The sequence below is a fragment of the Nicotiana tabacum genome, chromosome 3 (assembly GCF_000715075.1).
Source record: "Nicotiana tabacum cultivar K326 chromosome 3, ASM71507v2, whole genome shotgun sequence".
Lineage (NCBI taxonomy): Eukaryota > Viridiplantae > Streptophyta > Magnoliopsida > Solanales > Solanaceae > Nicotiana > Nicotiana tabacum.
Window position 1 is genome coordinate 204,799,299 of NC_134082.1, and position 72,089 is coordinate 204,871,387.

The following is a 72,089-nucleotide window of genomic DNA, read 5'->3' on the forward strand; positions in this document are numbered from 1 at the left end:
AAAGGTATTAAAAAGAGGATGAATGAGAAATGGAGGGAAATAAAAATTTTGAGTAAAATTTTAAGTTTCCCTCTCTTTTTAATGAGATATTGTCCCTCATTGGTAGAGGAAAAGGAGTTTGGTGAGTTTATATACAAATGCACTTCATTTAGCTCTTAAAGAGTTAGGAAGAAGGCAAGCCTCGCGCCGTCGTCGTCGCTCGCTCGCTCGGCTTCGGCTACGGCTTCGGATTTATTAATAGTGAATATTAACGTAATATTATCCGTGTTTGTAACGGATATTTTCCAATCCGTGAATATTAATGAGCAAATGCTCATTCCACCATGAGTAGTGCTCCAGCCACCATTTTCATATTGATTGCTCCATTAGTAAACAGCCTGGTGCTCTGTCCACCATGGCTCTGTCCACTTCATGAGTGGCGGCGGGTCTCACAACTGACTGCTATAAATATGAACAGCAGCAGTTGGAAAAAAGACACACTGAAACTGAATTGAGAGCTATTGATCTTCTCTTCACCGAAAACTCAACGTTGGCTATAATTTGCATTCCTTCCTCTCAGAATTTCCATTTGACTTCTGAGTTTTCCTCCATTGTTCTGCATTGTTTTAAACTACAAACAAAGCATCCGTAAGTGTGATTTGCTGCCGAACTTTGTATTCGCTGAAACACTGGGGTTTGAAGTACCGCTACACCAGTGTGTAATTCGTTCTATCCTGGGAGGAAATAATCCATAACCTTGGGTACTAGGGGGGGATAAATTCCTTAAGGAAACACTGTGAATTCAGTGGGCTCGCGGTGGAATATTAATTCACACAGATATTTGTGATATGAAATCAATACCATCTCGCGGTGGAAAGAAGTATTTCATAACTTTTATTGACGATAGTACTCGATATTGCTATGTTTACTTACTTAATAGTAAAGATGAAGCAATAGACGCATTCAAGCAATACAAAAATGAAGTTGAAACGCAACTTAACAAGAAAATCAAAATGATAAGAAGTGATAGGGGTGGTGAATATGAATCTCCTTTTGAACAAATATGTTTAGAATATGGAATTATTCATCAAACAACAGCCCCTTACACGCCCCAATCCAATGGGATTGCGGAAAGAAAGAATCGTTCATTAAAGGAGATGATGAACGCATTGTTGATAAGTTCTGGTTTGCCACAGAACTTGTGGGGGGAAGCCGTTCTTACGGCTAACCGAATACTAAATCGAGTACCCCATAGCAAAATACAATCCATTCCATATGAAAAATGAAAAGGAAGGAAGCCCAACTTAAATTATTTTAAAGTGTGGGGGTGTTTATTAAAAGTGCAAGTTCCTAAACCCAAAAGGGTAAAAATAGGACCGAAAACAGTAGATTGCGTTTTCATTGAATATGCGACCAATAGTAAAACGTATCGATTTCTGGTTCATAAATTAGAAAATTCCAACATTCATAACAATACGGTTATAGAATCTGATAATGCTGAGTTCTTTGAATATATATATCCGTACAAAAAGGAATGCGAGTCGATTGATGAAGGATCTAAACGACCTCGGGAAGAAACAAAAGAAAGTACATTTAATCAGGGGGATCCAAGATGCAGTAAACGTCAAAGAACGTCTACTTCGTTTGGACCAGATTTTGTGACTTTCTTATTGGAAAATGAGCCTCGAACATTTAAAGAAGTTATGTCTTCTTCGGAATTATTGTTCTAGAAAGAGGTAGTCATTAGTGAAATAGAACCCATTTTGAACAACCATACATGGGAATTGGTTGATCTTCCTCCTAGAAATAAACCTTTGGGTTCTAAATGGATTTTTAAGAGAAAAATGAAAGATGATGGCACTACTGATAAATTTAAGGCAAGATTTATTGTCAAAGGGTATAGACAACGAGAAGGTCTTGACTACTTTGATGCATACTCCCCAGTTACAAGGATTACGTCCATACGGATGTTAGTAGCATTAGCTGCAGTGTATGATCTTGAAATTCATCAAATGGATGTTAAAACGGCCTTCTTAAATGGAGAGTTGGAGGAAGAAATTTACATGGAACAACCTGAAGGGTTTGTGGTTCCAGGTAAAGAAAATAAGGTATGTAGACTTGTTAAGTCCCTTTACGGACTAAAACAAGCACCCAAACAATGGCATGCGAAATTTGACCAAACAATGTTGTCAAATGGTTTTAAGATAAATGAATGTGATAAATGTGTGTACATTAAAAATGTTCCAAATCACATAGTCATTGTTTGTATATGTGGATGATATGCTGATAATGAGTAATAACATTGCTAACATAAATGCTACTAAGCGTATGCTAACTAGCAAGTTTGATATGAAGGACTTGGGAATTGCGGATTTAATTCTGGGGATTAAGATCCAAAAGACTCCTCAAGGTCTGGCATTGTCACAATCTCATTATATTAGGACAGTACTTGAAAAATTCAAGCACTTGGGCTTTAAAGTTGCAAAGAGTCCAATTGACGTAAATCTTGCACTAGCAAAGAATAAAGGCCAAAGCATATCACAATTGGATTATGCTCGTGTGTTGGGATGCTTAATGTACATCATGAATTGTACACGACCAGATATAGCTTGTGCTATAAGTAAACTAAGTCGATACACGAGCAATCCAGGTCAATCTCATTGGATGGCAATGAAACGAGTTTTGGGATACTTAGAACATACCCAAAACTTTGATTTGCACTACAGTAAATATCCTGCGGTGATTGAAGGATATTGTGATGCAAATTGGATCACCGGTTCAACTGATTCGAAGTCCACAAGTGGATATGTATTCACTATTGGTGGAGGAGCGATATCTTGGAAGTCCTCCAAACAAACTTGTATTGCCTGCTCTACAATAGAGGCTGAGTTCATAGCCTTAGATAAAGCCGGTGAAGAAGCTGAATGGATCTGGAATTTCTTGGAAGACATTCCATTTTGGCCCAAACCGTTGGCACCAATATGCATACACTGTGATAGCCAAGCGGCAATTGGAAGGGCTGGGAGCGTTATGTATAACGGTAAATCTCATCATATACGACGAAGACATAAAACTGTTAGGCAACTTCTCTCTAGAGGAATTATCATGATTGACTATGTAAAGTCAAGTGATAATGTGTCGGATCCACTTACAAAAGGCCTAACTAGAGAGGTAGTTGAGAAATCATCAAGGAGAATGGGACTATGGCCGAGAACAAGTCATTGTGGCGGTAACTCTACCTAGAAGACTAGAGATCCCAAGATCTAGGTTCAAGGAAATCAAACAAAGTCGTTAATGACGGTTTAACATTGTCAACAAAAAAAAATTGGTCCATTCTCGTGATGAGACAATGTTCAGTACCAAGGATAAAGTATGAAGGCTTTTTAATGATTTCTAAATTTGATACGGGGTATATCAAATAGTGTATCTACGGGATGACACGTTTAGAAATCACCTATGTAAGTGTGAAGTGTTAGCCGCTTCAAGGAGAATTTTGCAAGGCCAATTCTCTACGCACTTATGAAACCAGGCGGTGTTCATGGCTGAAACGAACACAACAATGAGAACCAAAGACGGTTAAGGGTTGATTGTATGACTTATGGTTGTCTAGGTATACACTAAAGTTCGACGGTTCAAAGATATCAAATCTACCGATTGACCAAGTATATCCGACATAAGTTCACTACGGAAAGTTCAAAGGGAAACCTATTTATCCAGATGCAATTAATCCTTGCTTGCAAATCACACAAGTCTTCATGCATACTTCCGTGATATAGCCATTCTCCATTCATGTGGGGGATTGTTGAGTTTCTTTTTAATATGGAAAGGTATTAAAAAGAGGATGAATGAGAAATAGAGGGAAATAAAAATTTGAGTAAAATTTTAAGTTTCCCTCTCTTTTTAATGAGACATTGTCCCTCATTGGTAGAGGAAAAGGAGTTTGGTGAGTTTATATACAAATGCACTTCATGTAGCTCTTAAAGAGTTAGGAAGAAGGCAAGCCTCGTGCTGTCGCCGTCGCTCGCTCGCTCGGCTCGGCTTCGGTTTCGGCTTCGACTTCGGATTCGGATTCAGATTCGGATTCGGATTCGGATTTGAATTCGGATTTGGTCAAATGATCGATTGATTGATTAATTTTTTGGGCCAATTTTTTGTGTTAATAGTGAATATTAACGTAATATTATCCGTGTTTGTAACGGATGTTTTCCAATTCGTGAATATTAATGAGCAAGTGCTCATTCCACCATGAGTAGTGCTCCAGCCACCATTGCCATATTGATTGTTCCATTAGTAAGCAGCCTGGTGCTCTGTCCACCATGGACAAGTGCTCCACTTCATGAGTGGTGGCGGGTCTCACAACTGACTGTTATAAATATGAACAGCAGCAGTTGGAGAAAAGACACACCGAAACAGAATTGAGAGCTATTGATCTTCTCTTCACCGAAAACTCAACCTTGGCTATAATTTGCATTCCTTCCTCTCAGAATTTCCACTCGACTTCTGAGTTTTCCTCCATTGTTCTGTATTGTTTTAAACTACAAACAAAGCATCTGTAAGTGTGATTTGCTGCCGAACTTTGTATTCGCTGAAACACTGGGGTTTGAAGTACCGCTACACCAGTGTGTAATTCGTTCTATCCAGGGAGGAAATAATCCATAACCTTGGGTACTAGAAGGGGATTAAATTCCTTAAGAAAACACTGTGAATTCAGTGGGCTCGAATTAATTTCTCTTTTATTTATATTTACGTTTATAAGCTAACGTTCTAAGGCTTTGGATTTGGATTTGGATTTGGTCAAATGATCGATTGATTGATTAATTTTTTGGACCAAATTTATTTGTTAATAGTGAATATTAACGTAATATTATCCGTGTTTGTAACGAATGTTTTCCAATCCGTGAATATTAATGAGCAAGTGCTCATTCCACCATGAGTAGTGCTCCAGCCACCATTGCCATATTGATTGCTCCATTAGTAAACAGTCTGGTGCTCTGTCCACCATGGCCAAGTGCTCCACTTCATGAGTGGCGGAGGGTCTCACAACTGACTGTTATAAATATGAACAGCAACAGTTGGAGAAAAGACACACCGAAACAGAATTGAGAGCTATTGATCTTCTCTTCACCGCAAACTCAACGTTGGCTATAATTTGCATTCCTTCCTCTCAGAATTTCCATTCGACTTCTGAGTTTTCCTCTATTGTTCTGCATTGTTTTAAACTACAAACAAAGCATCCGTAAGTGTGATTTGATGCCGAACTTTGTATTCGCTGAAACACTGGGGTTTGAAGTACCGCTACACCAGTGTGTAATTCGTTCTATCCTGGGAGGAAATAATCCATAACCTTGGGTACTAGGAGGGGATTATATTCCTTAAGAAAACACTGTGAATTCAGTGGGCTCGAATTAATTTCTCTTTTATTTATATTTACGTTTATAAGCTAACGTTCTTAGGCTTTGGATTTGGATTTGGATTTGTTCAAATGATCGATTGATTGATTAATTTTTTGGACCAAATTTATTTGTTAATAGTGAATATTAATGTAATATTATCCGTGTTTGTAACGAATGTTTTGCAATCCGTGAATATTAATGAGCAAGTGCTCATTCCACCATGAGTAGTGCTCCAGCCACCATTGCCATATTGATTGCTCCATTAGGAAACAGTCTGGTGCTCTGTCCACCATGGCCAAGTGCTCCACTTCATGAGTGGCGGAGGGTCTCACAACTGACTGTTATAAATATGAACAGCAACAGTTGGAGAAAAGACACACCGAAACAGAATTGAGAGCTATTGATCTTCTCTTCACCGCAAACTCAACGTTGGCTATAATTTGCATTCCTTCCTCTCAGAATTTCCATTCAACTTCTGAGTTTTCCTCTATTGTTCTGCATTGTTTTAAACTACAAACAAAGCATCCGTAAGTGTGATTTGATGCCGAACTTTGTATTCGCTGAAACACTGGGGTTTGAAGTACCGCTACACCAGTGTGTAATTCGTTCTATCCTGGGAGGAAATAATCCATAACCTTGGGTACTAGGAGGGGATTATATTCCTTAAGGAAACGCCGTCGTCGTCGCTCGCTCGCTCGGCTCGACTTCGGCTACGGCTACGGCTACGGCTTCGGCTTCGACTTCGGATTTGGATTTGGATTTGGTCAAATGATCGATTGATTGATTAATTTTTTGGACCAAATTTATTTGTTAATAGTGAATATTAACGTAATATTATCCGTGTTTGTAACGGATGTTTTCCAATCCGTGAATATTAATGAGCAAGTGCTCATTCCACCATGAGTAGTGCTCCAGCCACCATTGCCATATTGATTGCTCCATTAGTAAACAGCCTGGTGCTCTGTCCACCATGGCCAAGTGCTCCACTTCATGAGTGGCGGCGGGTCTCACACCTGACTGCTATAAATATGAGCAGCAACAGTTGGATAAAAGACACACCGAAACAAAATTGAGAGCTATTGATCTTCTCTTCACCGCAAACTCAACGTTGGCTATAATTTGCATTCCTTCCTCTTAGAATTTCCATTCGACTTCAGAGTTTTCCTCCATTATTCTGCATTGTTTTAAACTACAAAGAAAGCATCTGTAAGTGTGATTTGCTGCCGAACTTTGTATTCGCTTAAACACTGGGGTTTGAAGTACCGCTACACCAGTGTGTAATTCGTTCTATCCTGGGAGGAAATAATCCATAACCTTGGGTACTAGGAGGGGATTAAATTCCTTAAGGAAACACTATGAATTCAGTGGGCTCGAATTAATTTCTCTTTTATTTATATTTACGTTTATAAGCTAATGTTCTAAGGCTTTGGATTTGGATTTGGATTTGGTCAAATGATCGATTGATTGATTAATATTTTGGACCAAATTTATTTGTTAATAGTGAATATTAACGTAATATTATCCGTTTTTGTAACGAATGTTTTCCAATCCGTGAATATTAATGAGCAAGTGCTCATTCCACCATGAGTAGTGCTCCAACCACCATTGCCATATTGATTGCTCCATTAGTAAACAGCCTGGTGCTCTGTCCACCATGGCCAAGTGCTCCACTTCATGAGTGGCAACGGGTCTCACAACTGACTGCTATAAATATGAACAACAGCAGTTGGAGAAAAGATACACCGAAACAGAATTGAGATCTATTGATCTTCTCTTCACCGAAAACTCAACGTTGGCTATAATTTGCATTCCTTCCTCTCAGAATTTCCATTCGACTTCTGAGTTTTCCTCCATTGTTCTGCATTGTTTTAAACTACAAACAAAGCATCCGTAAGTGTGATTTGCTGCCGAACTTTGTATTCGCTGAAACACTGGGGTTTGAAGTACCGCTAAACCAGTGTGTAATTCGTTCTATCCCGGGAGGAAATAATCCATAACCTTGGGTACTATGAGGGGATTAAATTCCTTAAGGAAACACTGTGAATTCAGTGGGCTAGAATTAATTTCTGTTTTATTTATATTTACGTTTATAAACTAACGTTCTAAGGCTTTGGATTTGGATTTGGATTTGGTCAAATGATCGATTGATTGATTAATTTTTTGGACCAAATTTATTTGTTAATAGTGAATATTAACGTAATATTATCCGTGTTTGTAACGGATATTTTCCAATCCGTGAATATTAATGAGCAAGTGCTCATTCCACCATGAGTAGTGCTCCAGCCACCATTGCTATATTGATTGCTCCATTAGTAAACAGCCTGGTGCTCTGTCCATCATGGACAAGTGCTCCACTTCATGAGTGGCGGTGGGTCTCACAACTGACTGCTATAAATATGAACAGCAGCAGTTGGAGAAAAGACACATCAAAACAGAATTGAGAGTTATTGATCTTCTTTTCACCGAAAACTCAACGTTGGCTATAATTTGCATTCCTTCCTCTCAGAATTTCCATTCAACTTCTGAGTTTTCCTCCATTGTTCTGCATTGTCTTAAACTACAAACAAAGCATCCGTAAGTGTGATTTGCTGTCGAACTTTGTATTCGCTAAAACACTGGGGTTTGAAGTACCGCTACACCAGTGTGTAATTTGTTCTATCCTGGGAGGAAATAATCCATAACCTTGGGTACTAGGAGGGGATTAAATTCCTTAAGGAAACACTGTGAATTCAGTGGGCTCGAATTAATTTCTATTTTATTTATATACGTTTATAAGCTAACGTTCTAATTTCCAGAATCATTATTTACAAATACATGCATAATAATAACAACAACTGCTTAATTATGATTATAATATTAACGTACATTAATGTTCTTATTTGATTCCCTTGCTATTTACCTAAACTTTCTTCCATTAAAATTGGAAAATGATATACAGTATCATATATTATGGTCCTTGTGTATGACCTAAATTTAGATCTAGATTTTTACACAATTAGATTTATAGTAAAACGGTTAATCTATGTCAATATTAATATCCAAATGATAGATTTAGTGTATTTATGAAAAATATCGCACGTGTGCTGTTGGATAACAATATCTTGGAGCAATAATGGAGTAATAAATAATTCAAGAATATGAAAGAAAGCAATAAATGACAATAAATGGCATTTAAATAAATAAAGGAACAAGGACGTTCACCCGACAAGAGTGAGATTTCCCCATAATTCTTCTTACTATGATGGATAATGATAAGTCAGAGGCGGATCTAGAATTTGAAGGTGGCGGATGCCACCATAAATTTTTTTAATGTAGACTTTGTAATAATTAATATAGAGCTTGTTCGGAACACTTGTTCGGTTCATTTTTTTTTTGGGTTTATTCGGGTAATTTAATAGGCATTTTTTATTTGCAAATATGAAGATTACATCTCTATATCCTACCCTACTTGTGAGATTTCACTAGATATTTTGTTGTTATATGAAAATTATATCTCAGGCATCAAGAAGAAAATGTAATTAGCATTTTTAAAAAGGAATCACACCTTTACTATTAATAATACAAGTACAATTAATATTTTCACTTGGGAACTACATCTTTTTGTATGCTAAAAATAAATTTGCACAAGTAAAATATAATAACATCTTCAAAAGGGAATTTTACCAATCAGAATAAGAAAAATAATATATATATATATATATATATATATATATATATATATATATATATATATATATATATATATATATATCGCCAATAGATGCAGAATTAGATAAACGACAAGATCCAAAAAAATTAAAATAATAAATCTCATATTTTTCTAGGCAATACTTGGAACATATTCACCATAATTTAGTAGTAAAGAAATTTAAGTTGTATTTAACAATTATAAAATATCATATTTTTTATGTTATAATTAAAAAAAATATAAAAATTAAATTTGATTTGAATCCAAAATACCTATCAAGACCCAAGTTTTTGATTTTGAAAGGAAAAACTTAAATGTTTTGAGATTAAGAGAAATACTTATTTTATGAAATTTTAAGTATTGGAGGCTCTTTTTTGAGTGTTTTTGTTAAAGATCACACATAAATAACAGAATACAGGGAAAAATTATAAAATATAATGAACGAAAAATAGGAATTAGGAGGTAGCCAAAAAGAAAAATGACTACGACAAAGTAAATAAAAAGCACAACGAAAAGGGAAAGTCAGATAAGGTTCAACATAAATTCGAAGTTGAATTTTACACACGAGAAATTAAAGCTTTCAAAAAGGCCTACCAGCCATGGCACCTTTGTTTAGTCTGCAATTGGAGATGGCATGATCAAATATTTAACCTAATTTAAAAAAATTCTACATAAATATATAATAATTTTACCAACATAGCGGGTGTCATACCACCCCACCTTAAAGGGTGGATCCGCCACTGTGATAAGCCTTTGAATAATTCGATTCTTCTTGGATCGGAGAAGAAAAGATAGATAAAGATGTGAAATGCAAACTTTGTACGAATATGATAAAGAAAGAATCTTTAGAGAATGTCAATATTGTTCTTTACAAAAAATGTTCAATTTTATTTCTATAACTACATCTCTTCTTATTTATAAGGGAACATGAACCACAAAAACTTAGATAGTATAACATGAATGAATATTCTCTAGGGAATATAAATCTTGGAACTAGCCGTTACTGCAAGCCGAGGAGGGGTGCTCGTCCTTGTCTTTTATCGGACCACCTCGACCTGTTATCTTCTCGTGGATCGACCTTTCGAAATCAAGTTATCGTGTCCTATGGACGACACGTGGCAGCCTCCAAAGGCTTTACTTCCGTTGACCTAGTCAACATATGACATGAAGTAATTTTTCGCCCATACACCTTGATCAACAATGAAACTGTATAAGTAGTTTAAAAGTTCAATATCTTTGGCCTATGGCCATTTTTCCACCTGACCTTTTTTCTTGATTTTCATCTGCCAAACAAAATTATATCCTCCGAAACACCTTCAGTAACCTAGTAGCATATCGTCTTTGTGAGAAAAAATTCAAAAAGAACCAATGCAACTAGTCACTTGTCCAATGGGTTCCTCTTCTTGCTTAAGGACATTAAATCGTGTTCAAGATTTTGAATTCTGAAGCTAGTGGATTCATATTTCTTAATTCCTTGAGAATTCTGCAGGGGTGCATTAATTATTTTTCATATAGTTCGTAAAATAGTACTAGCAAAAACTTACTTTGGTGCAGCAGTTAAAATAATAAAACTGAAATTTAAACTGATGAAACTATATATAATCTTTGAAATTTGTATCTTTTAACTACTAGACAATTAAATTACCTATAGAACAATGATATTAATGCACGTTGGCATTGTCAGAATTTGGAAAAGAAGTGTAAAAGTTTATGAATCGTTAGGAAAGAATAATATGGGGTAAGAACGTACGATAGCAATAGATCAATGTTCATGTCCCCGGCTGCCGAATGAATTTCAGTTTTGTATCTTTTGACATAGCAGTGAGCGCGTATCTCTTGAAAGTTACACAACTTCAGAGTAACAATAGCTACATGTGATCAGTGGCGGTGCCACCTTAGGTTAAGGGGTGTCAATTACACTCTTTCGTCGGAAAATTATGTATGTAATCGGATCAAAATTTTATTTTGTATATATATATATCACTACATGTTGATAAAGACAGCTTGGTGAAACATAATGGGTAATTCTCCCGGCTAGTTACTATCTACTAATCTGTAGCAGATGTAACCAGATTGAATACATCAACATCAATCGCAGCAGCAATATGTATGATTCACCATGTGTTTCAGTAGTGTGCTTTATTCCTTTTGTTTTGTGGTCGGCAGTACAAGCTTCTCTCGGATAAATTTGGTATGATGAAAATATTAAATACTACTTTTTCAGTAATTTGGTTATAACCTTCACTCCTTCAGGTATAAGTAAAATGTTTTGTCTAGTGAAAAATATTCTGCATGAAATGGGAGAAGATAACTCCTCATTTTCCGTTATAAATATCTCTACTCCTTTATATATAGTGCATATCACTTTTAATATTTTGACATTAACCTTTAATACGAAAAAATATTACTATTAAACCACTATCTTCATACATTGTCCTGCACCTTGTATGATGAATTGATCATTATATATCACCAAATTTTATATCTAACCTAATTTTGAAATATGAATCATAAAATGATTTTTTAAAGGAAAATAACGGCGTAATATATGAATAGTCACTCAATATCTATTTTATTGTATCAGAATTGTAAACTATTTTTATATTACTTAACTTTACCTAAGAATCAAAAAAATCACTAATTAATTTTTTGTAATTGAAAAGTCACTCAATTTTCTTGAAGTAACAAAGAGAATGTTTCATTTGTTTCCTCCTAGTAACTTTTTTGATATTTAGACAAAACCAGTGGCATTGTTGTTAAAAAAATAATTTAATTACTTTCATGATACTTTGATAAGTTAAATGACTTTTTTATTATAGAAATAACCTTCATCTAATAAAATGAAATTATGCCCATCCACAAAATTAACTCAAAAATTAACTACAATGGTTCCTGCATATTTCTTCTTCTTTTCCATTATTTTCCTTTTGTCGTTTTGTCCTTTTTTTCCAATTTTTGTTCTTCATTTTTCCCATCCCTTTTTCATGTTGCTGCTTACGTCGCGCACCGTATGAAGATATTGAGCCCATACTAACGCATTTCCCCCATAGTTTCCTTTAAATCATCATTGCCAAGTGCCAATGTCTATAAACCATAATAGATGTAGTCAGAGTTAAATTCAAGATTTAAATTTAATGAGTTTAATTTTTATGGTTTTCATCATTAAATTCATTGTACTATAAAAATTATGGTTCAAATTTAATATATATTAAAATTAAATTTTTACATATATATTTATACTTCGTATCAAAACTTATGGATTCACCGGCCCTTGGATGTATAGTAAGTTGCAGCTTCTTCGAGCTATACATAAGCCTACACGCTTGCGAAAAACTATTGTGCATGGTTTGAGTTGAGAGTGAGCTAAGCAAGAATCTAAACAACTACTCCCTCGGTCCACTTTTAGTTGGCACATTTTGACTTTTTACGCCTCTTAAAAAAAAAAAATGAAGTGTATAATTTACCATGATACTCATACTAATTGATACATATTTTATTGAATTTGAGAAAATGATTTGAAAAGATTAATAAATATTGTGGGTATAACAGGAAAAAAAATTATTTTTCTTGATATGCGTAAAGTGACAAGTAAAAATTAAAATCTATTTTTAGTATACATGTCAAGTAAAAGTAAACAAAGGGAGTAGTATATTACTATAAATTACATCATTCAGTCTCACTTCAAATATTGAGTTTCCAGAACTTTAATGATAACATAAAATTTCAGATTATTTAGGACATCTTTTTTGCGGAAAACCAAAAAGTAAAAGGTAAAAAGAATAAGAAGTTTACCCTACACAGCATCCCAACAAAGGCCACAACAAAAATTAACCCGTTGTTATTTTTTAGGAATTTTAGCCTATAAATGTGGTAAAAGTATAATTATTATATATACTAGTGTATAGTTTTGGTGTGTATCTTTTATTCACTGAATTTACAATTATTTTGCACTTATTATGTACTTGTCATACACTAAGTATCAGTGGCGGAGCCACACTACTAGAAATCCGGTAAATACCAACTAAAAAGACCGACCAACTTTGATCGGTTATGGCCAATTTTCGACCAAAATGTCACCAAATACGCTTGGACGATATTTTGATGGTCGTTTTAATATACTGATCAAAGTTGGTCGGAAATTACCGACCAACTTTGGTCGGTCAATTAAATTCAAAAAAAAAATATTGCAAAAAAAAATCGATCAAAGTTGGTCAGTATTTTAATTATGTAATCAAAAGATTCACCATCTGGGAATTGAACCGGGGTGTATACTGTGACAGAATACTATTCTACCACTAGACCATTGGTGCATTTTGTTTTACGATTATCTTATTTTTATTTATACTCTTTAATTATATATTTGCACGAAAATAACCGACCAAAGTTGGTCGATTTTATTAAAAAATAAAATTACCGACCAAAGTTGGTCGGTTTTTTAAAATGACCGGCCGAATTTACCGACCAAAGTTGGTCGTTTTATTAAAAAATAAAATTACCGACCAAAGTTGGTCGGTTTTTTAAAATGACCGGCCGAATTTACCGACCAAAGTTGGTCGGTTTTTTTAATATTAATTTTTATTTATTTTAATTGCAAAACTGACCAAAGTTGGTCGATTTCTTGAAAAATAAATTTCGCGGGACTCAAAAATAGTTTCCTGCATTTTTGCGCCAAAGAAAACCGACCAAAGTTGGTCGGTTTCGTAAAAAAAAAATTAAAAATTAAAATATTTTGAAAAATTGACCAACTTTGGTCGGTTTTTGGCCGATTTTTTGACCGACCAAAGTTGGTCGATTTTTCTTGGTCGGTTTTTGCCGAATTTCTAGTAGTGCCACCTTAACACAAATACACTGTGTAGGTAGGTAAAAAAATAAATCATATGTATATATACTATGTATTGACTCCCCTTTAATTTCCTGGTATGTTTACTTTTATATATTTCGATACCCCTTAACGAAAATTCTCGCTCTGCCACTACTAAGTATACAACTGGCGGGAGTATTTTTATAGCCGCCTGATAGATGGGCGAAATGTACAAACAACTATTCTTAAGGTTGCTATTTAGGAATTAATCAGTACTCATTGTATCCTGAAATTTTGAACTAAAATCTTAATTCAGGACAATTCAAGTCATTTGTTTACCAAAAAATTAAACTAAAAAAACTAAAATTGAATATTCATCGGCTAATTCCTAAATATCAACTCTTTAGAGTGGCTATCTGATATCATTTTTGGTGGAAACTGCATAAGTCAAGTATATTGTTAAAATAGCACGGTCTGGCCAGTTTTCGGACTGGTTATTCAAAAATAGCCAGCGTTCGCCAAGTCATTGAAAAATAGCCACTATTTTGCTGCAACAGAGACCGGTCCAGCATAGTATACTGGAGTTCGGTGCACCTGTGTATGAACTTCCAGCATATTATGTTGAACCGGTATACTTTGCTGGCTCCAGTATAATATACTAGAGACTGGAGCACCGGTGCTCCAAACTTCAGTATATTATGTTGGACCGGTATATTATACTGGAACTCCAGTATATTATGCTGGAGTATTTTTCCGGATTTTGAATAGTGATTTTGTTCAGATTTATCTTTACATGAAAAGTGGCTAAATTTGATTACTTTTGAAATTGTGGCTATTTTTGAATGACCACTTGTAAATCTGGCTATTTTTTAAAATTTGTCCCAAGTATATTGGGTGAACTTGCCAAACACGTGGGCCGACGATAAAATAGTATAGTGCATAACGGGGAGAAATTAAAAAATAGCCAGATTTACAACTGGTCATTCAAAAATAGCTCAGTTTTAAAAGTAATCGAAATTTAGCCACTTTTCATGTAAAGATAAATCTGAGTTAAAACACTGTTCAAAACCCGGACAATACGTCAGTATATTATGCTGGAGTTCCAGCATAAGTATACTTGAACTCCAGCATATTATAGTGGAATTCCAGGATAAGTATGCAATTCCAGGATAAGTATGTTGGAACTCCAGCATAATATAATGGAGTTCCAACATAAGTACACTAGAACTCCAACATAATATACTAGAGTTTGGAGCACCAGTGCTCCAGTCTCCAGTATATTATACTGGAGCCAGCAAAGTATACCGGTCCAGCATAATATGTTGGAGTTCATACACAGGTGCACCGAACTCCAGTATATTATGCTGGACCGATCTCTATTGCAGCAAAATAGTGGCTATTTTTCATTGACTTGGTAAACGCTGCTATTTTTGAATGACCAGTCCAAAAACTGGCTATACCGTGCTATTTTTATTGCATAATGCCAAGAGCCTTCTAATTCTTGGTCCGTAACAAATTCTGTACTTCATGTGTAGAAATAACACCACGCAGTCCCTCGATCTAAATGGCCGCTATTTAGGAATTAGCCAGTATATCTTAATTTTTATTTTTTTATTTTAATTTTTATGGACAAAAGTGTTGTGAATTGTTCTAAAGTTAAAAAATTTAGTTTAAATTAAATTTTCAGGGCAAAATAAGTATTGGTTAATTTCTAAATAACATCCCTAAAAATGGCTATCTGTGCACTTGCCCCACTTCACCTCCAGCATTTTCCATGAGCGCAATGCTACTTTGAGATTGAGTACTATTTTGAGTTCTGGCGTACGAAAAATTTACAAAAAAAATGTAACGAATATAAACAAGCACAAAAAAAAAAACGTTTGCTAATAAGAAGAATTAATAGAAGAAAAAGTTGAATACTCTTTTTGCTTTCAGAAAGGATAAAAATAGTGAGGAGTTGCAAATCATAGTTTGGGGTGTACATAGGTCGGATTGGTTCGGATTTTACAATGACCAAATCAAACCAATTGTATCGGATTATTAAATCTAACCAAACCAAATCAATAAAACTCGGGTTTTTCAATCTCGGGGTTTTTCGGGGTTTCGGGTTATTCGGATTTTTTCGGCTTTTTTCTGGTAAAATCTTCGTAGAACAAAATATATAACTTGTGCTCAAAATATTTTTTTAATCCTAGTAAGATACAACTATATAAAGTATTTTCCAAAAAAATAATACAAAATATGAGATGTGTCATGGCATTATCCTAAAATATTCAATAATAAAGACAATAAAATTATGTAATATAAATATTGCTAATTAAAAAATCATAATAAAAATAAACATAATCTAAAAGTACTAAGTCATGTTAAAATAAATAGACTAATAAGGGAGTATTAATTACATGACTAAACGCTAAAATATATATATATAAAAGTAGGTTATGCATTTTTATCTAAATTTTTGCAAAACAAAAAATAGATATTCAATACATTCCCGTTCGTAGTATTGAATTGAATGTCTTTTGTTAGCATTAGTATTGATTTGATTTTGGTTTGGGTTTTTCTTAGCATTATTTAATTTACTAATATTAATGGCTATAAAACTGATTGGAACACTCAAAAGTTCTAAGTTCAACCTTGAAATAATACCTTAAAAGATAAAATTATGAAATTTTTTAAGAAATATTTATAAAATACATCACAAAAAATATATTTATATATTAAATATATCTAAAATTTATACATATGTAATGTCGGGTTGGTTTGGTTTCGGTTTGACTTTCTTTAGTTAAAAAACCAAACCAATTATGGTCGGGTTTTTTTTCCAACACCAAACCATAGTCGGATTTTTTTTCTCGATTTGACTCGAATTATCGGGTTGGTACGATTTGTCGGTTTCTTTTGTACACCTCTAATCATAGTATTATCTTTGTCTTTCTTCTTTCTCGCCCCACCCCAACCCATACTATTATTTGTAGTAATACTACTTTAATTGATAATCAAGAACATATCCTATACTAACATTATGAACCTTTAATTTAAGGGGAATGACACAATTACCCACAAAAATAAAATTATTTATCCTTATCTATCCATTTATTTTTCTACCCATAAACTAATTACATTTTCTAACCATAGTAGTTTTTATGGGGAATTTTTTCTTTATTCTCCAATTCTTTTTTATTTCTATGCTTCTTCTCTTTTTTTTTCTTTTCTCGTTTTCTTCTTATTTTTTTCTTTTTTCCTTTTCTAATTTCATTTAACTTTTTTTATATTTTTTTCTCTTCATAATCTAATTTCATTTACTGTTTTCACTATTTTTTATTATTTTTTTATACTATTACTAAAGAAAAATCAAATTGTGTACCAATTAAATGTAACTAATACAACCAAAAAATATTAACTAATATATGATACTAGTATAGTATATAGCTATACCAACAGGGTATACAATTGTACGCAAAGAGTTGAAAAAAAAATTTAATTCAATTATTAAACTAAAATAATATCAGTTGTCAATAAAAATTTCAAAATATTCTAAAAGGATTTAATTGTAAGAGTATACCGTTACATTATATAGCATACTATAATTTATTTATTTTTGCATTTTTAATTTACCCCTCACGCTGGGTAAAAACTTAAAGCAAATTAAAAGGGAAAAGACAAGTGAATTTACGGGTAATAAGTATATTATTATAGTATATTGTATACTATTATAGCATAATGTTACATTATATTGCATATTATTACAGTATACTATAACAATATATTTTATACTATAATAGTATACTGTTGCAGTATAACTATATACTCCTATAGTATATTTTATATTGTAGCGGTATACTGTTAGGTAACTATGTTCTTCTTCGATTATTATAATATACCGTTGCAGTATATTGTAAACTACAATAGTATACTATTGCATTATAGCTATATACTCCTACAACATATTGTATACCGTAGCGGTATATTATTCGGTAGCTGTGTTCTTCGATTTTCAGGGGAAAATTTTGATCTCAATCACCTCAAATCACCTCCAAATGTTATTAAATTTCAGTATGACCTTCCAGAAGGTACTATAAGCAAGATTTAACAGCACCCACTCTAAATCAAACAAGAAATCTTCAAAAATAAAATTGAGCTTCAAGCCCAACAATGATGGATATTCAAATACACATAAAAATTTATATTCGGGAAACCAGAAAAACTCAAACTTTCTCTTTTAGCTAAGGATTCTTTCACCCCTCTCTCCATTTCCTGCTCACAGCGCTCATCCTACAAATAAGTAGCCAAGAAATGACAAAATAAACGCAACACGAAACAAAAACAAAAGGGTAGATTCAGAAGAAAACGTAGAGGAAAAAGAATTAAGTAAATTAACTGAGCCAAATCCTTGAAACAAGTAAGCAGAGCAAAAATATGAGCCAAGAGGTCAAAGGGCAGTCTATCAATTGGCATTTCTTGATCATCTACTTCTTCAACCTCCTTTCGCTTCATGGAAACAAATTAAAAGAAAAATGCAGAAATAACAAAGGGTTTCAAAATTCAACACACACACAGAGAAAAATTCAAGAAGAAGAAAGAAGGAGTCGAAGTTATGTAAGTTGTGAAACAGAAAAATAATAAAAATCTAATAAGTAAGAGAGATAAAGAAGAAGATAAAAATAAAGTGTGATCAACTTTTCGTCATGTCATTCACACTTTGAATCAAATGCGAATGCAAATAGCTGTGGGCCGGGTAAATAGTCTTGATTGCATAGATAGAAAAAGTAAATAGTTTAGGTTTGGATATTTAAGGGTAAATAGTCTTGATTGCATAGGTAGAAAAATAAATAGTTTAGGTTTGGATATTTAAGGGTAAATAGTTTGGGCTTAATGGGTATAAATTGAGATTTTCAGTTTTCGATTGTCTCCTATATTTAAACTTAACCCAAAAAAAATATTAAGTGTTATAAATAGAATTCTATTTAAGGTGAATGTCTATATTTAGAGAGATTCTAGGATTTATTGCTTGGTGGCTAAGCCAATCTCTCCCTATAAATAGAGGGTTCTATTCCATTGTAATTCATCACATATCAATAAGAATTCTCTCTCTACTTTGCTCTGCAATACTCTTCTTCTTCTTTTATTATTTCATAACACTTTATCAGCACGAGACTCTAACCAATTGAGTAGAAGCTTTGGATTGAGCATAATGATTGTCAATTATTCTATGAACTTCCTTCATGATTAAATTCTGGATTTAAGGTAAGTATTTTACTTTTATCTTTCAAATTCTTGACATTCTATAATTTGATTTTAAATATAAGCAAAGACGATAAATTTTGATTGCAACTCTAATGGAGTTTGAAAGATATTATAACCACCCAAAGTGGTAAAATTTTTATGCCTTGCCATGATCAAATTCATGTATGATTGTGGGCAAAGAATTGAAAACCTGTCCCATTGAATTTGTTCCATTCTCATTCCCTTTAGAGAATGTGATAGCAGTATATGATAAGTCTGAAAGAAGATAATATTATTACTATGAATGTATCAATGGATGTGGACGTGGCAATAGACGAAATTATAATCGTCATCATTGTGGTAATGAGAACAATAAGGATTCTCAAAATAATCATTCACTTTGTGAAAGTAATATTTGTCATCAATTTGACATGAGATTTTATAAAGCACATATAGATGATTATGGTCCATTCATGATGTGAATATAACAACATCTAATTTATGAATACATATTCATTCTTGGAAGAATATGAACGTGCTAGTGGTAGTGAATATAACGCAGTCACCTCTAGAAGAAGGTTTGAGATGATATAAGAAAATAACATCATTATTATGGCATGAATGGTCATTGGTCACGTACCTATTGCGCACCAAAATATTTTGGTAATGCGATTATTAAAGAATAACATTAATGCAAGAAACATATCTTGTATATAATTTTGACCATAACCATAATGGTATAACTTTCTCTTTAAAAGAGATATTCACCATATTGATGTTGATGAATATGTGGTAGTACAAAATTAATTGAGAACTCTGCAAGAGCCAATTATACTATTTTGGAGAAACACAATTGATTACCAATAAGGTATTGTGTTGTAGTAAGTCTCAAAGAAACTTATTCAGTTTCCAAAGTACACGCGAAAGCAGTTGATTATATTGAGACTATAAATAAAGGAAAGATTTAATATCTTCTTTTACTACAACTTGTAGCAGGGTAATATGTATGTGAAAAGTTACCCGCTTTATTCTTCAGTTTGTACTACACAAATAAAAGAATGCCACAATAAAGTAGAACTTTATTGATATAAAACTCATATCATAATAAACTTGGAGTTTATTGATATCCAGTTGGCATAGCTGGTTTAGTCATATCAATTTAAGTATGATGTGCAAAAATAAAAGAGAATTCAAATGAGTAAACATTAAAGAACTAGAAAGCTCTTTACGGATTCTCCTAGGTTGCTTGTTCTCATTAATTAGTAGACCAACTAAAATTGGGATTGAATCCCATAAACGCTAGAAATATCAAAAGTGAATATGGGCTCATTCACTTGCCATGTATACCACATAAGATGCATCTATGAGATGGTTACATGTGCGATTATTATTAACCCGCAATATGATGTTTTGCGAGGTAACTTGCTCAATAATTTAATTTCGAGCATAATTTCCAGATTTTCTACTCAAGAAAGTTTTTCTTGATAAGTTGGTTTACATCACAGTTGGTTTAGCAAAATAATTTATTGAGTGCATCCACTTAATAGCTAAACTATTGCTTATGAGAATAAAGTTACCTATATCAGTTTGTATATTATATTCTCCCCTCACAAGTGGTTTAGGGTCAGGAACCAAATAATTTCATCTTGTTATTATTGATGTGCGGTGTATATATTGATTAAGACCATAACGCACAAAGATGGGTTCCCAAAATTGAGGAAGCAAGTTAGTTTTTCTAACATGAGGGGGAGACATGATAAACAGTTGAGAAAAAGTTACGTGGAATGAATTATCATTTGTACATTTAGATCCTCGAATAAGATAATATGAACTTGAAGTTTATAAAAGGATAATTCATTTGCAATATATTGCAAAGCATGCCAAAAGAAAGTAACTATAATCTCATTGCAAATGCTCCTATTAAGTCATAGAAGGACAAAGTCTATGGTACGCTTAAACCATATAGACAAATCAGTTTCAAATAAACTTCTTGATAAAGAAGATGAGCAAATGATCAAAATGATCATAATAAAGGAGGCAAGTGATCTAAAAGATCACATGACATAACACTTCATAAAATCTCATGAAGATTCAGGTACCTGAATATATGAATGAAGAGATCTCTATGTTATGTCTTTATGAAAAATTATTGGAATCGATATAAAATGTTCGTCGACGACATCTATCATAGCGCTAAGTATAGATGGAGATCTTAAGGCTGTCGAGACATACAAAAATATTGGCCAAATAGGCGATACACAATTCAAATAGAATTGATTTAATATGAAAGACATGTAGTTTTGGACATGTAGTTCAAATACTTGAAAGTATAAAGTCAATGGTATGTGCAATCAGTTTTCGATATCTTATATGTCTAGCATGACATAAAAACTTGATATGCATCTAAAGTCTATTATATGGATTATATGACTTAACTTATATGACAATCCATGAAGGATTTAAGTCGCTTAAAGCATATACAATTCTTGGTCTTGAAGTACCACATCCTAAGTGAAATTTGTGCACAAATGTATCTTGTTATAACTATAAGCATGATAATATGATAGCAAGAGTTTTCACCTCTATGTGAAGATATTGAACTGACGATTCCAACAAGATCATATGAAAACAATACATCTATTAAGAATGATGATTTCAAGGTTCAGCATATTCATTCAAGTTAATATGGCTAATTTATTTATCAAATCTCTACCAAAGATCCTTTGAAAATGTTGCACAAGATTGGAATGCAAATGCTTAAAAATGCGAATTGATGCTCTCATCAGGGGGAGTTAATGCGCGTTGCACTCTTTTTCCCTTACAAGGTTTTGTCCCATTGGGTTTTCCTTGCAAGGTTTTTAACGAGGCAACCAAAAAGTGTATTGTTAAATATGTGTACTCTTTTTCCTTTTCTACAATTTTTTTTCATTGGGTTTTATTTAGTTAAGGTTTTAACGAGGCACATTATCTGTTGAATAGACATTCAAGGGGGAGTGTTATAAATAGAATTCTATTTAAGGTGAATGTCTATATTTAGAGAGATTCTAGGGTTTATTACTTGGTGGTTAAGCCAATCTCTTCCTATAAATAGAGGGTTCTATTTTATTGTAATTCATCTCATATCAATAAGAATTCTCTCTCAACTTTTACCAGTAATTACTACTGTATTGCTTAAAAGTGGGACGCAACGAAACGCCGTCGTTGAAGGTCGGTCTTGGCCAAGTAGAGAAGAAGCTGGATATGATCCTATACATCTGCAGCATACTGTATTAGAATGTTGCATAATCCAGCACAGTTAGATTGCTACAATCTGGTAAAATAGGACCACAGAGCCTATCCAAACGGTACACAGTTGTTTTTCTTGACGACACATCCAAACAAATCTCTTAGCAGTCTGTTTCTCTCTCCTCTCTCTATTTCTCTCTCTATTAAAATCAAAGTTTGCTAAGTCATTTTGTTCTTTGACGATAACCGTTGAGTGTATTCCGAGACTCTCTCCTTAATCTGCTTTGTTTGAAAGGTAATTTTAGCTTCTCAATTTAAATTGTTTGATTTAGCTCTTCCTTCATTTCTCATGATCATTATCTCATTTATTATAGATCAGAAAAAGCAAATATTTTTAATTTAGGGCTATATTCGATTCAGATAGAGCCGAATAAATACTACTATAGGATTCATACAACGGACTGAGGATTTTGGAATTGAGGCATACTAGTTATTGTTCTTGTCGTATTCTTTAATTTAGGGTTTCTGCTTTTCTATTTTCTATTTTTTTCTTCATTGGTTTTGTTTTTCCTCTTTTTATCCAGAAATTACACTTGTTTGTTTGTTCCAGCATTAAAAATTCGATAAATTGAACATTTTGGGCTGGGTTGTTGGAGTTACTTTGTTTTACTCGTTTCTGGATTCGAATGCTTTGTCCTTTTCCTTTTACCGCTTGCTAGGGCGTTGCTTTTTTGGGTAATTTCTTAAAATCTGTTTTCTACAGAAAGGCGCATCCTTTTCTATTCAAGTATTTTCTGGGGTGTTGATCTGTGTCACTGAGCGCTGATGACCAGTGCTGGAGCTAAGTCTGTTGAAAAATTACACTGTACAAATAGGGTAAAAACAAAGTTTTGTTATATATGTGTGTGTGTGTGTGTGAGAGAGAGAGAGAGAGAGAGAATTGTTGAATCCCTTGATAGTTTGGTCTATCACTCACTGTGCAAGTTTACATTTTTTGTACCTCGTGCTCTGCCACTGGCGGATAGTAATCTCTAAGCAGCATCTTGTCTCCTTGTTGTTTCCATAAAGCTGACAGCTAGTTGGATTTAGACAAAACCTTACTGTTTTTTGTTTAAAACTTGTACAGGCTGGTTTATGATCTTTATATGACTTCATGTTTTTATACAGATCAATAAGCAAACTGCGAAAGCTGTAGCTTGTACATGTCTTTGTCCCTCCTTCCATCTAACCGAGAGCATATTTATCCTTGCCTCTAGTCTCTTTTATTTCCAAGCATATCTCGTAAGGAAATATAATTGCGAGTTTTGGGTATTTTTTCCTATTTACTCATTCAAAATATTTATTTAGTGGGAAATAAACTCATTCGAAATAGTTTGAGATGTTTGGTCATTGTAAAATGGGACCCCAGTAATCCTAAAGTGTTTGAGATGTTTGTGTATAGTAGTGACCTCATCTGTTCTGATTCCAAACATTTCTTTATAGCTTTATCCATACTTTTTATCTTCTCTTTATTCATGATATCGAGTCATCTAAGCATGATTTAGTCTAAATATATACATAGATATTAGGGTACATTCATATATTTAATCTTGATTGTTGCATAAGGAAGCCCGTTTCTTTAACTCAAAATTCTGCATGCAGATAACTCCATGCTTCTGCAAGTCATTACCTAGGTGAAGGATTATCCGTTCTCTGAAATGCAGTTTGCTTGCATCAACTGGGATAGCATCAACTGGGATACCTGAGAGCCAATTCCTTGGATTACCAAAAAGCTCATAAAGAGCAAAAAGCAGATTTTCTTCCCTGCTGGTTTTCTTGTTGTGTACACCTTTGTATTAAACGGTATAAAGACCTAAAGAGCAGAGTTTCTCTGCCTAGCTGGTTTTATCGTTGCTCACAAAATGGCATGTGAAGAAATTCTGAAGGCTGTTTTCCCGTTTCTGGAGGGCACTGACCTGGCTACATGTATGATAGTGTGCAAACAGTGGCGAGATATTGCACGAGATGATTACTTCTGGAAATGTCTTTGTTCTAAAAAATGGCCATCAATTTGCAAACGGTCATCTCCTCCTACTGTAACCTACTATAAACTGTTTCAAAACTTTCATAAACGGCAATACCGCAGGGCTGTTCTCCCTCCGAGACTTTCCTTCAATGACTTGGAGTTCTACATTGACATTTGGACTGAAGAGAAAATAATATTTTCAGATGTGGTACCAGGGCCTGTTCTTCAGAAGGGAATTTGGATCCCGCCTCCTGGAATCTGCGATGTGCTTAGGTTCCACTTGGAAGGGCCTGAATACAAGATGACGCTACCTGTGGAACCAAGATTTACGATTCCTTTGTGCCAGACGGTCAGTGTCTCTGTGCTTGTTGGACGCAAAGATACCAATAAAGTTGCATGCATTATAAAGAAATCCCTTTTTGATTATATTGATCGAACAGCATATCGGGCTTTAGCTTTTGATTATCTTGACTTCTCCTCTCCTATTTGCTTGTTTGTATCGGGTGTTCGGGCATGGATATCTTTGCTTTTCATGGACCATAATAATGAGGGGGCACTAGATGTTTTTGGGATAGAGATGGATTTCTGTGATGCTGCCAATTCTGAAGATGAGGTCCTGTGGCTTCTGGACATGTTGGACTGGAAGTAAGCTCAGTGGCCTTTAGATCTATATCAGGTGGTCAGTCAAGTAGTTGAAGTATGTCCACTTTGGCTAAAACTTGTACATAGTTATGCTGCTAGAGTGGACTACCATTTAAGTTGTGCACAATGCCAAGTCCAATTTAAAGTTATTTTTTTCTGGAAGTACAGTTTATAGTTTTATCGCTGGAAGAACTCCGAATAAGATACTCTAGTATCATCTCATGTATTGGTTGTCTATGGCTTCTGCAGCAAAACCTGTTCATCTTTTTCTCTCTTCGCTGATGAAGATCTTTTAAATGTATGACTAGTTGATTTAGAGTTGCCCTAGGGATCAAAGAGCTTTAGTGGTTCTTGCTTTTGAATTTAGTGGCATCATCCTTTAACGGAGTATCAGAATCTGTTATGCTTTCGCAATTGGTAATATGCTTGAATGTGCTTTGCCCCTTTCCGGTTGTATAAAACCGATTAGCACAACATGCCAAGGAAATATATCCTTTAGATGTTAAATTGTTAATTGTGCCTGATCCACTGGCCACTATTTTTAGCTTTGTGCGGCAGCTGGTATGTCCCCCCCGCCAAGACCGTCTACTGTAAATTGTACTGTAAGTTTGGCTAATTACTGAACAATTGATTCAATTTTGTTCATTAGTCCACTATGGCGGAAAAGAGCAATGGTATGTTGGTGGGGACCGACTCAGATATGGTAAATTATTTGTAAACGGAAGAAAGAGTTGTTTAAGACTACTGTTTTTCCTTCATACCATGAAGCTTGGCAGTGCGATGGCGTTTAAAGGAAGGGTACAGTCAGGTAAAAAGAAAATTCCTTCAAACCCTTGAATAGGTATCCACAGGAGCTATGTAGTGACTATAATTAATTTGTCTTACTGTATATGCACCGAGTGAAAAAGAAAAGCATACATTATCTTGTTTCTATTCATACCGTAACAAGTAACTACAAAGCAATGAGTTTTTTGAAACCAAAGAGACTTATTACCAAAGATCTAAAATATTTTGGTTAAATAAACCACCTCCAGCTGGGAGAATGGGGATTTTCTTTTTTCGTGAAGAAGTTGACGAATAGAAGCTTTTGGGTTATCAACTCGTTGTTTCTACTAAGCCATAATAATGTCAATGGTCATAGTACACACTTCCACCGGAGAAAAATTGTAATTGCCGAAATTCCAAATAGCACCTTCGCAATCAATGAAGTCAATGAGAAACATAACCAAATAATCCTGCTAACAGCTACTATTTTACAGCTGCGGATGAACAAAAATACGCATCATTATGTTACATAGGTTTGGCAATAAGCCATTTGTAAATTAGAATGCTCAGAACGTTCAGTACAGGCTTCGATGATGACTTGAGCTCTTGGGAACAATTGGCTCGCCAGTGAAGGGGTCAAATTTGTATGGCTCACCAGTGAAGGGATCAAACCTGATCCGTGGTCGAGTATGTTGATGATCAGCAGTTGCGGTAATGTGTGAATGAAGTCCAATTCTGTCATTAGTAGGAGAAGGGCTCCATGTTGCCTGCAAATTGGGACTTGCTTCATCCATCCTTGATACCCGACCAGATGGAAGGAGTGTTGCCTGCAAAATCGGACTTGCTTCCTCCATCCTTCTTGTCGTCACCCCACCAGATAGGAGCGACTGCAAAGTGGAACCTGCCTCCTCCATCCTCGTTGCCACCCGACTAGACAGAAGTGAAGTCGCCTGCAAATGGGAACTTGCTTCCTCCATCCTCTTTGCTGTCATCCGACCAGACAGATGGGGATCTAAATACGCTGAATAGTGAGATGTGTAAACATCAGTCCTGCAAGAAACCAGCAGCAAGGAGATCCTGTTACCTCAATAGTTTCCAACCTTCACTAATAGGCTTCTCTAAAGAGCCAGCAAAGCAAATTATCACTCCAAGACTATTTTTACTTGCTCAACATCATTCTGTTCTTAGCTCCAGACATGTGGCATAGTTCTAATGATCTAGCATTGAAATGCAAGCTAACCTAGGCATGGGCAAGGGTACTCGTGAGGCATATGAATCTAGATCTGGCAAACGAACTCTTGTAGAGAACCTGTCTGGTTCTGGCACCCTCAAGCCAACATCTTCTATCCTTGACCTACTATCGAATTGTTTCGGTCCCAGTTTTTCAACCTGCTGCTATATCCAGAAAAGAATTTGTTTGATAATGAGCGAAAAAGAGTATACTAACAAGGATAAAAATTTTGATGCTTATCTGCTCTCCACAGAACATACCTTAGAAATTAATGAAGCTAGATATCCTCCCTTGTTCTGCATATCAGCTCCAGACAACATGAACTATACATAAAAGGCATTGGAAAATAGAAGCATGAGGATCGAAATCGATATTTAATTGTTTTTGAATATACTGAAATTCTCACTAGAAAGATTCACAAAAGGTATAAATATTTCAGACCTGGTCAAGAATAGATATGGCAGCTGACTGGGGCAATATCTTAAGACTGGTTAAACTTTCAACATCTATCTGAAAATAAAAACTCATTCAAAACCTTTAGCTGGTTCTAGGTAATACACAACAATCAACATCATAAATCGGTAGTCTTACAGCAACTATTATGAGGTAACGGATGTTGCATAAAGCAGGTGAAAAGCTTATGTTGCAAAATAATATGTCGGCAGATTTCATAATGCGACGTGCGAACCAGGTAAAAACTCTAGTTGTTGTTTGACCACACAAGCATACACGTAAATCATGTATTTGTATGATTTACATTATGTCTCATTTTTCCACCTTCCTGAAGAGATAAAATGGCGCATCCCAGATCCTAAGAAATAAGAACAAAATCTTCCATACCGTAATTAGTACACAACTCGCCCGCTACAACAATGAACTAATACAGACAAAATTACAGACTATTTCATCAAAAACATGGAAAATTCCATGGATAACTACACTAGTATTAGACATTTACATTAGAACAAAGAATTAATAGGTACCATAAAAAAACATGGAAAGATTCCATGGATAAATACACTAATATTAGACAATTACATTAGTAAAAAAGAATTGACAACTATAGATACCACATGACAGAAAACAAAGAATTTATATCTTGCCACTACTCACCACTTCTAGGTTGTGCATCGTGAGTTTGCTTTTGGAAGGAGCCAACACCACTCCTCAAGAATCCATATAACGGAAGAGGCAAGAAAGAGGATCTCAAATTTTATATCAGCTTGTTTGGCAGTTCAATACACAAACACTAGAAACCAATACAAACAAACTACATAATGCAATCAACACCGAACATGTCTTTCTTTGTTAATACATACTCACAGGAAAAGAAGAAATTTTGCATATTTTGCTTATGATGATAACAGAATAAAAAATAACACTACTTGGGCAGAATTGACATGAAAACCTTCTTGACAAATTAGGAAGACTTAATAAACAAACAGAATTACTACTTCGGATAGTAGTGTCCGTCCGTTAACTTACATCATATCTAGTAGCAATACCAAGCCGCAAGATCCGAACTAAACGCTCCTTGACAACCACAGGTAATGCAACTACAGCAGCTTCATAAGGATCCGAATAATCCATCTCCTGATTGAAGAAATATAATCAAACCAAAGAAGACAGATTTGGAGTTGTACGACAAATATCAACCATTCTAATCAAAATGAGCTTAACAGTTCAATCATGTAGCTCACAAATACTTAACATATAGACTTGCTTCAAGCATTTATGCTCATAAGACCGAATACAGTATTATTACTCCTATTATATTATCTTGATATGGTAAACCCCATCCTACCAAACCTCCATGGTTGAAGTGGAGGAGAGCTACCAGAATATTAGGTGCTAGGAGGATATCCACAAGAGCAAGAGGCAAGTTTTATAAAACGTCTATTAGACCAGCATTGTTATATGGGAGTGAACTTCGGTCCTCTAAGGTCCCATATCCACTCCACAATATAAGTGTTGAAGAAATTCTAATGTTAAGATAGATGTGCCACCATACAAGATTAGAGAAAATCAGAATGACCACATACGACATAAGGTTCAAGTAGAATAAAATGAGAGCTCTTAAGACAATTTGGTCATGTCCTACATAGACCTCCAAATGAAAAGAAACAAGGTAGACCTAAAATCACATAGAATGAAGTTATCTCAAAGACCTACAGTCGCATGAATCCATGCAGATTTAGAGAACCTCTAGTACCATGGAACTCCACGTTATAGAATATCCAATGAAATGAGTTCAAATAGAGTGCAATGGTAGAGTAAATTCATATGGCGACCCCAACTAGCTTGAGATTGAGGCATAATTGTAGTCGTTGTCTCTTGCATATTTGAAAAGAAGAAATGATGGCATACTACAAACATAGAAGCATCAATTTGGCAAATAAGAGCAAGCGCAGGAAATTCCTATCAGAACTGCTTTTACTTTAGTTTCAAGGAAATTTTACCGGCAAACATTTGCAAGATTGAAAAGCCAGCATTTTAAATATTTTAGAGGAGAAGATCGTCGGAATTTTAAAAAAAAATTAACATCTCATTTGCATCACCAGTTGAGCAGTTGATTTAGGAGCCCTAATCATCTCAACATCTGGATCATCCTTCAAAAGCTTGGAATGACTCTCAATGGTACTGGACATGTTTGGATCCTCACGACCTCGTTTCCTGTTCTTGTCCATTGGCCTAGCAACTTCGACCTGTTAGCAAATCATAATTAATCACCAATATAGGCTTACGTATCTGTAAACTATCGTTGAAGATATCAGCTTGGACAACTTATGAAAACTAGAAAGGATAAAAATCACCTGAAGCTTGCATGAGGGACCTCCCATTGGCCCTTGTACAGTTTTCTCATTCAACGCCATAATAGCATTGTCAAGATCCTATCCTCACAGCAGAGAGGAAATGGGATTGGGGAAAGAAACAAAAGAAAGACAATGTCAGCTGTACTAGAAGCGAAATTGCAATCTTAAGGGTCACTTTTTATTTGGATTTCTAATTTTTCCTCATAAAGTCAGATTTTCCCACAGAACTGATAGCCAATGCTACTACACAGATGATATCCTTTCAGTTTATTGTACTGCTTCTAGACAAAAAGAATAGTAATTGTCTATTATTCATCATGAGTAGAAGCAGTAGCTTTAATGTTGCTAAATGAGACTTGTAAGCATATTAGTGAAAGAAAGTAATGACAAACTGCGCTTCAAGAAATTTTTGCAATGGCGCTATTGGCATATTGCCAAACTTTCTGTTACTCTCTCACACATCCTTCCAGATATACAGAAAATTTCCCTTTGAGGACATCATTTTCCTTCTCCCACTGCCCATTGAATTCACCTCTTGAGCCCTCACTATATAGGTCCCCTAACATCAGCTCACTCCATAGAATATTGATGGTTAAGGTATGTCCCACCACCTTAATCTGCTTCCGAATTGCCTGGCAGCTAGTCTTTGATGCTTTAGGTTAGGAAGAATCTCTTGTAGTTGACCAGGCACAAGCAGTTTACCTCTTAACATCATTTGGTAATTTGAGCATTCCATCAATATTTTAACAAGAATGAAGATGATTAGATGGTCAAAATTATGTAGCGAGTAAGAGACTTGAGAGGATTTGCGAAGCTAATGGAATTGATGGCTAGGAGTTTATTGAATGTGAAGATGAGAATAGACATTTTAGATTCAGGAAAAGTGAGGGAGGAATCTTTGTTTTGATTTCCTTTTTTTGGGGGGTTGGGGGGGGGGGGGGGGTTGACTGAGACAGGCTTAAATGAACGAAGCGGACAGTGATACGTCATATAGGCAACCCCAACTTGTTTTTGGGGGGTGGGGGGTTTCCAATAGGGTTTGGCACAAAGAGCTTCAATGGGTTATTTTTGCATCATATCGAAGAGCTGACAATGAAGACAGAGGATCATTTTAATAAAATAAATGCACTTAAAAATACTAAGAACTCTTTTATCACCTTTTTTTTGTTTTAAAAACATTGTACTTGCATAACATTGGCATGAGGTGAGTTTTTTTTTCCTGATAAATATTGGCATGAGATGAGTTTAAATTGAGTAACATGGTCAGTGAGGATCCTATACACGACCCCAACTTGTTTGGGACTGGGGTGTAGTTGTTGTTATATTGTTTTGAAAAGCACTCAACTACTTTACTGCAAGCTATTGAAAAGAAATCAAAATTTCTAACTACATAACAAAAATAAAAGGAACAATAATTTCATCTTAAATTTGAATGACCAAACGAAACTGACAAATTAATTTTGATCAAGTCGACACTGACAAACTTTTGCGGGCTATAAGATGGCTTCTTGATCATTAGGTGTTGAATAACACATTCTGGAGGAGCTTTAACCCAAATTTGAAATTCAAAATAGTTAATTTGTTTATTTGTTCTAGGTTTTTTATTTTGAAGACATTATAATCAGACATTAAAATAATTTCACATTTGATATACATGAATATAAGAAATCAATGATTTGCACCTAAAAGTTGCCAGAGGACAAAAAAAAGTAGCATTCACCAAAATTACAGGGGGTAGTGAAATTAGTAACTAGAGCAGGAGTAGAACATCCACAAGTTGAAGGGACTTGCACACAAATGCCAAATTGATCAGCTCCAAGAAAGAAAGTCAAACTCATACTAACAATGACAACGGCTAAACTTACAGATCGCTTATCGAAGTAAACGAATCCAATGGTGGAGCTACCTTTCCTGGATAGAGCTATCCTCTCTACCTGAGATATATTAATCACATGTATGGAAGAAGTCATCAGAGTTCAATTTTTTTGAAATTTTTAATGCAACTAATAGCGAAACATCAAAATGAAATTGCAAGGTAATAATACATTGCCAAAGGGCTGAAAGAGCTTCTTCAAGTAATCTTCATCAGCACCAGGAGGTACATTTCTAACGAAGGCTGCTTTGATCTGACAATCCAAACGAAGGTAAGGTGAAAATAACAGAAATCTAAGGATTTTCATTCTATGAGTATCGTAAAAGGGAAGAGAGGAAAAAACCTGAGCAAGTTCATTGGGATCAGGTTCCTCAGCCCACTGTACAGATGGATGTAACTTGCCATCAATGAGAAAATCAGATTGGGAGCCTACCCGAAAAGCACGAGCCGCAGCCTGTGATTGAGAATTTTGAAGGAAGTTTATATTTGGGATTTGTTTTCATTAGAGTAGCATATTCATAATGGGGTGGAAGTATTGGATTTTATTGAATTATTTATTTGGCAGGGACCAATGGTTACAGCACTATATTCAAGAGTTTTGGGCAACAAGACGGTGAAGCAGTTTGAGCGGAGAAGACAAGGACAAATTATTTGAAGTATGAATTAATACATATTCCTTCTGCTCTGATTCTTACCGAAGATTTTGAACTATGAACTTGCACAGCAAGATACAGTAACTTTAGCTCGGGAAAGGCAACAGATTAAAGGCCAAATGAGGGTTCCAATCCACCATGAAGATATTTTGACCCAACTTGCCGTAAATTGAGCAGATTACATAATCATATGAAGTTGGTTAAGTTCATAGTCGAGGATTAACAAAATTTTGTTTCTCACTTACAAGCTATCTCAAATCCTATAGAGGCCGACACAGAGGTTGACATTATAGCATCGAAGATGAGTTTTTTTTTTTGACAAATGACATTGAGACTGGGATTTATGGATATTAGCATCTCTTTGTTACTTCAACAACACTATGCCTTAATCCTAAACTAGCTGGGATCGGTATATGAAATCCTCTGTATCTTATGATAAATCAGAAAATAAGAGCTAATATCCATAAGATCATAGCTTCATTTAAGATTACCAATTGTTCTAGAACTACTTAGGTACATACAATTGAATCATTAATGACTAAGAATCTACAAGTTTATTAACAGCTAGAAGAATCAAGAAAATAACAGAAAACATTGATTCCAGTATGTAACTTCAACAGAGTGCCTATTTACACATTTTTTTGAGCATTATCTATGTAAAACATGAAAATATTACAGACGAGACCAGGAATCAACATAAAAAGATAGACTGTGCAACGATATTAAAGAGTTGGTTTGGTTCTTCCTGCATTTCAAAATTAATATCTAGTTATGACTTGGCACTGGTAGGCCTGAGCAAAGATACAGAGGTTTGAAGCTGGAAAAATGTAAGGAACTTTCTCTTTTTCTTTTGGCGGAATTGGAGTAAAATTACCTTTTAGGAAAAGCGAGAACTACTTTGAACAGACCACAAAACAAAGATTGAGACTCGGCTTAGGACCTAGGAGCAGTATATTATCATGTTATAAGGAAATTAAGTAAATTGTCCACAATAGGCATAAAAATTGGTTTTCAATAGGAAAAGTCAAGTAGATAATTCAAGAATATGGGTAGCAAATTGGACAGCTTTTATAAGCTTGAATTCTTAACACATGTGAATAATGTTTGGACCTTTACATTGGTCAAATAATATTTGGTATATTCTATTTGTATAAGTATGTCAGACATTTGAAATATCCCTAAGAGAGAGTATGTGACTGAAAGAAACTGAAGCAACTGGTCAAGCTAACTGGATGGGTTATAACAAAGGCTAGAGAATGTAGACAACTAATAGCAAGAGGAAATAGGTCAAGATCCAGAGAAAAGAACAGTGTGACCTAAAGTATGAGAAAAATACAATAAGTTACTGCATGGAGACTCCAAGTATGTGAAATGATATTGTTAATATCATACTCCAGGAAAATATTGTTTGTCATGGAATCCATGACAGAGACAGCCGGCAGCAAGAATCCCAATAGCAGTAAGAGACAGACCATTTTCACGACATAGAATAACTACTAGAAAAGGAAGTTCAAACTGAAAGAAAATAGTTTAAATCCTCAAGCAGATTACGAGTGTTAGACAACATAATTCATCTTCTCCCAATCAACATATATAAAAGAGACATATCTTCTCCTCAATAGTGATAATACACATAGCTTCTTGTTGGAATTTTTGCATGACCATGAGATATATAGAAGAATAGCTTGTGCATTTGAAATTTTGTCACAGGAATCTTTAAAGTCCGCTTAGATACTTGTATGCCACTACAGGGAGAAGTGTAACATTTAAATAACATTTAACTATAGAGAATCTCTACTTAAAAATCAACCCAAATAAAATGAAAGGGATAAGGAGGATTCATAGCAGATCCAGGTAGTTTGGGTTGAGACATAGTTGATTGATACGAGATATACAGACATTTATATCTACTAATTATATCAGTGGCTGAACGTTATATTTCCTCAGGTGTCTATCAAGTCAATGATGATGTACTTGAATGGTTGGGCATCTCACACATATGGAGCTACATGTTTTGCAAGAATCACAGGATTCTGGGATTCACAAGTAATAATAGAAGCATCAAGGAAAGTGATGCATCCCAGACGTGTTATTTTTACTTTACAATATTACTCAGGATGTTAGCCACAAATTAGCTCGAAAGCAAAGGTGGAGAATATTAAGCAACTTGTACAGATTTTCAAGTGCATAGATGAATCACCTCTGATATTTGGGTTTACCCTTGGAAGAAAATCAGAAACTGTGCCGTGGAATCCGGCAACTGTGAAGGTTGAGAAAACCTTAGAAGGACGTAAATGAAGTACTTGCCTAATGAAGGAAGGAGGTTTTAAGCAAAGTACACAGTCTAGCTTTTCCACGTACTACACGTCTTTGATGCACATATCCACAGCAATAGTGGGAGTATTTTAAGAGAAAACAAGGAAATTTCTTGAGGGATTCAACAAGAGTAGAAAGTTTCCATTGACAAGGAAGATAGCAACTTCTCGCAAGGGTGTGAGAGAGCTGAGGGTCTTAACAAGGCTCCACTGGGAAAGTGGATAGGGAGGTTTAGATACAATTCTGGCATTATGTACCGTGTCATAGCAGAGAAATATGGAGTTTAAGAAGTGGTCGGAGAACTGCTTAGATTTCAATGCCATATAGTGGGAGGACTATGGCAGTGTATAATGAAACTGTGAGAGGAGTTTACAGGGAATGTTAATTTCAAAATGGGAAATTCAGCCCTGGTCAATATTGGAGATAGATGATGTGATTTTTCTGTCCATCACTTATCCAGCTATTTACTCAATCTCATGTCAGCATAAACTAAATGTTATTATACAGATCAGTGGAAAGAAACGTTCTGCAGGATTGAAAAGTTGAAGAACCCCAAAACCTCCTTGACCTGTTGTATAAGCAGAGATCTCAATCACACATCAGGACACGTGGAGATGAAACACAGAATGTTGTCCTTTTCACAATAAGGTTGTTTATCATAGGTTGATGAGAAGGGAGAACAAATTCTCCTTTGAATGATTAGCTGCATGTGAAGTCCTAGTCACAATAAAGTTTTGAGGAAAAGGAAGATAAAACCAGATTATCTAGTCGTTATGTCTAAAAAGGCAGGGGAGGATGTGAATTATCTATTACTACAGTCAAGTGGCACATCTATTATGGTACAAGCTTGGAATTGGTTGGGTGATGCCGAGCACCCTCAAAACCATGCTACATATGTAGGAACAGAAGGAGGAGAAGCAGAGGATTGAAATCAACCCCCTGAGTAATCACTTGTGGACAATATAGAGAGTGAAATCGACAAGCTTTAAGGAATGAAAATTACTTATGTAAGATTAGGAGATTTCTCTTTTTCTTATAGTATATGTTTAAAGTACCTATGAGGTAACAGTTAGCATAAATGGTTGGATGCTCTTGTAAAGAATCATACTCTTATTTCAAGTTCTCTACCTTTGTTTATTTTTTGCATGTTTTCCTTTTAAAGCAATAAAACTAATAATTTATCCAATAAAATAAAAAGAAAAGGGAATATATTAATACATTGAAGGGAAGGAAAAAGAATCCATTAACAACACATCATCTTTGATCTTACTTGCACCAGACAAGGAAAGCATAAGCAACTTAACAATAAACTAAGGCACCAGACAAGGAAAGCATATTGTTTCAGGGAACAATAAATTGAGGCGATAGCACTTAAGCACTTATGATCCATCAACGTCATTCTAGGCATACTCAAAGTTATAGATGAAAACATGGATACTGGAACACTGGAGACATCAACGATCAGATATTGGAAGTCCATATAGAGATGTCAGCTCTGGAGATACTAAAAGTGAAAACAACATTAGATGTACAAAAAGATGATAGTACTTTTATCAGTTTAGTTGATATAGAAATTGTATAGCATTACGCTTAGGATTCATATTAATATATGGAACTTTTATTTTGTCCTTTTTAGTATCCAATAGGCATATTAATTACCAACTCTTAAAGAGTTTCTCATTAGCGCATGTTGCATTTTAATGTGGTGTACATAATTTTGTAGAGAACAAAATTTGCAGCTTTTGTTTCACGTTTTAGAATGTCGCATATGCATTTCAGTCATACGTTAAAGATTGAAAAGAATGCTAGCGCAATATTTTAAAGCTGAATTTCCCAATCTGTAATAACATGTCTGAGAGTTTTTTCTTCTTTTTTTCGATAAGATGAGGTTAATAAAATGTCTGAGAATTTGTTTCATTAAGGGAGATTCCTCAAGAATATAGGCATCATAATTTGGTTCTGGAACTGAGAATCAAAACCACGAACCTGAGCTTCTATCCTGTAGTATTTAAGATGCAACAATATGAGTAAAAGTGATGTTACAACAAGGTTAAAATAATTCAACCACCATAATACTAATTAATAATGTAAAACATGGACAGAGGCATTACAGCATGAGATGGGAATTTCACGAAAGCAAAACCCCGATTCCGTTGCTTCTGACCAGGTTGGACATCTCCAAGAAGTGCAAGATCAACAGATACAACATCTGGAAAAACCTAGAGAGAGAGAGAGGGGGAGATGGATATTCAACAATATTTCAAGAGATTAAGAAAAGTGCACTGTAAGCAGTTAAAAGGTGTACCTGGCGCACAATACTCTCAAATTCCTCCGCACCCCAACCTTGAAATAGTCCAAACAAGCAATAAGGAAAGCACACAAACAAAGAAAAATTGTCTCTTGCTCAAGTGCCAGAAAACATAAGTAGAAGGAAGATGATTTAAGGCTCAAATTCACAAATCCAGAGAAGAAAATGTATCCTAGTAAACTACAAGAGTACAAAGCCCAAAATGAATGAGAAAAAGAAAAAGAAACAATTTAACAGTCAAATTCATAATCCAGATATAGAGTATACTGTAATAAACTACAAGCGTGAAAAGCCAATTATTATATAGCACCTGCATAACCAGAGTAGCAGCAAGACAATGGATATTTATGAAAGATCAGCCCGTAAAATTGTAATATAATGCTAAGTCCTTGTATGTTCAACATATCTTCTATGTAATGGCATCTTCTATGTATTGTCATTAAAGAACTTCTCCAGTGTCACAGAAAGACCCTAATTAAATCAGGCAATAACTCTTGCACAACAAGATTTGCAAGACAAGACGAACCTTTGTTAAGATTTCCAAGAAATAAAGTGTCCTGCTCAACTGAGGGGCGAACCCCGAGTTTCTTCCCATCCAGCTGAAATAATAGCCACAAAACAAATCTAATATAATAGGGAGAGAAAAATTCCACTGTTCAACAGAATACAAGCAACCAAACTCATAGCAGGATGACAATCTTTGAGAATCTTCCAAACATTTCATACTCAGAGAGAAGTAACTTTATCCAGTCACCGAGTTTCAAACCGTAAGCAACTGGCCCTCGGGGATTTCTCGGTCATCAAAAGAAAAATTAGTAATGGGTAATATGAGCCGGATAAATTGAACATTGGTCCATGAAAACCATCTTTATGCCATTAATATAGTAAAACTAACTTAATACATTGCACAAAAAACACAATAAAGTGAACAAGGAAATTCCCCATTTCCCTGACAGTAGACTAAGTAAAACTTGAGAAGTGAACATATCAATCGTATGCATAAAGCTTATTGATGACATTTCCAATACTTCTCAATTTGAGGCATAAAAATAATACTAGTACTCACCAAGCTTGTTAAAATATACAATGACTTCAAGGTCCCTTTAGAGGCTTTGTTGAGATGTTTGTTAGTTGTTCATGGAGATAACAGATTCAATGACTATTTCCTTGAAACGAACCTTTTTACCCAAATAAATTGGCAGGCCACATATATGCTCAGGTGCTTCATGAAAAATCGAATAGAGGTTGTGCACAATGCTGCTTGATTATCACAACATAACCTTATTCGTTTAGCATCTCCAAACTTCAAAGCTATAAGCAATTGTATAATCCATAGTAACTATAACCATGGGCTGAAACTTGCCTTATGTGCTAAAAACAATGTTATGTTTCTTAATTTTCCATGATATATACTCACCAGCAGAAAAGACATAGTATCCAGATATAAATAGTTGATCAATAGAAGAATCAACCCAATTTGCGTCAGAGTATCCTACATCTTGAGAACTTCAGTTGTCTTTGCATCAGAGTATTTAGCTTAGTGCTTTACTAATGTGCCATAGTTCATACAACAGCATCCCAATAATCAGCGTTTGGAGAGCCTGAATTGACAAACTACGACCACGGCAAAAGAAGGGCCTGATATGGTAATAGGAAGGTAGTTTAATGTACCAACCAACCTTTTGTTACCTGTTAAGATCTACACACGCTCCCCCTGATATGATAGGGGTTTACTATTTGGATCCATGGAACTATTAATACGTCTATGGTCTATAACTATCAATAGGTCTTTAGTCCAGCTTACAGTTTTTTACTAGACTAACATTACACTATGTTATCGAATATAACAGATAATCTAATGAATTGTACGTGCAAAGCCCTTTATTAAAGTTTCTAAGTCCTACTCAGATGTACTACATAATGCCCATAAAACTATTTGCTACTTAAATAATAAGTAAAGAGATATCCTAACAAAACAAAGGCGTCCATAGTTGAACAAATACCAAATTAGGTGTCCATAGCTATCCAAAGAACGAAAAAGAAAGTAAAAAGGAAAAAGAGAAACAAAAAACATAGAACAAATCAGTTGCTCCAATTGCTGGAACAAAAATCATGTATCTGACGCGTGAACTTTCAATAAAGCAAGATGCGTAATTCAAGCTTATCTTCGTGAAAAAAATATTGTCGTAATGAGCTAAAGTGTCAAAATGCCAAGAAATAGTTATACAGCAATCTTTTATTCTAGGGAAAAATCTATATTCCAAGTAAAGTGCAACTCTTTTTAATATTCTTATATGAGGACCAATTCTTGAATCAACAGAAGGCAAATCTTTGACAATGATGTAAGCCATCAACTAAAAGATTCTGTTAGTTACTAGGAGTATTAAACTATTGCTTATAATTCTCTATATTATCCAAGCAAGTGGTCGTCTTATGTACATGCATGAGCAATAAGAGCATCACACATGCAAGTTGATAGGAATAAGTGAAAATGTAAGAGTTTATCAAGACAAGACAATGAAATATCTAATGCATCTATCGTGAGGCTTTACCACATATCCAGATTTTTCCTTCAGAGCTTTGTCAGCAGCATATTTTGTTGCAAATCGTACAAAGCAAAACCCCTGTCATCATTCATAACAAATTAAAGGTACAACATTAGCATCTAAACCTTCATTTTTCTATTGTCGCTTTTCATTTCTTATTCTTCTCTTTTAGCTTTGTTTTTTTTTCTTTTTTTTTTTTTGGGGGGGGGGGGGGGGGGGGGGGTGTGCAAAGCATGAGTAATTACAGGTAATACAAATAAGCAGATCATACTGACAACCTTAGGAACGCCTGTCTGGTCTTTTATCAACCGTATTTCCACAATCTCACCACATGAAGAAAATACCTGTAAAATGCAGATGTTTTACACACATAATCTGACACAAATACAGAGTGATACTGTAAGATAGTTACAATCATTGACAATAAGAAGTCCAGCTCTAGTCATATTGTTCTTACCATTATGTTCCTGTAACCCCTAAACTCCGAAACACCAGCTTTTGGCATGGGATTGGTTTGTTAGTTTTTTAAAGATAAAAGTAGAGTCAAGAGAAATAAATTTGCAACTGCATAACGTAATTAGGTAAACTGATCTACCACAAAAAAAGGCATAATTAATTTTAACAATTTCCCCTCAAGAGAGAGGAATAAAAGAGACAAACAATAGTGGTGGTATCATATAGTGTATTTAGAACAAATTGATTATTAAAAGTAGAACAATATCCATTTTGTAATGTAATTCCTCAGAATAACAACAACAACAATCCAGTGTTGTCCCACAAGTGGGGTCTGGGGAGGGTAGGATGTACGCAGCCTTACCCCTACCCTGGAAGGGCAGAGAGAGTGTTTCCGATAGACCCTCGGCTACAGAAGGTGAGAGAAGCCCTGGTAGCAAGTAATAGCACAACCCTAATTCCTCAGAATAACAATTTATGAAATAACGAGCAAAAGGAGCAATTGTTTGTGTCATTAGCATAATAAGGGGCTTTTTGTGATACCTAATATATGTTCATGAGTAAGGGTGACAATATACCTAAAATTGTAGCATAAAAAGTTAAAGTCACTACGTACTGCAAAGATTCGAGGAATAAACCCTACTTGCCTCAAATGAAGCATGATCTGTTTAAAAAATGACCCAACACAAGCCCTCAAAGACAGCAGAAAACTAGGCATCCCTAGAATTCAGTGAATTTAACCCTTTGACTGAATAAGCAATCTAACCTAACTCTAATTCTTCAAGTCAATAGGAGACTTAACTTAAATTGTTAGCTAGTTTAACAGATTGGCTAGACTATATAAGGTGAGAGAACAGTATGAGCAACACCCACACAGAAGGCATCAGTTTGAAGGATCAATCAGAGTTATGAAGGAGAGAGGGAGTCCGTCTATCTACTTTCCTTATCCTGGCTATGGAAAGTGTAAGAGGGATTCTAAGCAGGATTATGGTTTAGAGTGGGAAGAAGTATAAAGTCTGAAGTCACAGTTCCTCACATTTATGTGCTGATGGTACCTTGATTTTTTGGAGCAGAGGAGAAGCACGTATGATGCTAAAGGTGGTTCTTTAGCTTTGGAAGCTGTCTTTGGATGCACATAAAAATAGGCAAAAGCCTGTCATACCCTATAAATGATGCGATCTATGTGCAATCCTCCTTAGAAGATACTTGGATGCAAAACTGGTGAATTTCCATGTCTTGGTCTCCCCCCAGGCACCAGATAAAAGTCAGAAGTAGTATCCCGGGGGGGGGGGGGGGGGTAACAGATTTAAATAAAAACTAGTCACTTGAAAGAAACAATATTGCTCAGTGGGAGGATGACTGACCCTGATCCATAGTGTCCTGGAAGATACTCTATACATCAATCTTAACTACACCTCCCAGAGGTATTAAAACAGCTAGGGCGTATAAAAAGAAACTTGGGAAGTTAGCATTTATCAGCATAAGTTCCATTTCATAAGGTAGTTAGATGTGCGGAAACCAAATAATGTTGGTGAAATTGATGAAAAAATTAAGGCTCCATAAATGAGTCTATTGCATAAATAGTTGTGGAGGCATATTTTTGAAGGTGATTATGAAATATAGGACCACTGGTGCACTCAAAATGTCTCCACTTTCGATACAGCAAGGCCATGGAAATACATTAGAAAGTTATGGGACGAATTCCAAAGCCATATTTATCCTGAAGTGGGCAATTGTATGAAGATAAAATGTTGGCAAGATCTTTGGCTTGGTCACACTTCTGAGAGATAAATACCCTTGATTTATTCAGGTTTGTAGTGTATCCTGATGCCATGATACTTTAGGGTAGAGCAAATGGTACCTAAATATAAGGTATTGTGGGGATTGGATATTGAGAGGATGATTTCTTTGCTAGAAAAACTTGAATACAGGACACAGACTTCTGAAAAAGTGAAACGGAGATATTAACTTTTAGTAAGTCATACACTCAATACTATCATAATCTGCTGAAAGGTGGAAGACATCCAGTGACTGGCCTTGGAAACTGTTATGCAAGATAAAGCTCCACTCGAGGTCACATGCTTTAGTCGGACGCTTTACATGATGTATGCCTCACTCAAAGACGACAAGATAATGAGATGTTTTATCCCATGTGATCGGTGTTTTACGTATGACAAGGATATCGAGGATACTAATCATCTCTTCTACATTATAGAGTGGCAAGGGAGTTATGGGACCTTTTCTAAAAATCTAATTGGGATCCATTGAGTAATGCAAAGGACTCTGAATATACCTATCTCCATGCAGCTAGTAGGAACACAAGAAAGACTGCACAAGATTCTGTTTACAGTCCCAACATGAATCGTGTGGACTCTCCCCAGTGAAGCACCCGATGTGGTTTGATGGTGAAACTTACCCTAGTCATATACTGATCTACAAGTGTTTAACTGACCTTGTTTTGGTGTAACAAAAATTTAATATAATGTCGTTTGATAAGTTGAAATTTGTTAACAATGTAGATAACACATTCGTTTTTACAGGTATAAGTTAAAATTTGTTAATAATGTAGATAACACATTTGTTTTACAGGACTTCCTTCATGTACTTTTTGTAACTCAGCAATAGCTCAGTGCTGACCCAGTTAATACTTAATAATGTTTACTTATTTTATCCACACACAAAACAAAACAAGCTCAATGAAAAAATAAACTTGAACCAAAAAAATAAACTTGAAGAACCAAAAAGACAATGTAACATAAATCTGAAACAAACCTCATGAATTTTGCTTTCAGTAGTAGTACGGGCCAAACCACCAACAAAAACCTCTGTCCCTTTCATGTCCTGTTCTGCTCCGCCAGAAAAAGAAGTACAGCCCATTAAAAGTTAAAACCACCTTTTTCTAAACAAAGTAACATGCAAAACCCACATTGAAACCTTGTGTAAGAAGGGAATTGGGAACAAACAATTACCCCTCTCCATAAGAGAGCCAGATAAGGAGTCTATACGAAAGCACATAACTACAGATCATTCAACATCTTCTTACTGTAGTGACCATTTATTATTGGAGATGTCTAAAAGATCACAATTTGAGAACCAACTTCTAGTGAATTACTATATAAACTACATAAAAGTGTGTTTGCAACTGAAAAGAAATTAAAAATATTTTTTTTTAAAAGGGAACCTTACTATTATTTGCTAGGTGATGCTCAATCAACCGGCTCATCTGCAATCGGACGGGATGGAGTAAATCTCCCAGTGAAGCCGAAAAGACAGCGTTTTCAGAATTTTCAGGATTCTACAAGTAATGAGCTATGCTGAGGCTGCTTTTGTCTACAATTCAATGATTTGCATTAAAAATACTGCAGTAAAATTCTCAATTTCACTTTGGGCCAATAAATTATGGCAGCCCAAATCGTCTGTAAACAAATATCACATAGGTGGTAACGTTTATCCAACTTTCTTCTTCTCCCAAACTATTTGGGTGAGGTATTTTAGTAGTCATAGGAGCATTGGTAACTGTATGAATTGATTCTATAACAAATTAATTACCTTAGCCGCTGGGAAAAATGGAAGTCTCCAATGAACTCTCAATCCGCGGGAATTTAGAGCAATTTGGAACCCTAAGTTTTCAAATCAGATGTTGCTGTTCGGATCTTCCCAGCCTGAGTTTTCAGCATATCATACTCTTTCCTATATTGACTATAATGCCCTTTGTTGTGTGTGATTAATTTTGAAACACGGTTGATTAGGAAAATAATTATTTTATTTTGAGATATTACTACATTCAAACCTCTCCATATCAACATTCTTGTATAACAGTCTATTAAAGTCATATTTTTCTCGAAACTAATTTTTTATATTATATTTCACCTATTTACAATAGTTTTTTTTTTACCTATTACAGCAACGTTCATCTTTATAAAATTAACCTTCTATAACATTCATATAGAATTTATAAGATTACTAATAAAAAGCCTAAAAATTTTAATTTGATCATTCTTTTTACTTTAATGCACCACTTATAATAAAAATATTATATTAGTACATACTTTCATAATGAAATATTTTATTTAATTCGATTAAAAGATATGCTTGTATATTTTTATTTCATTGCGCAAAAGGTTCTATCATGCATAATATCATATCTTTCATTGGACAAAATTTTCATCTTGTATAATGCTTAAGATTGGAAGATTTTGCACATATCTTTTTCAAAGTTCTTCCATCAATCTTGAAAGAATTTAATTTCCAAGTAGCTTTAAAATGCATGCCTTAAAGTTTAAATTTTTGCATATTTAGTTATGGATTTATAATATATTAATTGACTTTAATATTTAATTAGTGAAATATACATATCTTTTGAGATTTTAAATTTAAATAATTTCTCGTCCTGTATATGCAACACTAAAGAAGGGGATTTTTTTTATAATTTTTGTATGTAACAGTCAAAAAATATTTAAACAACAAATTATGTTATAGGTGTATAACAACCATTAACTATAAAGCCTAAAAATGTCCGAACAATGTTGTTATAGAGAGGTTTGATTGTATATCACTTTTGGTCTCTCAGTTATTGGCAAATTCTGATTTTGGTCGTATGACTCACCACATTTATCCTTTCATTAATTAAAATGTGTACTTTTTATTTTTTTATGTAGGAAATATATTATATTTGAATTATATTTAAATATTTTTTATCCTCAATATAGAGTAATAATACAAGTTTAACACATATGAGTAATTAATGGTAAAATAATTCTGATAATTTATAAATATTCACAGGATAAGTGCACATTTTTTGAAATACCCTTGCATTGGTAAAATATGAAGACTTCTGCTTCAGTATTATCCTTCCATTCAGCAATCACTGAAACAAGTATATATGGTGAAACATGTCACAGTTTTCTCTCTTTTATTCTTTTTATGCATATTCGCATTTAGTGTTTGTTCAGCCAATTATTCCTTGAATCAATCAGTTCGGGATTGAGGTATAGTTGTTGATATTGTTTACATTTCTAGAGAATCTACATTTTGCTCAACCTGCATTGCCAACATAAAAGAGGAAGCATCTTATAATTCTTACTTTATAAAGATTTAGTCCAATGTCTGTACGTCCTGTAATTTGAGCTCATTTTTAGAATGAAATACAATCATTGTTTGTGTTCTACATTGCTAGTAAACTTTAAAGTTTTATAGATGTAAAAGAGCAGACATTATGGAATATTGCTTCCTTACAAACATGATGATAGAATATAGGCAAGTCAATACCAACTTGAGATGGGTAAATGTTGTTATATGTTAGAATAATGTATTTGGAACATCACTCTATGCATTCTTAAGTCTCTCTAGCATCTTATCCTTGATAAGTCTTCTCAGTATTTTTCCAGAAGGAGATTTTGGAATACTATCAACGAACTGCACCACTCTCACTCGTTTATACTGTGCAACAGTCGATGCAATGTAGTTGATAATGTCCTCTTCGCTTTCTTTTGCTTTTGAGTTCAAGACTACCCATGCCACTGGTATCTCTCCTGCTTCTTCATCTGGCAGCCTATAGTTATGAAGAATATCCATCCGTTATTCGTGACAGTTTTGCCAGTTGAAACCTTAATTCAACTAATTGATTTTACTTACCCAACTACTGCAGCATCTTCTACTGAAGGATGTGTGAGAAGGATCCCTTCTAACTCAGCTGGAGCAACCTGTTAAACCAACAAGGAGGTCCGAAAACAGAATAAAGGTAAATATAGAATTCTAGATTCAGCATAGTAAATTTGGTGAAAGGGAGCCTTAGGGTAACCGGTAAAGTTAATGTCATGTGACCAGGAGGTCACGAGTTCGAGCTGTGGAAACAGCCTCTTGTAGAAATGCAGGGTAAGACTGCATACAATTGACCTTTGCGGTCCGGCCCTTTCCCGGACCGCGCGCATAGCGGGAATTTAGTGCACCAGGGTGCCCTTTTAGCATAGTAAATTTCGTCAAGTATTTAAGATAGGTCAATGTGCTCTCCTCTAAAGCTCATGGTTAGTGTTATCCTTACTTGGAATCCCTTGTACTTGATAAGCTCTTTGATACGATCGACTAGGAAGATATCTCCATCATCGTCAATGTAGCCAATGTCACCAGTCTGAAGCCATCCATCCTTATCAATGGTAAGGCAAGTCTCAAATTCATTTTTGTAGTAACCTGAAAAATTTTCACATCAAAGGGTTAAATTCCATATATCTACCAATGCCTACTAGAACAAAAGGGTCATTTAAGGGAAAAATTATGTTCAGTTACCCTTCATAACACATTGGCTTTTGACACATATCTCGCCTGGTTTGTTTTTGGGGAGAGATCTACCGGTATCAGGATCAACGAACTTTACCTCCAAATTAGGTAGAATAAAACCAACAGAATTTCTTTTAGCAGTATGCTGGTCACTATGAGAAAGAGTAATGCAGCTGTGCTCAGTCATCCCATATGCCTAGCAGTTAAATAAAAACACAGACCACAACTTGTCAAAAATAACGCTGGGCCGAATAATGCATTGACATTAGGAGAAACATAAGTGTCTAGTGGATGTTCACCTCTTGGACCTGAACATCGGGAAATTTCTTTTCAAATTCATTAAGAATCTCAGGGGCAAGTGGGGCTGCCGCTGTCATGATGGATCTAAGCTTAAGCTTGCTGAGATCAAATTCATCCACAATAGGATTCTTAACAAGTGCCAAGATGATAGGTGGCACAATTGGTGCAAATGTGACTTCATGTGTAATGAGTGCATTTAGAAATGCCCTCAGTTCGTACCTACGCAAGACTACCACTTTCCCTTTGTTTCTAATGGTTGCACAACAGATTCCAGTTATCCCATAAATGTGGAAGAATGGTATCAAACCCAGTGTTGTAACTTGGCCTACCATTTCTGGGCTAACACTGAAGAGTGTAGAGCAGAGATTTGCTACTAGATTTCTGTGGGTTAACATCACTCCCTTGGACAGGCCCGTAGTGCCTGATGAGAAGGGCAACGCACATAAATCATTTTGCTGCACCATTTCATCTTCTTGGTTTGTTATGTGATCAGTTCTGGAACCGGCACGCTCTGCAGCTTCGAGCAATTCATCCCAATGAATTGTTCCTTCTACATGTTCTTCACCTAGTATTATTACTGGCAGCCCACAATCTTTAACCTGCAGTCATAAAACTCTAACTTGCAGGCTAGATAAATCATACATATACTAACAGTATAAAAAGAACTCTTACACTATGAGTGTATTTTAACCTATTGTAGAAGGTAACTTGCCTGATTTTTCATGTTAAAAATCCCACTTATGGATTGATATGTGTAGTTATCTGTTCATTACATTAGGTGGAAGATTAAAGCCTTTTTTTATCATCATAAGATGCAAATTTCTGTTGGACCAGAGAGAGTAACAAATACAAGAAGTTTGATCTCACTGAGTTGGAGGTGTACTACCTTGTGATAGGTTGGTAGATCAGAGACAATAAGCTTGCCATCAGCAGATTCAACTTGTTTCACGATTTCTGATGAATGAGCTGCTGGATTTGCACCGGAGAAGACGCCACCAGCAGCCATGATTCCAAGAGCAACAATAGCATATTCTGGTACATTTGGAAGAACTACCACCACCACCCGTCCTTTCCTTAAGCCAAGGGATCTCAAGGCCTTGGCGAACCTCCTTATGTCTCTTGCAACTTGGCCATAAGTGTAGCCTTTGCCAGTGGTAGCATCCACAAATGCCATTTTGTCAGTGTATAACTCTACATTGTGAAGCACAAAATCCGGGAGGGTCACATTGTCCGGTACTTGAACCGGAGGATATCTACTCCGGAAAATATGTTCACATTCTTGCTGCTGTGAGCTTTCTACTGCACGAGTTCCCATTGTCTGTAATATGCCTGATCTTGACTCCCCAAGCTAATTTATAAGTGGATGTTTGGTTACCTCGTTAAGTAGTAGCGCCAGTTGTCTCCATCAAGAAAATGAAATGTGCATGCATGGAGGTTAGATGAAAGGTAGATAAGGCTTATTAACTGGTAAGAATTTGTTGAATCATTCCATTCTGCAACACCTCCTCACACCTGAGGCAATGTTCCTCTAACTGGCCTTCATTTTTGCAAGAGTTAATATGTTAAACTGGAGTCTGACACTTGATATCTGAACATCTAGAAGTAGGTGAGCCCACCTAAGTTATTCACATGGAATATTGCTTTGTATGTCGCATCTGCATTTTGCAGTCCCTTTTAACAAGTTGGATTGGTGAGCAAAAATGAGAAAAGTTGAGATAAATTCAACTCTTTGAAAAAATCTTGCTATTTTTTTTTCTAACGTCACGCTGGCTCCAACAAGTTTACTGTTCCCTTCTATAAAGTAGGTACTGTTTATCAACAGCCTAAATTTCAATAGCATAAATGCAGACGCGGCAGTTGGAATACCGTAACTAATGTTAGCTTTCCGCAAGGGCAATAACAAATATTGCTCACTATGATCATCTGCGTTCATACGTGGTGTTCGTAGTATAAGTTTGTCTGGTCTGGTGTAGGTTGTGCTTTGGATTTGGCACAAAGACTTCAGATTTACTTCCGAAAAAATTTCAATTCATTTCATTTGTTGAAAATTGTTTGCAAGTTTAACACTATAATTTAGTTGCTTTCATGACTCAAAAATAAAGTATTAACCGTACTTGCAGCTAAATTCTATTTCGTACAAGAACAAAAGATAATGGGTCAAAACAGTTGAAGCTGAAAGCTAGCTGCTACACTTTTTGGACCAGCAGACAACATCCCCCTTCTTTTTTTTCTTTTTTGAATACAAAATTAAAATCAACATTCTCATGTTTATTTTAGAGAAGAGCTGCCAAGAGATTCTAGACATCTTCTGTATGAAGACGGTTGCAGGGTCAATTTCCTGCAAAACACCAAAAAAAGAAACACGAACTACATGGTCCACACATGTACAAACCTTAATCAAAGACAAATTTTAGATTGCAAGCTTGCATTTTTAAGGAATATGAAAACACAACGTTAACAACCAAATTATTGAATATAGGCCGCTTATTTTTATAGGAAAGAAACTAGAAATCATTACAAAACCAGAAAGAATGCAAGAAGAATAATTAGAAAAGCAAGACCTATATATTCGAGAAGGGAGTGGTTGCACGAGATGGGTAAAATTGTGATGCATACAACTCCAAAAACAAAGAATGACCTAATAACGGAGCATGTAGGTCCTGCGCCTGAACCAGTTATAATCAGGTAGAGTCTGAATAGGACCCACAGCGGATATAGCAACATCCTGCCAAAAGGAAGAAATGAAATACAAATTGGTTAACACTCAAAATAGGAACCAAAGAATTTTGAGTAACAAGATTCTTTCATAGTAATGGGCTCCGAAGCCACAAATAATTTTTAAGAATCCTCACCTGGTCAAATATAAATCTGTTTGCAACCCGTTTGATGGCACTGGCATCTACAGCATCAATCCTTGCAAACAGCTCCGTAACTGGAATCCTTCTACCATATGTGAGTAGCTGCAAGCAGGAGAAATAAAAAAGGGAAATGAAATTGGTACAATTATATTAGAAAGCGAATACGGTAAAAGCAGCTTTTCCAAAAACAAAAAGATCAAAGAGGCAACAAGGTCCATGGGATTTGAACCGAAAAGCAAGAAGTGAAGCCCACCCTTCTATAAAGTGAAGCCCACCATTCACGAAAAATAAAAAGTACAACACATGAATTCAGTATTATAATAAAAAAATACAATTAAATAACTAGTATCAGCATACAATTTACAATAATGTTGATATTAATCCAACCAAAGTTGAGATTCAACGGATCGACCATTTCTCGTTGGAATTACTTTGTGCACCATAAGCGTCTTTATCCGTGAAGCGCTGACCTCTCTCCTTAGCTTGACAACATCTCTGAACCCCATTTGCAAAATGGATCAAACTTAGACAAAATACATTGATTCTTTTTCTTTCTCAACCCAAAGCTTCTCTGAGGTTTTTCTTTAATCTTTTTTTTTTGGTTTTGGGAGGGGGTTAAGAAATTGGGAAAGCTTTAGCAATCTATCTTCTCTACTTGAGAGCAGACAATGCAGCATAATTCACACCATAGAAAACATAGTCCTACACTTGATGATGCATCCAAAACTTGTCAACATCAATTTTCCTAACTCAACTTGAGCACAGGGAGTACTGCCGAAGAGCTACTTTTTTTAAAGGTCTGTTTAAGAGCTGCTTTTTTAATAACCAAGAAATCTTTGAAGGTCTTTAGCGCTGGGTAGAAACTCGGTGGATAATGAACCCGCCCCTTTACCCTTCTCCACTTAAATACCAAGCTTCTGTCAACAAGAAGGTCTAAAGTGATGCATGAGCCTAACACACGTTCCGCTCTTACCACTGCGGCTGTTTAAGAGTTATTCTTACCACCAACCAGCTGGTACCAAGACCTTTCACCCTTCATTTTGATCTTATATTTTCCAGATGTTAAGCATGCACAAATAAAGCATCATGACACTTGTAATAATGACATCAACATCATTTCCTAGCCCCTAATAATCCTCTTGCACGAGAATAATCAGGCTAGTTAGTCAATGTGCCACGAGACCATTTTGGTTTCTTCTTTTTTCCTTTCATCCAAAGCCACCTTAATTACTCTGCTTCATACTGCTTCATTCCACCACTCAGCCACACTACCTACCATTTTCGAGCATGGCCTTTAGTGGCTGATATGGCTACAGCACATTATTACATTTTGTGGCAGCAACATATTGGCAGTAGAAGTAATAGCGGTGAAGAGGATGTTTCCAACATTGTGGAATCAGACCTTCAGAATCTATATGCAATAATGGGACCAATCTGTTGCCATCATATAGGTGGTGGCAATGAGATTAGTAGCACTTTGGCACGGTTCAACTAAAACTTCTCCAAGAACAATTTTATTATACGCATCTAGTGTAGTGGCAATGAAATTAGTAGTGATGCGGTACAGTTTAACTAAAACTGGTCTAAGGGTAATGAAATTATGTAAGGGTTTAGGAGCATAGATCGACTGAAGAACATGAAGCAGTTCAGTGTTTTATTATGCGCATATATGGAGGCATCCTGCACATATCTTCTGGAAATTAGTACTATGGGAAAAGTAAGCAAATTCCATGTGCGGCGACTTATCCATGACTCACCCCAATTCAAATACTTCTTCCCGGAAAATAAAAGGAATAACAAAAACAAAGTAGATCACATACAATCATGGCACGACACATTACTACACCCATGAGATTAGATGTCAATAGTACCTGACGTCCAATGTCTTCGGCAACAGGACTAGTTCCATCAATGTGAAGCATGAGAGAAGATTTCAACTGCAAACCGAAATTAGTGAGTGGAGAAACCCACACAAAAAAGAAAGGGGAAAAAAAGACAATTACACCTGACCATTAAATAATAAATAAACCTACCTGATTGCAAGCACGAACGACATCATCATCCGAAGCACGATAGCACAATTTGACTATCTCTTGCATAATGCAGTAGGACAAATCACTCAAACAATCAGGCTGCAAATTAAGATTTCAATTGACATAAAACTGGTGTTATTCACAACCATATGCCAGTCAAAAGTATACAGAAAGATTAAGGGGTCGTTTGGTTGGAATACGATTTATATCGGTATAAATTATATTGGGATAAGTTATGCTGGGATTAGTTATGCTGGGATTGTTGTTTATTCATTGTTTGACATGTTATATTAAGAATGACAATTGCATAATTTCTAAGAAGAAGTTATAAGTTATACCGGTGCTAATTAACCCACCTTCTATAAGTTATAAGTTATCCCGGTGTTAAAATTAACACCGGGATAACTTATACCTGGTTTGCTAACCCAACAGAGTATTAAGGTGGTATTAAATTTTTATACCACCCTTGTACCTTCTTATACCTCATACCAAACGACCCCTAAGTGCTTTTAAAAGAGCAAATAATTAAATTGCTCAATTCTTGCAATCCACAATATCTCAAAAGAATCAAAGCAGATTAGTACAACATAGCCTAACATTCAATGTTAGAAGATATGAATTTGCATCAACCCAAAGCATGACCAGTAAATTAGAGAAGAAGAACGACTTCACGTCCACGTTCAACATATACAACCAATAATAATGCTTAGAAGACATTTTAAGCATATTCAAGAATCCAAATTGCATTTTGATCTCAGCCAATTTAGAACACATCTGGAGGATATAATAGAAGGTAAATTTGAATATCTAGACACACGATGCAAGAAGGGCATAAACCCCTTTTACACTCTAAAACACCAAGCAGGCAATCAAGCACTTGCATTTATTGCAGTTCTTCAGCATGAAAACAGCTCAACCCCTCACCCCACCCCAGGAAAAAAAATAGAGCAAAACACATCCACACCAAACTTATGTGACAAAAGAAAATGCAAGGAAATAAGAAAACATATCATCACACCACATTCTATTCAACAAATGGAAGACAAAGTGATGAAAATCCTCACCTTTGCAACAGCATAGACACCAAACAGACCAGTATCTTTATAGTTGGTGTTAAAAGCCATCATGCTCTCTGCTAGTTCATTAATGGCAACCCTTTGGGCAAGCCCGGAACTGCAAATAATTAGGAGCTCTATAAGAAAATAAGAAACAAACAATTTCCTTGCTCATGCTCGCAAGGACACAATTTTGCACTAAACTAGATAAAAAAACAACTCACCCCATGTGCTTCCCTCCTCCAGCATTCTTATTCCAAGTGCCCAGCATCGATTGCATAACCATCAGCGGAATGGTATCTGGATCAGTCCATGGTGCCCCTTGAAAAGCCACAGCAAATTGCGCCAATGGAATGTCATCGTCAATTACCCTAACCTGATTTTAGTAAAAAGATCAGCATGAAAACCATATTCTAGGGGAAAAGCACCATGAAGCACCCCCATGAAGTAGGCATACCTCTGAACCTGTAAAAATTGCTGGTTCTCTGGCAACCAATTCTGAGGCTGTAGTTGGATCGGTTGAAAGCTTAGTAAATTGTTTCTTAACTTGATCAACAAATTCTTCATGTTTAACAGGCCCAGTAGCTACAATTACCTATTTTAATGCCCACGAAGAAGGCTGAGAGTTTAGACAATAGAAAGCAGATGATAATGTTAAAACAATCAAGTTTCTGCTAATAAGCAAGCAGACTTAGACAAGGAACATGAAATCATTTCCAAAATACCATTCTAGGAGCAGTATAATGTGTTGATATGTAGTCCTTTAGATGACTTCTGGTGATTGTCTTTATATTCTGGGCAGGTCCGAGAATAGTCCTACCCAAAGGTGAGTACTGGAATGCAGTTGAGTGCAAATGGTCAAAGATGACTTCCTCTGTTTGACCTTCAACCTGCAAACAGACAAGATAAGACACGACTACAGAAAGCAAGATACACTTAAGCTCTAGTATGTACAGGCTTCTTGCATCACGAAAGCTACCTTCACACAAGCCACAGCTGCAATAAACTAGATAGAACAAAGGAAATGGCAGAATGTTGAGACTAAACAACCAGACAATAAACAGAAAAACTCTCAATGACTGCTCAATCAAACTATTTATTCAAAAAGATACTCGGTGGCTATTATTGCATGGAATCAACAAGTGCAAGCGCCTTATGCACTACAATCCTTACAAAATAGAAAGTACTAAATCACTTTTAGATCTACTTGTCTATGCTTCCAGTCGTATACTAATAGCCCGTTTGGCCAAGCTGCAAAAATAAGCTTATTTTGAGAAGTGCTTTTCTCAAAAGTGCTTTTGGTGAGAGGCAGTTTGTGTTTGGCTAATTAGTTTGAAAAGCACTTCTGAGCAGCAATTAGTGCTTGGTCAAGCTTTAAAAAACTGCTTCTAAGTGTATTTTTCTCAAAAGTGCTTCTCAAAAAAGTGCTTTTGGAGATAACTATTTTTTTCTAAAAAGTGCTTTTGGAGATAACTATTTTTTTCTAAAATCTCCAAAACTGCATTTGCTTCTCCTCAAAAGCACTTTTTTTCCTTCTAAAAGCTTGGCCAAACACCTCAATTTTTGGCCAAAAGTGCTTTTGGCAAAAAAAAAAAAACACTTTTGGCCAAAAAGAAGCTTGGCCAAACAGGCTATAAATGGACTATATCCTTGCATAAACCTGACGAAACTAGAGATAATTTTTTAAAAAGGAGAAAGAACGGACATATGAGACAGAGGTAGAACCTACAAGCATCCAGCAACTCGACAAAAGTTGGTTATCTTGAACTTCTGTACAGGAAACTAGGCTTGTGTGTGTTACTTCTCCTATGTGAGCTCACACTACAGGTTGCCTAATTGGTTATCTTGAATTTTAGAACAGGAAACTTGGCTTGTCTAAGTTTCTTATCCTATGTGAGCTCACAATGCAGGTTAAGCTACATCTGTGTAAAACTAGTCAATTTACGACTAAATATGCCGATTAGCTATACTCTAGAAGAGGATATCTTAATTTTAATGACCAGATTGCCCAGGTAAACTACAAGTGCATGCAGAAACAAGTAAAATACTACTTATAATATAGGGTACTTGCAGCTCATCAACAAAGGGAAAAAAAAAGCAAACTTTATATTCAGAATTCAAAGAATAGAGAAAATTTGACCTCCTCCATCTCCCTAAGGATGACATCACGTTCACGTTCAATTTTTTTCTCTTCAAACTTGGAATTCTGAAGTATATCAGCCAAAATATCCAAAGCTACAGGCACATCCTTATCTAAAACCTTAGCATAATACGCAGTTTGCTCTCTAGAAGTATAAGCATTCAAATGCCCACCCATATTCTCAATCTCCTCCTCCATTTCCCATGACGTCCGCTTTTCAGTCCCCTTAAAAATCATATGCTCAAGAAAATGGGCTGTTCCATTAGTCTCATCAGTCTCAAAACGTGACCCTGCATCAATGAATACACCTACAGTGGCTGTCTTGGCAGCAAGATTTGTCTCAGTAGCCACGCGCAGGCCTGATGGAAGTGTGGTCACGCGCGTATCAGGGAAGCTGAGGATTGGTGTGTGGTCGGTTAAGGTTGGGTGAGGGGAGTTGTACTGGAGGAATCGTGAATCGGGATTCTCGAGCCGTTTGATTTTGTGCTTAACGTCTTCGGCTAATCGGTCGTAGATCATTGCATCTGGAGGAGGTGGACCGGTGGCCGGAGAGGTGGAGGATGTGGCGGCGACGGCGGATGAAGATGTAGAGAGACGTCGGAGTGATTGGCATGTGGTGAGGTTTCGGGACCGGCGGGCTAGGGTTAAGAGCTGCCGGATCGTCATGGCTGTGGCTTCTTAATTCGGCTAGGGTTTGTCCGGTTCCTATACAAGGGGGAAAAGATGGAAAATGGGAACGAAGCTCAAGAAAACCAGACTCTGCAGATTCCGCTTAAGAACAAAGAGGCACACGCTTGTCGACTAAAAAGAGTTACGACGTCGTTCCACATATGTTGTTGTTGCTTTTCTTATGGACTTCCCACGCGATTCCGTAAGGTAGGCCCATTAAAATTTCGGGAATAAGTACGCCCCATTATATTCGGGAATGGCCCAATAAGTACCAGGGGGATTTGCATTTATACTCGTTTTTTAGGTCACGTTTTAGCTTATACCCACTTTGCAAAAAAAAATTGCAAGCATACCCACTTTTCGCGTAAACTTCAGGCATACGGGCTTGAAGTAGCAAAGGCAATCACGCAAACTTCAGCATTCTAGTAGACGGGCCTGAAGTTGTTTGTAATTGCTGAACATAAGCATTCTATTAGCTAAAGTTTTGTTCTCGAACTTCAGCATGTTTTAGCTTAAGCTTTGTCATGGTTGTGATGAACTTCAGGGTTAAAATTTATTTTGTATTGAAGATAGAATTTTTCATCTTTCTACTGATATAGCTCATAAAATCTTTCTGATCTTTCTGGTTGGGTACAAAGCATGTTATCTGAGCTCAACAACACTTCAGTTCCCTCTAATTTCGACATAAAAATCCCTCTAGTTTTATACAATCTCAGCTCCAGTTCTCCATTTGAGGACTCTGTCGAAACTGCATTGCATAATGCAAAAGAACCATCAGTAAAGAATGAATAGAGTCATTAAAGGGGGGAGTAGCAGTAATTTTGTAGGAAGAACTAGTAAAATAATCAATAGAACGTAACGTACTCATGATAGTATGGGGTAGGAAGGAGAAAAGCGTCGCCTTGGTCAGCTAGACAAAACATGAGAGTTTCATTTGCGGGAGAGGAAAAGAAAGGAGGAAGAAAGGAGCGCGCATGTAGCAGGATGAAGGAGGCGCCTGAAGTTGTAAAAATTAGGGTATAGGTTAAATAATTTTAAAAATATGGGTATAGAAATTTGTCGTCCCGTACAATTTTTACTACGAACCACTCCCACCGGGCGAAGTGCACAAATACCCAATTTTAGTGCCACTATTTATATATCTAAGTTTATAAATTTTGCAAGTTTACCTACTTTGGAAAAACTCCACACATTCGGTGTCTGAAATTAGTCTCGGCAAAGCCGTAAATGCACAATGGAGCATCTTTCAAAAAGTATTTAAGAAAATGATATTAATTCTTGTTTATTCCATATATAGCATATTCTTTTACAATATTAGCGTACGTAAAGATTATGTGCACAATTAATGAGTAACATAAATTATGGGATCAGTTTTATCCTTTATCTTCTTACATTCTCTCTCCTCCTATTTTCCATTTTAAATTTTAGTTGCTAAATTTAGAATTCAACTCTCTCTCTCTCTCTCTTCTAAATTTCTTTCCTTTAATTTAGCATTTTAAAATATTCTTTGAATATTTGTCGTTACAGTGAGAGAATACCATATCTATATCTATATATATATATATATATTAAAGGAATAAAGTTACCATATATAATTAGCATTGTGGTTAAGCCAAGTGGCAAGTTATTAACAAGCCAAGTGACAATTTATTAAAAAGCCACTTGGCAACCTTATTAAATCAAAATTAAAATATATGTTGTACTACACAGATTTTTCGGGAAACAAACATTCAATCATCCCATTTTTATCGACTCTTCTGTAGAAAATTTCCTTTACATAAAGTTAATTGCTAATTTTTTTAGGATTAATAAATTAAAAGGTACTGAAATAAGGAAACACCAAAACTTAAACAAAAGAACCATACATATAATTTTTATGCCTTCTTATCGCTATCTCTTCCTAAAACATCTATATATATATATATATATATATATTAACGGAATAAAATTACCATATATAATTAGCATTATGGTTAAGCCAAGTGGCAAGTTATTAACAAGCCAAGTGGCAATTTATTAAAAAGCTACTTGGCAACCTTATTAAATCAAAATTAAAATATATGATGTACTACAAAGATTTTTCGGTAAACAAACATTCAATCATCCTATTTTTATCGGCTTTTCTCTAGAAAATTTCCTTTACATAAAGTTAATTGCTAATTCTTTTTAGGATTAATAAATTAAAAGGTACTGAAAATAAGGAAATACCAAAACTTAAACAAAAGAACCGTACATATATTTTTTTATGCCTTCTTATCGCTATCTCTTCCTAAAACATTTTCCAAATCTCTCTATATATATTAAAGGAATAAAGTTATCATATATAATTAGCATTGTGATTAAGCCAAGTGGCAAGTTATTAACAAGCCAAGTGACAATTTATTAAAAAGCCACTTGGCAACCTTATTAAATCAAAATTAAAATATATGTTGTACTACACAGATTTTTCGGGAAACAAACATTCAATCATCCTATTTTTATCGGCTCTTCTATAGAAAATTTTCTTTACATAAAATTAATTACTATTTTTTTTAGAATTAATAAATTAAAAGGTACTGAAAATAAGGAAACACCAAAACTTAAACAAAAGAACCATACATATATTTTTTATGCCTTTTTATCGCTATCTCTTCCTAAAACATTTTCCAAATCTCTCTATATATATTAAAGGAATAAAGTTATCATATATAATTAGCATTGTGGTTAAGCCAAGTGGCAAGTTATTAACAAATCAAGTGGCAATTTATTAAAATGCCACTTCGCAACCTTATTAAATCAAAATTAAAATATATGCTATACTACACAGATTTTTCGGGGAACAAACATTCAATCATCCCATTTTTATCGGCTTTTTTATAGAAAATTTCCTTTACATAAAGTTAATTGCTAATTTTTTTAGGATTAATAAATTAAAAGGTACTGAAAATAAGGAAACACCAAAACCTAAACAAAAGAACCGTACATATATTTTTTATGCCTTCTTATCGCTATTTCTTCCTAAAACATTTCCCAAATAATAATAATAATAATAATAATAATAATAATAATAATAATAATCTATCTATATATTATTAAAAGGAGAGAAAAAAGCACTATGGTTATGCAAAGTGACAAGCTACTATAAAGCCACTTGGCCAAGGATATAACCCATTGCCCTATCTCAATTAATAAATTAAAATTAAATTAAATTTAAAGGTAAAAACAACACCCCAATCTCAACTAATTATAAAGATATATATGGAGGTATTATCAGCACTTACTACTATTGCTCCTAATAATAAATAAGCTATATGTATATTAAAGAAATAAAGTTTGCATTATGACCAAGCCAAGTGAAAAGTTACTATAAAGCAACTTAGCAATTTAAAATAATATTTAACTAAAATTTAAAGGTAAGATTTTTTTTTTTTGAATTTAAATTGAAAGATAGAAAATAAGATTCTTCTAAATATGAACAGAAAGAAAGTGAATATTTTTTCTAAGGATATAGCCTACTGTCCCATCTTAACTAATAAATTAAAATAAAATTAAATTTAAAGGTAAAAAGCAACATCCCAATCTTAACTAATTATAAAGATATAGATGGAAGTATTATTAGCACATACTACTGTTGCTCCCAAGAAGAAGAAGAAGAAGAGGAATACGAAAAAAAAGTATAATCTATGTATTTTATGTCTATTATTTCTTAAATAAATTGATTCAATTCTTTTTCAAGCTTTTAAATTGAAAAACAAACAAACCAAATCTTATCCAAGCTTTTCAATAGGAAAAGAAAACTCCAAGGATAAAAACAACACCTCAAAATTTTGGTGAAGTATAAGAAAATATGAGTAGATGCTCTTCTATTTTTTCTATTATTGAATTAAATATAAAATAAAATAACTCTATAAGATTTGATAATAGAAAAATTAATATACAAAGAGTTAGTAGAAATAGTGTGAGAGAATTTATAATTGTAAAAAAAAGATAATAATAAATAATAAATAATGAATAATATTATTAGTAAATTTATATTAGTACGAGTAGTAGAACAAGAGAATAAAAATAAATAAAAAAGTTATTACAATTAAAAGAAAAGTCAAATTCGCTATAATATATTATAATACGAGTAGTGAACAAGGATATGAACTATTCTAAGTTATGGTTAACATAATAACATGAACAAAGAATTAAAAAGAAAAAGAGAAAAAATATGTAAATAAGTAATTTCAACGTAGAGATATATAGAGGGATAATATTTATTTGATTCTTGAAAAGAGAAAATATCTTAATAATGAGAAAAGTCATATTATATGGATAAGATATACGTATTTGAGAATCCATATAGATAAAATTAAAACCAAAATCATAAACAATTGACATAATTTCAAGAAATAGATTAGAAATATAAAAATATAATTTAAATTTTTATGTAAATAATTTAAATAAAAAATTAAAAGTTAGACTTCATTACAAATAAAAGAATTGTATAGAATTTTATTGTAAGAGAAATAATATAGAAAGAGGGGATAGAGATATTGTGAGAAAATATACTTTAAATTAATTTAAAACATAAATTTATATGTTTTGTTCAATTAACATTTCAGGTTTGAGAATCAAGATGTGTGATATATATAGTTTGGATTCGAACAATTTTAAGTGATTCTCAACAAGACAATGGTCATAGACATGCACTTTGGTTCAATCATTTTAATGCAACCATAAATGTACACAAGAAGAGGAGGAACTGATGGCAAGCTATATATCAATTTATTTTGTGAGGATAATATTTTTAAGTATGAAGTTATTCAGGCATCAACTGAATTAAGTATCAATTGTATTACCTTACGGTGAAATTAATTATCCAAAATTTTACAACTTGTCTTATATATCAGTTGTTTGAAAGCAATATGTATACTTATTATTTTATTTTTTAATCGATGCTAGCAGTTGCTATGCTAAATTAGATAGGAATTGGGAGTATGGATTCTTTTTTGATAGCTCAGGTATGGACTGTGACTTTTTAGTCAGTTGTTGATATTTATGCTCTCAAAAATTATTTTAACCAATTGATTGAGCAACTGTTGAGGTCGATATATACGTGTAAATTAGAATGGAATAGATTTAAACAGAGTGAACATATAGAGGAATATTATTGTTGTCGCACCTCCTTTTGCCGCGCCCGCGGGGCGCGTGGGGAGTTTTCTCCAATTAAAGGACAGTCGAAACGGGATTTATTTAATTATTTAAGAGTCTCCACTTGGGAATTTTAAGGTGTCCCAAGTCACCAAAGGAGAATATGACTCTGTTTATTATTCTGCGAACCAGAAATCCTGAGTAAGGAATTCTGTTAATCCGGAAGAAGGTGTTAGGCATTTCCGAATTCCGTGGTTCTAGCACGTTCGCTTAACTGTTTTTATTATTGGCTTAATTATCTTGATTAAATATATTGATGTTATATGATTTTTGCTACCGCTTATACTTACTGTGATTGAGGACCCTTCTTTGAATCGAATTACGCGTACGTATATTCGTGTTTTTTAAAAAAAATTGCGGACTTGTGTCACGCGTACGTGTACACAATAACTTTTGATAATATACTTATTAAGCAATCATTTTTCGAAATCGTGTCGAATCAAGAATATTCGTTTTTCTTGAATAGTGAACCGTACATCTCGGGTTTTTATGAAATTGATTTCACGCCTTTGGAAAAATCCTTTTATTAAATATTCGTTCGAAATTGCGCGTACGCATAATCCGAATTTTTTACTTTTAAAAATATAACCAGGGTACGCGAACGTATCCCTGATTGCGCAAAATATTTGTAATGGTTTAGGGATTTTCCACAAATTGTTTATTATATTCACGTATTTCTTTTATGTGAAAATCATGAGAAACTCCTATTTAGAGGCCTATAAATTCTTTGAAAAGAATTCGCCATCTATTAGAGGTTGTTCGTCGATTATGATTTCCGAATATAAGTTATATTCATTCCAACTATTCAAATTCAAAGAACAGAATAAAAATATGATTAATACTATTTTTAAACAAATATGACATATATATATATATGCCAAAGAATAAATTGCATATGAAACTGAAAATAAATGATTCATAAAGAAAGGAAATATTTTCCGAGATTTTTTCATTATTTACTTAATGCAAAGTCTATTTCTAATTATCATTGATGTAAAGTGTGGCAATTTATGTTTGTACATCTCTTTTCATTCTCATATACTCGCTTTTAATCTAATAGGCCTAATTATTTGGTCACTTTGTTTTATGAAGGTAGATAAACATCGAATTTATAGAAAGAGAATTATTATACAAGTTAATTCAACAAAGTTACCTTACATGCAACCTAACTGTTTGGCGTAAACATTCATAACGTTTTAACATCATGACGAGCTATACCAACTTTCTTTACTCATATGATTATACCTGTCATCATACCATATAATAACTTATACCAATCTAAACAAAATCATATTTGTTACAAGATATTCTACTAATGTAACTTCTTAATCTTTACATTTAGCTAATGGTATTATGGGATGTAATCAATGGCCCATTTTTATACCTTACTCCCTGTTTTGACAATTCACATATACCTATACCAATGAGATTTCGGAATGACTAACATTATTACAAAAACTTTATATGAATTTCCAAATAAGACAATTTAACTCATAGCTATCAAATTGAATTCACTACTAGTTAACTAACATAAAATGACATTAAAACTAATGAACTTGGACAATTGGAAAATAGCATTTCAATTCAAGCTTCATTGATGAGTCATGTTGAAATCTCTTTCCAACTTAAATTTTAAAAGACATGTACCTGAAAATGGTGGTAGAAGAAGTAAGTTTCAGCAGTTGCAGCAGTAACAAAATCAGTAGAATATACTGATAACACAGCAAATCTGAACAAGAATAGGATTCGAAGAGCCCAGATGCACAGTAAAAATACTTTTAAGAAACTTCAGATTTTTAACTGAAGAATGAGATCGAACAAATCCGGACAGATTCAATACCAAGAGTAATATTTCTGATTTTTTATGTTTAGAACAAAACAGACTGAAAACTTTCAATTTCAAGAACACAGAATCAGCTTCAATACTAATTTCCGATGTAGAATTCTGTTTTAGTGTCTCTGTTTTCCTTTCTTTCTATCTTCCTTTTCAAATTTCTATTTTTGCTTGATTTTCCTCTTTCAATCTCCTAAAATCTGCCTTAAGCTCTATCTCTCAAACTCTCTTCTTCTGAAAACTGCCCCTATTCTCTGAAAAACTCTCTCTTTTCTCTCTTAAAACTCCTTTAAAGTCTAAAAAAAAAATTGACTGCCCTCTATTATGAAAAGCTGATTTCCCTCTCTCTGGAAACTGATTTTTTCTCCCTTCCAAAATCTCTTCCAGTCTGCCTTAAGGTCTGTCCAGCTCCTGTATTTATACAGGGCTGGTTCTATACCAATTAGTGTTGGAGGGACCCTTTATCCCTTTAAAAATCAGAAAGTTTTTCCATTAGAACTACTTTTGAATATTTTAAAACTAAGTGCTATTTATCCTGTTTTTCAGCAGCCCCATTATCCCTTGTTCCCCTTTATTACTTAAATTATAGCCATTACATTCCACTTTCAGCCCACTACTGTTATCACATTACCCTACTGTTTCTAACCCAGAAATACCTACTGTGATCACTATTATTACTGCCTTAAATGCAAAAATCATAACAGAATTTACAAAACAGATTTAAAAATCTGTTCAAACTTAATTATCAAACTGATTTAACACAGCTATAACCAATTCTCTTAGGTTCTGGACTGAATCATAAGAATGCAAACATTCTATCACAATTACATCTAATCATCATTTGTAAACTTGAACTCAAACTTGACAATATTACACTGGGTTCAGCATAATAATGCAAACTGAACTTATAATTGAAACTAAGATCAAACATACACAGGAGCATTGTCAATATACTGACAATGCCCTGTTCAGAAAACAACATATACAGCATACATTTGAATTCACTGATTCACAAACAAACATGATTTAATTGACGAGCATTAATCAGTTGACTATTTACAACATTTGTCAATAATTAGTCTAAAACAATAGAAGCAGACTGTTTTAGTCAACATTTTCAGAAATGAAAATTCGTAATATAACTAATCGACGAACTTAATCGAGTCGATTACACACATTGTAAACAATCACAACCAACAGAAACAATTCTCATTTGGATTAAGTAGATAGGTATGAGACAGAAATGACAGAATTGATCAAAACAAATATGAAAAATTAAAAAGCTATTGACACAGACTAAAACAAACACAAAAATACACGTATAATACACAAAAATAGAAAAATACCTTTGAATCTTCAATTTTATTCCGACTCGAACTCAACTTGGATTTGGACTTTGTTTGAAATCAAACAGACCTTAGTCGAAGTATTTTCTACTGAAAATACTTTGACTAAGGTCAATTAAACCTCAATCTTTGTCTGAAGTGAAAAAGATTCCACTCTTGAAAAATTTAGGGTTTCTGAAGGTTCGATTTGGGATTTAACCATTTCTGGTCAGATTCGAGGGAAACCAAAGATGTTCTAGGCACGAGGGAGGCCAGGGGGGTAACTGGTGTGAGTTTGAAGTAAGTCTGGATACTGTCAGGTGGTACTCGAATCTTCAAATGAAGATTCGAGTAGTTCCAGTATGATTCGAATCATGCAACTAACAGATCTGTGATGAGGGTATCTAGGGGAAGTTGTGGTGTTATTTTGGAAGACATCGGAGAAGATCAAGTTTTCAGGCCAACCTTCGATTTAAGATTCGAAGAGTTGGGGCCTGATTCGAAGGAAACTAAGGTCGGATTCGTGTAGGGGATGTTCAGGAGGTCCTAGGGTGTTAAGTTGGTGACCGGCGACGTTGATGCCGCCGGGTTTCAGGCGAAGGGGAATAGAGGCGGCTAGGGTTAGGGGTCTGTTTGGAACGATGATGAACAGGAGCGGAGAGGGGGGGTGTTTAGTTAGGGGGCCGGGTAAAGGATTATGGGTTTATATAGGGGAATGGTGGGTGGATATGGACCGTTGGATTAGGTAGGATGGATGGCTGAGATCTATTCACTTAACCAAACGGTGTCGTTTGGTTTAAGTTAGGGGGACGGGTTGAACCGGGTATTGGATCGGGTAAGGGTCTTGGGTTAGGGTGATGAAATCTTGGCCGTTGGATGGACTTAATCCAACGGCCCTTGATGAATGATCACCAAACGACGTCGTTTGGCGTAGCTGCATTGAATTGGACCGGACAGGCTATTTTGGATTGGGCTGGGGGGAATTAATTCACTTGGGCCTGGATTTTAATCCAGGTCCAATTTCCTTTCACAATTTATATTAATTTTATTTAAATTATAAAAAATCCTAATAAAAATTATAAAACAATTTTTAACCTTACACAAAAATATTAATTACTTCATAACAATTGTTTAACACATAGTCAAAAATATTGCTCACACAGTGGGATATTTAAAATAGAACTAACGCATATGTTTTTATTTTATTTAATTTTTTTTTAAATGCATAATTATATCCTATATGCATGCAACATGTATTTTATTTTATTTTTCATTTTATCATGACAAAGTAAACATTTACGGACATAAACAAATATTTAACACCACGCAAATTCAGAAATTACACAATAAAAGAAATTTATTTTATTTTTGATTTATTTTGTAAGGCAAAAATCACGTGCTCACAGCTGCCCCTCTTTGTGCGGAAACTCGAAGAGTTTTCGTGCAAAGATAAAGTGAGCGGATACGAGCGATTTTTGCCCGTTCGAATACTCCGTAGGAAGCATTTTTAGAAAGACTTGACCGAATCTCTGCTTCAAAGGTTTCCTACATATCCTTGGCTATAAAGGAATCAGGTCAGTGTAGTTCGGGAATTTTTGGGTAGCTGGGACTACCGTGGGACTGTGATGTTACTGCTGCTTCGTGCAGTTTTTTACTTCTTGCTGACCTCCTTATTACACCTTACTTCCAAGGTAATACAAAAATTAAACTAGATTATGGTACAGGAATTATAAAAATCTTATCTAGATCATGCCCTTGCGTTTCTTGTTGTCTTGATATCTTGGTGAATCTTGGGCATTTGGCTTATTCCGTATTCCTTTTGGAACTCTTGTTATTTCTTGCTGGTGATTCTGTTGGACTTCTCTGCTTTATTGATTCTAAGTGTGCTCCTTTTCCATATGAGCGGGCTTTTGATTTCAACATTTCAATTTCATTCCCTCGTTCTTCAGGTGGGTGCCTTGACTGTTTCTTTTCTTTCTTCATCCTCATTCTCCAGGTGGACGCCTGACTTCTTCAATTTTTCATCCTCATTTTCCAGGTGGACGCCTGATTTCTTCAATTTCTTTATCCTCATTCTCCAGGTGGACGCCTGACTTCTTTAATTCTTCATCCTCATTCTCCAGGTGGACGCCTGACTTCTTTAATTCTCATCCTCATTCTCCAGGTGGACGCCTGATTTCTTCAATTTCTTCATCCTCATTCTCCAGGTGGACGCCTGACTTCTTTAATTCTTCATCCTCATTATCCAGGTGGACGCCTGACTTCTTCTTTTCTTTATCCTCATTTCTCCAGGTGGACGCCTGACTTCTTTAATTTCTCTATCCTCATTCTCCAGGTGGGCGCCTGACTTTTTTAATTCTTTGTCCTCATTCTCCAGGTGGACGCCTGACTTCTTTAATTCTCATCCTCATTCTCCAGGTGGACGCCTGACCTCTTTAATTCTTTGTCCTCATTCTCCAGGTGGACGTCTGACTTCTTTAATTTCTTATCCTCGTTCTCCAGGTGGACGCCTGACTTCTTTAATTCTTTGTCCTCATTCTCCAGGTGGATACCTGACTTATCTAATTTCTTATCCTCGTTCTCCAGGTGGACGCCTGACTTCTTTAATTCTCATCCTCATTCTCCAGGTGGACGCCTGACTTCTTTAATTCTCTGTCCTCATTCTCCAGGTGGACGCCTGACTTCTTCTTTCTTTATCCTCATTCTCCAGGTGGACGCCTGACTTCTTTAATTCTTTGTCCTCATTCTCCAGGTGGATGCCTGACTTCTCCTTTTCTCATCCTCATTCTCCAGGTGGACGCCTGATTTCTTCTTTTCTTTATCCTCATTCTCCAGGTGGACGCCTGACTTCTTTTTTCTTCATCCTCATTCTCCAGGTGGACGCCTGACTTCTTTAATTTCTTTATCCTCATTCTCCAGGTGGACGCCTGACTTCTTTAATTCTCATCCTCATTCTCCAGGTGGACGCCTGACTTCTTTAATTCTCATCCTCATTCTCCAGGTGGACGCCTGACTTCTTTTTTTTCTCATCCTCATTCTCCAGGTGGACGCCTGACTTCTTTAACTTTCTGTCCTCATTCTCCAGGTGGACGCCTGACTTCTCCTTTTCTCATCCTCATTCTCCAGGTGGACGCCTGACTTCTCCTTTTCTCATCCTCATTCTCCAGGTGGACGCCTGACTTCTTTAATTTCTTCATCAGGTATTTCCTGACACAAATATTGTATTTGCCCCTGTTTTAAATCAAAGAAAACTTCGTTAGTTTAAAGCAGGTTGGTTTGCTGTGGTATTCTTGCAGATAGTGATGCTTCTCTTTATCTCTCTTTATTGCCTCGGAATGGTTGAAAAGACTGTTTTGTCTTTGTAATTGATCCTTGACTATAGGATTCCCTTTTGTATGTTTTCCTTCAAAACCTTTTAACTGTAGTCATATGCCCCTTCTGACTTTGCTGATCCATTTTTGATTTCACCTTTCTTACACCCATATTTTATCTCCCACCTTTCGTGGCTGTATCTTGCAACCTTGAATCTTGGTAGCATACCTTGACATTCCTTCTTATTTTGTTTGGAATAAAACTTATCTCAAAGCTTGGAGAAAGTAAGATTATTAGTAGCGAAATACGCTGATTTCGACAATTATAGAATGAAAAGAAAAATCCAATTTTGGATGACTGTTGGAGCAAGAATGAAAACTTATCTGATTGGAGTTACTGGCACCAATGATCATGGTATGCATTTCGGATTAATCAACCCAGTCTTTTAATCAATCTCCTTTCAATTGTCTCATTTTTGTTTTTGCCAAAATTTCCCTAACCCAACTTCATTTTTCATTTCACAGACCTGTTGGACTTGCAAAGTCTTAAAGAGTTTTCACTGATAAACTTTCCTCATTTGTTCATTTTTCACTTCCTTTTCGCCTTATGGTGCCTACGAAGGTTTTCACCAATAAGACTCTCTCATTTTACTTTTCTCTCAACTTCCGTCACCTTATGGTACCCGTGTGGGTTTTCACCTATAAGACTCTCTCGTTTTTACTTTCTTTTCTTGTTTGTACCAGAGTATTATGAACCATCTTCATTTGCTTGACTCAGCATTTTTATAAGATTGGTCGAAAGGTCTTTCTGGTATGGGGTTAGGAATGGAAAAACTTAAACAATTTTGGTATGTGTTTAAAATTACAACTCTTGGAATCTTTTCTTATTCCCAATACAATTCTTGCCCCAGTTCCTTGATTGGGGTCGCTTGATGTTTCTTTTTGTGCACATTTTATGTATATTGTGCACCCTATGACCGAGCCGTGAAGCGTCTACGTATCCTTCTTTGAGGAATCAGGTCAAACGTAGTTCACCAAATAATAGTGATTTTTATTTTTTATTTTTTTTATTATATTATTATATATTTTTTTTATTGATTCCAAGAGAGGGTAGGAAAGAAACAAGTATGGCTCAAAGGGGAAACAAATGGTATAGTGTTTGGATAGCAGAATAAATTGCCTTTGTCATTCCAATCTTCGAAATAATGCTAAATACAACCACTCAAAAAGTTATGCATAATATCTCTTTACCGCGTCAGAATTGATCGCCATATCTATGCATTTGCCTTCAATGTCTGTTAAGCATAGTGCACCATTCGATAATACTCTGGTCACAATGAATGGTCCTTGCCAATTCGGGGCAAATTTGCCCTTTGCTTCAACCTGATGTGGAAGAATACATTTCAGCACATGCTGACCTACTTCAAATTTCCGAGGACGTACCTTTTTGTTGTATGCTCTTTCTATTCTTCTTTGATATAATTGACCATGGCATACTGCGGTCAATCGTTTTTCATCAATCAAGTTTAACTGTTCCAGACGGGTTTTGACCCATTCATCATCATCAATCTTTGCTTCGGCGATGATCCGAAGGGAAGGAATCTCAACTTCCGCAGGAATTACTGCTTCAGTGCCATATACCAACAAATAAGGAGTGGCTCCTACTGAAGTGCGAACAGTAGTGCGGTATCCCAATAATGCAAATGGTAATTTTTCATGCCATTGTTTTGATCCTTCTACCATTTTCCGAAGTATCTTCTTTATGTTTTTGTTGGCTGCTTCTACTGCTCCATTCGCCTTGGGCCGATATGGGGTAGAGTTACGATGTGTAATCTCAAACTGTTGACATACTTCCTTCATTAGGTTGCTATTAAGATTAGCACCGTTATCCGTGATGATCACCTTCGGGATTCCGAATCGACATATGATATTTGAGTGGACAAAATCGACCACAGCTTTCTTGGTCACTGATTTGAATGTCTTGGCCTCAACCCATTTGGTAAAATAATCAATAGCTACCAGAATGAACCTGTGCCCATTGGATGCTGCCGGCTCAATTGGTCTAATTACATCCATGCCCCAGGCAACGAAGGGCCATGGTGCCGACATTGTGTGCAACTCGGATGGTGGAGAATGAATCAAATCTCCGTGTATTTGGCATTGATGACACTTGCATACAAAACTGATACAATCTCGCTCCATGGTAAGCCAATAGTAACCAGCTCGGAGGATTTTCTTTGCCAACACATATCCACTCATGTGGGGTCCGCAAACTCCTGAATGTACTTCATACATGACAGTTGTAGCTTGTCTGGCATCTATGCATCTTAATAATCCAAGATCTGGTGTTCTTTTATACAAAACTCCTCCGCTGAAGAAGAATCCATTTGCCAATCGCCTAATGGTCCTCTTTTGGTCTCCTGTGGCTTGTGTGGGATATATCCCCATTCTGATATACTCCTTGATGTCGTGGAACCATAGTTCACCATCAAATTCTTCTTCAACCATATTGCAATAAGCGTGCTGATCGTGGACTTGAATATGTATTGGATCTACATAAGCTTTATCCGGATGGTGCAACATTGATGCTAGGGTAGCCAATGCATCGGCAACCTCATTATGGATTCTTGGAATATGTTGGAATTCCACTGATTGAAACCGCTGACAAAGATCATGTAGACATTGTCGGTATGGGATGAGCTTCAAGTCTCGGGTTTCCCATTCTCCTTGAATTTGATGTACCAAAAGATCCGAATCTCCCATGACTAAGATTTCTCGGATACCCATGTCTGCAGCTAGCCTTAACCCCAAAATGCAAGCTTCATATTCAGCCATATTATTGGTGCAATAAAATCGCAATTGAGCCGTAGCAGGATATTGATTCCCTGTTTCAGAAATGATTACAGCTCCTATTCCGACTCCTTTCATGTTAGCGGCTCCATCAAAGAAAAGTTTCCATCCAGGCTTTTCAATTTGTTCCGCCTCGTCGATATGCATTGTTTCTTCATCAGGAAAATAAGTCTTCAACGGCTCATATTCCTCATCGACCGGGTTTTCGGCTAAATGATCGGCCAGTGCTTGAGCCTTCATTGCAGTTCGAGTCACATAGATGATGTCGAATTCCGTGAGCAATATCTGCCACTTTGCAAGTCTTCCCGTTGGCATAGGCTTTTGAAAAATGTATTTCAATGGATCCAACCGAGAAATGAGGTAAGTAGTGTAGGATGACAAATAGTGTTTCAATTTTTGAGCTACCCATGTTAGGGCGCAACATGTCTTTTCCAGATGAGTATACTTAACCTCATAAGCTGTGAACTTCTTGCTAAGGTAGTAGATGGCCTGTTCTTTTCTGCCAGTGAGGTCATGCTGCCCCAATACACAACCAAATGAATTTTCCAAAATCGTCAAGTAAAGAATCAAAGGTCTTCCTGGCTCTGGCGGGACCAACACGGGTGGGTTTGATAAGTACCCTTTTATTTTATCGAACACTTCCTGACACTCATCGGTCCATTTGACTGCAGCATCCTTTTTTAACAATTTGAAAATTGGCTCACAGGTTGTTGTGAGCTGAGCAATAAACCTGCTGATATAATTTAACCTCCCCAACAAACTCATTACTTCAGTTTTGTTTTTTGGAGGTGGCAGTTCTTGGATGGCTTTAATCTTTGACGGATCTAGCTCGATGCCTCGTCGACTGACTATAAATCCCAGCAACTTTCCGGATGGAACTCCAAATGCGCATTTGGCAGGGTTAAGCTTGAAGTTGTACCTGCGAAGTCTTAAGAAGAACTTCCTCAAATCCCCAACGTGGTTGGCCTGATGTTTTGATTTTATGATCACATCATCCACGTACACCTCAATTTCCTTGTGTATCATGTCATGAAACACTGTGGTCATTGCTCTCATATAGGTTGCTCCGGCGTTCTTTAGACCGAATGGCATTACCCGGTAGCAATAAGTTCCCCATGGTGTGATGAATGCCGTCTTTTCTGCATCCTCTTCATTCCATTAGAATTTGATGATACCCGGCATAACAATCCACGAAAGACCCTATATCATGCTTGGCACAATTGTCGATCAAAATATGGATATTGGGTAATGGGAAATTATCCTTTGGACTTGCTTTGTTGAGATTGCGATAGTCGATGCATACTCTAATTTTGCCATCTTTCTTTGGTACAGGAACGACATTAGCCAACCAAACAGGATATCGAGTGACTCGAATGACCTTTGCTTCCAATTGTTTGGTGATTTCTTCCTTAATTCTCATACTCATATCAGGCTTGAATTTTCTCAGCCTCTGCTTGACAGGAGGCACCGTTGGATCGGTGGGCAATTTGTGGACCACCAAATCAGTGCTCAAGCCCGGCATGTCGTCATACGACCATGCAAAAACATCTTTGAATTCTATGAGTGCTTTAATTAACTCTTCTCGGATCTTTGGTTCGAGATGGACACTTATTTTAGTTTCCCGGACATTACTCATGTCCCCTATATTGACGTCATCGGTATCACTCAAATTAGGTTTGATTTTTTCCTCAAAGTGAATTAACTCTTTACTAATCTCTTCAGAAACCTCATTTTCATCATATTCTGATTCATAATCACAATATATTTCTTGAATTAATATTTCGTAACCAGATTGATTTTTAAGACTGGGCTGAAGATTCCTCATGCATGCCATATCACTAGAGCCAGCGTAAAAGGAACTGTACAGAAAAGAAGAAAAAGAAAAGAAAGCTATTAGGAATGATAATAAAAAGGAAACTGTTTTTTATTGGATGATGAAATATAACAAGGTTTTGCATACTTCAAACCAACTGTAAGATAAACTTTGGGATTACAACCTTGAAATAACCCAAACAAACTGAAAGAAAATCAAAATAAACTACCAAGACTCCTTTCGAATTGGGAGAGGAGTGGCTTTCCAATTATTGAGCTTTGTTTCTGGCCCAACGAATTGAACTTCTGTGTTGCTACACCCTTCTCCGCTTTCCAACATATTCACATCACTAAACAATTTCTCGAACCTTTCAATTAATTCCTTCTCAGGATTGACCCGGGATTTAGGAATTGTTGTTATCGGGCGATTTTTAGCGCCGGTCTTGACAAAAGACTTTGACAGATGTGGTACTGGTTTTGGAAGAACCCATGCTTGATGTTTCAACTTCCTGGCCCTTATTACGTCGTTGGCGGTGG

General features: G+C 35.3%; 4 protein-coding genes and 1 long non-coding RNA gene across 17 annotated transcripts; 2 read left to right on the plus strand and 3 right to left on the minus strand.

Moving 5' to 3' along the window:
• The first annotated feature begins 22,469 nt into the window (after positions 1 to 22,469).
• On the plus strand, positions 22,470 to 24,065 carry LOC107813977 (uncharacterized). The gene is made up of 3 exons (XR_012708126.1): positions 22,470 to 22,607; positions 23,076 to 23,188; positions 23,954 to 24,065. It is a non-coding gene; the product is annotated as an uncharacterized LOC107813977 (long non-coding RNA).
• Positions 24,066 to 24,067: 2 nt separating this feature from the next.
• LOC142161623 (F-box protein At5g39250-like) lies at positions 24,068 to 25,470 on the plus strand. The gene has a single exon (XM_075250444.1). It carries the CDS (start codon positions 24,214 to 24,216, stop codon positions 24,964 to 24,966), a length of 753 nt encoding a protein of 250 aa, XP_075106545.1. The 5' UTR covers positions 24,068 to 24,213; the 3' UTR covers positions 24,967 to 25,470.
• Positions 25,471 to 26,129: 659 nt separating this feature from the next.
• LOC107764196 (uncharacterized) lies at positions 26,130 to 43,612 on the minus strand. Of its 12 annotated transcripts, none has more exons than XM_075250433.1 (18): positions 43,467 to 43,612; positions 43,104 to 43,247; positions 42,690 to 42,763; positions 39,743 to 39,808; positions 39,471 to 39,542; positions 37,445 to 37,517; positions 36,916 to 36,953; positions 36,722 to 36,829; positions 31,985 to 32,095; positions 31,814 to 31,894; positions 31,634 to 31,702; positions 29,769 to 29,846; positions 29,514 to 29,660; positions 28,441 to 28,548; positions 27,397 to 27,465; positions 27,216 to 27,278; positions 26,965 to 27,116; positions 26,130 to 26,774 (listed from the first exon to the last, which is right to left on the minus strand). In XM_075250433.1, the coding sequence occupies exons 2-18, from the start codon at positions 43,138 to 43,140 to the stop codon at positions 26,300 to 26,302; spliced, it is 1,821 nt and encodes a 606-aa protein (XP_075106534.1). In that variant the 5' UTR covers positions 43,141 to 43,247; positions 43,467 to 43,612; the 3' UTR covers positions 26,130 to 26,299. The 12 variants fall into 12 exon arrangements, with proteins under 12 accessions (XP_075106534.1, XP_075106532.1, XP_075106543.1 ...); XM_075250431.1 differs by having other exon boundaries at positions 26,965 to 27,119; XM_075250442.1 differs by having other exon boundaries at positions 42,690 to 42,758; positions 43,467 to 43,581.
• Positions 43,613 to 45,090: 1,478 nt separating this feature from the next.
• On the minus strand, positions 45,091 to 47,943 carry LOC107803813 (4-coumarate--CoA ligase-like 1). 2 transcript variants are annotated; one of them, XM_075250430.1, is made up of 6 exons: positions 47,377 to 47,943; positions 46,820 to 47,089; positions 46,200 to 46,386; positions 45,958 to 46,103; positions 45,552 to 45,619; positions 45,091 to 45,468 (listed from the first exon to the last, which is right to left on the minus strand). In XM_075250430.1, the coding sequence occupies exons 1-6, from the start codon at positions 47,803 to 47,805 to the stop codon at positions 45,243 to 45,245; spliced, it is 1,326 nt and encodes a 441-aa protein (XP_075106531.1). In that variant the 5' UTR covers positions 47,806 to 47,943; the 3' UTR covers positions 45,091 to 45,242. The 2 variants fall into 2 exon arrangements, with proteins under 2 accessions (XP_075106531.1, XP_016483089.2); XM_016627603.2 differs by having other exon boundaries at positions 46,490 to 47,089.
• A 955-nt stretch (positions 47,944 to 48,898) lies between these two features.
• On the minus strand, positions 48,899 to 55,406 carry LOC107803821 (putative mitochondrial-processing peptidase subunit beta, mitochondrial). The gene is made up of 9 exons (XM_016627612.2): positions 54,577 to 55,406; positions 53,162 to 53,326; positions 52,894 to 53,031; positions 52,661 to 52,812; positions 52,446 to 52,554; positions 51,382 to 51,480; positions 51,220 to 51,285; positions 49,343 to 49,450; positions 48,899 to 49,215 (listed from the first exon to the last, which is right to left on the minus strand). Exons 1-9 carry the CDS (start codon positions 55,240 to 55,242, stop codon positions 49,129 to 49,131), a joined length of 1,590 nt encoding a protein of 529 aa, XP_016483098.1. The 5' UTR covers positions 55,243 to 55,406; the 3' UTR covers positions 48,899 to 49,128.
• Positions 55,407 to 72,089: the final 16,683 nt, after the last annotated feature.

Excerpts from the sequence above, each read along its gene's own strand:
- LOC107764196 (XM_075250431.1), bottom strand. The coding sequence starts at position 43,140 with ATGAGCCGGTTGATTGAGCATCACCTAGCAAATAATA. Across the intron at positions 39,809-42,689 it reads CTGAAAGCAAAATTCATGAG|GTATTTTCTTCATGTGGTGA; the intron begins GTTTGTTTCAGA and ends TGCATTTTACAG. Across the intron at positions 29,847-31,633 it reads TTTACTTCGATAAGCGATCT|GATCTTGACAATGCTATTAT; the intron begins GTAAGTTTAGCC and ends CTGTGAGGATAG.
- LOC107803813 (XM_016627603.2), bottom strand. The coding sequence starts at position 47,805 with ATGGGAACTCGTGCAGTAGAAAGCTCACAGCAGCAAGAATGTGAACAT. Across the intron at positions 46,387-46,489 it reads CCGATGTTCAGGTCCAAGAG|GCATATGGGATGACTGAGCA; the intron begins GTGAACATCCAC and ends TTTAACTGCTAG. Across the intron at positions 46,104-46,199 it reads AAGCCAATGTGTTATGAAGG|GTTACTACAAAAATGAATTT; the intron begins GTAACTGAACAT and ends AAAATTTTTCAG.
- LOC107803821 (XM_016627612.2), bottom strand. The coding sequence starts at position 55,242 with ATGACGATCCGGCAGCTCTTAACCCTAGCCCGCCGGTCCCGAAACCTC. Across the intron at positions 52,813-52,893 it reads CAATTTTTACAGGTTCAGAG|GTTAGGGTAATTGACGATGA; the intron begins GTATGCCTACTT and ends TACTAAAATCAG. Across the intron at positions 51,481-52,445 it reads GTGTCTATGCTGTTGCAAAG|CCTGATTGTTTGAGTGATTT; the intron begins GTGAGGATTTTC and ends CTTAATTTGCAG.
- LOC142161623 (XM_075250444.1), top strand. The coding sequence starts at position 24,214 with ATGGCATGTGAAGAAATTCTGAAGGCTGTTTTCCCGTTTCTGGAGGGC.